The sequence below is a fragment of the Gossypium arboreum genome, chromosome 5, assembly GCF_025698485.1.
Source record: "Gossypium arboreum isolate Shixiya-1 chromosome 5, ASM2569848v2, whole genome shotgun sequence".
Lineage (NCBI taxonomy): Eukaryota > Viridiplantae > Streptophyta > Magnoliopsida > Malvales > Malvaceae > Gossypium > Gossypium arboreum.
This window is the reverse complement of record NC_069074.1, coordinates 3,722,361-3,783,308: the sequence shown is the minus strand read 5'-3', so window position 1 is coordinate 3,783,308 and position 60,948 is coordinate 3,722,361. Positions and strand designations below refer to the sequence as shown.

Below are 60,948 nucleotides of genomic sequence, written 5' to 3'. Positions count from 1 at the left end.
GGTATGGTTTTTGTCCCGTTTTAATGATTTTCGTATTTTGAGATCCCGAAGCTTAAATTTTCTATTTCTACCAATTGATTGAAGAGAAATTAGAGTTTAAAATTTACCCATTCATGATATGGTTGTGCTTTGATGATTTATAGTGGATAATGAATGTTTGATGTGTTAAATATGAGTTTTATTCAATGAATTTCGGTAAAAATGTCAAAAGGGTTAAATTGTGAAAGTTACAAATTGGTCATAAGTGTGTGAATTAGTGAAAATTTGGAGTTGCCATAGAAGATAAAATGTTCAGCATGTCTTAAACCTTATAGAAATTGAATAAAATTAATTTACGAGCATTGGGGCAAAAGTGAAAATATGCAAAAGTTTAGGGTCAAAATGAAAATTTGTAAAATATGATTTTTAGACCCATATGAATATTGTGACTGATTGGTAGGCTAAATGTGATGTTATAGATGATGAAAATTGAGACTTGGACCTAGAACGGAAAGAAATCGATTTATGGACTAGTATGTCCTTTTCACATTTGTGGTATCGAGGTAAGTTCAGATGTAAACAATACCATGCTATACATGTATTTAAATGTTATCATTACATGAATTGTACAGATATTAATGTGTATGTAATTAATAGAAATATGATAAGACAAAGCCTTAATAGACGAGGAAAAATCTCGTTTGAACCTTAGGAATAGAATAGGATACGAGTTGTCACTAGGAATTATGAGTCTAGATGACTAGCTCGAGAGTGAGCATTGAAATGTCATGAGATATGAGGTAGCTTTAGCTACAATTGAAGCACTTATGTGCAAAGGCTTTTCCGAGTATCTAATTAGTATTCCAAGTGTTCAACGGGCAATCCAAGGAAAGAGTTAATGATGGTCTCAATGAGGTAAGTCATTGATGAGTATGCACTCGAGTTATGTTACGAGTTGTGCAAGTATGTATACTAATCCTATGAGAATGCCTTGATATGTGATGATCTATGATGCATAATATGTATTCTTACCATGATGGGTAAAATGGTGTTGTATTAATATTATGAACAATGATCATGAATGAGTAATTTAGCCTTGACAGATTTGAGTTACTGCAGTAGTGTAACTTTGAAAATACACTAAAAATAGTGGAAAATGAGTTAGAGGTAGAATAAAATATGGGATTAAAGCTTAATGAGTCTATTTTCACATGAAAGAAACAGAGGAAGAAAAAGAATTCCACATTGTTTGATATTTGAATTCTTGTGAAACAGGGTCTGAATGAATTCGAGATCCCCTGTTCTAACTTTATAAATTCACCAAAAATTTTACAAAAATTATTAAGAGTTATACCTTACATGAATGGATTCCTTATTGAGTCTATTTTTATGGGGAATAAACGGCATGGTCGTTGGAATTTTGTACAGGAGAAATTCGGTTTGTAGTGTACAGGGTCAGAGTGGTCATACCCTGAAACAGGGGAGACTTTAACTAATAAACTGTACTATTTGGCTTAACCAAAATTCTGGAAATTTTATGGAAAAAATAAAATAAGTCTAGTTTCAGGAAAATTAACGGAACTTAATTCGGAGTTTCGTAGCTCTAGATATAAATAATTTAGTGACCGTTGCTCAGAAAGACAGCTTGTAGTGAACTTGAAAATATGTTGTAAACATTGATAAAACAAGTTAATGAGTTGCTTATTGTTTTCATATGAACTTACTAAGCTTAAAGCTTACCCCTTCTTTCCCATGTTTTCTAGAGTTCCAGGTTAGCTCGGGTTGGAGGTCGTCGAGATATTATCACCCTATCGAGTTAACGTTATCGGAGTAAGTAAACTCAAGTGATTCGAGTCTATGGCATGTATAGGATTTTAATGTGAGTATGTAATATTATGATTTAGCCAAAGGCATTGGCTTGTTATTAAGGTAGTATTAGTCATGTAAATTGGCCTATGTCGGCTAATGACGTTATGGGCCCATATGATTATTCTTATGCATTTATGTTATTATTTCTTGTGATGTGGCTTACAACATGTATGCCTAGAGATTGAATTGAGATTCATTGATGAGCTAGTAACTAATGCAGGATTAAGTGATTGGTAAATAGTTAATAATGCTTGATGAATGGTTTGTGATGTAATGATAGTTATGTCTAGTATGTAGTAATGATATGGGCAAATTCTATAATATTTATTACATAAGAAAATAACTTGAGCATATCATGTTTGTAGATGTTTAAGAGCTCATTTATGCCACGTTGTGTGTTATTGGATAAGTATGTATCTATGCATGTGGTGTGAGAGTGACAAAAGGCTTGATAATTAGACTATTTCTGGCCACACGGCCTGAGCACATGGGCGTGTGAAGCCTTAACGCAAGAGATTTTTCTAAGTTTTTCATGAGTTCTCGATTGGGTCTCGAACCGCCCCGAATGCATGTATTGGGCCTCGTAAGCTCGCATAAGGGACAAATTGCATGTGAAAAGAAAAGTTTTTAATTATTTGAGATTTCATGGCCCTGTTTAGTATGGAAGTGTTAGTAAAAGTTAGGTAGCACCTCGAACCCCGTCCCGGCGTCGGATGCGGGCGAGGGGTGTTACATTTAGTGGTATCAGAGCATGGTTTAGTCGGTTCTCGGACTAACCTAGCGTAAGAGAGTCTAGCTATACATGCCATAGTATTACTCGTGATAGTGTGATATCTCTCGGCCCTAACAAAACTGTTGATTAAGACAGGAATGAGTTCGAACCGAGCAAATCTTGATAGAGATAAGAGTAAAGTTGAGATTATTGAATCATGCTTGTGACATGCTGAAAATGGGAAAGGTATGAAAAGATATTCATGATTTTCATATGAACTAGTATTCACTATGTGATACTCTTGAGTTAAAGAATGTGAAATAGTGGAGTAAAACACAGTTAAGTTGTGAAAATGCTTTTATGCATGTTAGTATTCATACGATGTTAAATGTCCAACTTGATTTGGCCAAGTGTTTAGGAAAAGAAAGAAATTTTCTTGAAATGACAGAATGTATGTATGAATGCTTTTATTGCATGATTAATAATCAGTATATACATGAGGTTGACATTTATGTCTAGATTGATGGAGTCAATATGCAATAATGTTATGCTTTATAATCTCAGTTACAGAATCATAAATGTCACAATAACATGAAAGTTGTAATGAAAGATCAAATTGGGTGGAACGCAGGGAATGAGTACGATCGTTCACTAATGAATTGACGGAAAAGACTATGGTTGGACCATGGCAATACATGAGATTTGTGTGCCAGTGTAAGACCATGTATGAGACATGGCATCGGCATTGAGACGAGGGCTAGTGTAAGACATGTCTGGGACATGCATCAGCCACAGTATGAGAGCCAGTGTAAGACATGTCTGGGACATGCATCGGCCTCGAGATGATAGCCAGTGTCAGACATGTCTGGGACATGCGTCGGCTACGAGATGTGCTAGTGTAAGACATGTATAGGACATGCGTCAGCACGGTTACATGTGTCAGTGTAAGACCTGTCTGGGACACGGCATCGACACAGATGGATGAGAGCTAGTACAAGACCATAGTTGAACTATGGCATCAAGTAAGCGATGTACTCAAAACCATAAGACGTTCTCCAATTTGATAAATATTGGCAAGTGATTAAGACTAAATATGGGAATTTGATAAAACATTAAGGGTAATTCGAGAAAAAGAAATGAAAGTTTGAGTTATGATAAATTCACTTATGTTTAGCTAATATTCGCATGAAATAAAGTTACATGTATTACTGAGATATGTGAAAATGTGTTTATAACAAGTTGGAAATTTGAAATGTTTGAATCAATATGCGTAAAGCTATGCTGTTGTTGAATATGTATTTGCTTGAGAGTCAAAAGTTTAGAGGCTTTACAATCTTCGCCCCTTACCGTAATAGATTTATACGATGAGATTCTCGAGAGATATGTTGCATAAGCTTGCAAAAGTGAAACCGAAGAGTACAAAATGGAATAGTATGAGATTAGCGAAGATGTAATTAGTTAGAGGAATAATGTCGGACTTGCACAGATGTCCGAGTATGACGAATTCAATTAAACAAAAGTGATGGCTATCTTTCTCTTACGAGTATTCTATGTTTTCCTCTATTCGGGAATACGATAGTTATCCCTTTCGAGTGGGAATTCTCTTGTGTGAGGATCTTGGAGACTGTGATATTAGATGAAAAGTTCTATTGGTCCGATTAATTATGATCTACATTTCCCATCTCTTGATTTCTATTCGATATATTGGAATGAAGTTGACAAGAAAAATCTATGTAAGATTATTCGATGTTCTATTGATTATGGTTTATATATGCGAGAATTATATTATCTCTATTATGAGAAATTCTAAAGCATACTGCATGTAGTTTCTTCCGGTTTTCTCGAGGATTTTTGGATCATCTTTATTATTTTCTTCGGATTATATTCTCGATTTCGGTATAATCTTTATATCTTGGAATTTCTTATATTGGCTTTTCTATCGTTCTTGTTTGAGAATTATCAAGCTTGGTTTATCTTTACGAGTAATCTTTGACTTGCGATATTAGAATCGTTATGATTAAGCTTCTAGCTCGATCATAGAAGTGTGGGGATTTCAGGTTTAGATTTCTTTAAAATTTCGGGGTAAAGAATGGTTATTCGCAAAAGTAAACTGAGTTATGTGCATTTAAGTTTATTCTCCGGTTCGAGAATACCGTTACGTGTTCTTTGGTAAGTAGTCGACAATGTAAATGATGGGTTTTATTCTTGAAAGTATGTTATGGAAACATATTAGTTGGATTTCTCTTGTTCGAGAGATGTTATAAGTATAGTTATCCTGATTAATAAAAAGACCACATCTATGAAGTTGGAATCATTTGATTCATGTTAGTAAAGTTTCTAAACAGTTGATGATCAGAGTATAGAAATGTGGCTATAAGTGGTAAATTAAACAAGTACAGCATGATTCGACTTTTAATTTGGAATTGCAGGGAGGATTTGATTTCTGGTTTCTATTACTATTAATTGAGTAAGATTTGAGATCGAGAAACTCGGGTATCTGAGAATTGAGTCTGAGTTCACAAAGAGATCTTGTTTATTCGCTCAAAGGATGTCGAATTGTCTATAGGGTAAAGCTGAATATCAAATGTATTCGAGATTATTATTGTCGATTATGACAAGTGGGAAGAAAATGATAAAGGATGTTATGAATTTCAGATCGGGATGTCTCTCATTTCCGTGAAAAAGAGAGATGCAAGAATTGTGAAAGATTGATGATGGAAGTCTGCATGATTATTTTAGTATGTACAGATATATTATTCAACCGATGTGACTGAGTTGTATGTTTCTAAGTTTATAGTTCCAAGAATGTCAGTCTCCAGTGTTTCAAATTGAGCTCCGAGGCTTATACCTCTACTATGGAAAAGCTATAGGAAATCTTGAGTATGAGCTTGTGTGGAATTGTTTTGTAAGTTGTGAGAAAAAGATATAAGTGACTCGTGAAAGTAGAGAACAACTTTTTTTGGTAAGATTTTCGGGGACGAAAATCCCTAAAGGGGGGAAGAAATGTAATAGCCCGATTTTGGGTCTAGTCGGAACAGTGGTTTCGGGACCACAAACCCGACGAAAAAAAAAATTATTTTTATTATATTTTTATAGTCTATGAATTTATGAAAATATTTCGTAAAAATTTTATTCGAAAATTTTGACGTTTGAGCACTCAATTTAGTCAAAAGGACTAAATTGTAAAAAGTGCAAAAGTTGAGTTCTTTATATATGAGGTGCCTAATTGTTATGAGTTTTAAATTGAAAGTCCTTATGTGACAATTATTCCTTTAATAAGTTAGTGAATGGATATTTGTTTGGTATTTTTGAAATTTGGTTGAAATAAAAGGGTAATTTTGTAAATTAATTAAAATAACCTAATAAGACAAATGATAAAAGCTATCATTTTTTTCATTCTTTCTTCTTCAACCGTGGAAAGAACAGAAAATAGCAGCCATGGATGAGCTCCATTCGCCAAGCTTTTATGGCTTATATAGGTATGGTTTTGTCCCGCTTTTAATGATTTTCGTATTTTTGAGATCCCGAAGCTTAAATTTTCTATTTCTACCAATTGATTGAAGAGAAATTAGAGTTTAAAATTTACCCATTCATGATATGGTTGTGCTTTGATGATTTATAGTGGATAATGAATGTTTGATGTGTTAAATATGAGTTTTATTCAATGAATTTCGGTAAAAATGTCAAAAGGGTTAAATTGTGAAAGTTACAAATTGGTCATAAGTGTGTGAATTAGTGAAAATTTGGAGTTGCCATAGAAGAGAAAAATGTTCAGCATGTCTTAAACCTTATAGAAATTGAATAAAAATTAATTTACAAGCATTGGGGCAAAAGTGCAAATATGCAAAAGTTTAGGGTCAAAATGAAAATTTGTAAAAATATGATTTTAGACCCATATGAATATTGTGACTGATTGGTAGGCTAAATGTGATGTTATAGATGATGAAAATTGAGACTTGGACCTAGAACGGAAAGAAATCGATTTATGGACTAGTATGTCCTTTTCACATTTGTGGTATCGAGGTAAGTTCAGTATGTAAACAATACCATGCTATACATGTATTTAAATGTTATCGTTACATGAATTGTACAGATATTAATGTGTATGTAATTAATAGAAATATGATAAGACAAAGCCTTAATAGACGAGGAAAAATCCCGTTTGAACCTTAGGAATAGAATAGGATACGAGTGACATGTCACTAGGAATTATGAGTCTAGATGACTAGCTCGAGAGTGAGCATTGAAATGTCATGAGATATGAGGTAGCTTTAGCTACAATTGAAGCACTTATGTGCAAAGGCTTTTCCGAGTATCTAATTAGTATTCCAAGTGTTCAACAGGCAATCCAAGGAAAGAGTTAATGATGGTCTCAATGAGGTAAGTCATTGGTGAGTATGCACTCGAGTTATGTTACGAGTTGTGCAAGTATGTATACTAATCCTATGAGAATGCCTTGATATGTGATGATCTATGATGCATAATATGTATTCTTATCATGATGGATAAAATGGTGTTGTATTAATATTATGAACAATGATCATGAATGAGTAATTTAGCCTTGACAGATTTGAGTTACTGCAGTAGTGTAACTTTCAAAATACACTAAAAATAGTGGAAAATGAGTTAGAGGCAGAATAAAATATGGGATTAAAGCTTAATGAGTCTATTTTCACATGAAAGAAACAGATGAAGAAAAAGAATTCCATATTGTTTGATATTTGAATTCTTGTGAAACAGGGTCTGAATGAATTCGAGATCCCTGTTCTAACTTTAGAAATTCACCAAAATTGTACAAAATTATTAAGAGTTATACCTTACATGAATGGATTCCTTATTGAGTCTATTTTTATGGGGAATAAACGGCATGGTCGTTGGAATTTTGTACAGGGAGAAATTCGGTTTGTAGTGTACAGGGGTCAGAGTGGTCATACCCTGAAACAGGGGAGACTTTAACTAATAAACTGTACTATTTGGCTTAACCAAAATTTTGGAAATTTTATGGAAAAAATAAAATAAGTCTAGTTTCAGGGAAAATTAACGGAACTTAATTCGGAGTTTCGTAGCTCCAGATATAAATAATTTAGTGACCGTTGCTCAGAAAGACAGCTTGTAGTGAACTTGAAAATATGTTGTAAACATTGATAAAACAAGTTAATGAGTTGCTTATTGTTTTCATATGAACTTACTAAGCTAAAGCTTACCCCTTCTTTCCCATGTTTTCTGGAGTTCCAGGTTAGCTCGGGTTGGAGGCCACGAGATATTATCACCCTATCGAGTTAACGTTATCGAGTAAGTAAACTCAAGTGATTCGAGTCTATGGCATGTATAGGGTTTTAATGTGAGTATGTAATATTATGATTTAGCCAAAGGCATTGGCTTGTTATTAAGGTAGTATTAGTCATGTAAATTGGCCTATGTCGGCTAATGACGTTATGGGCCCATATGATTATTCTTATGCATTTATGTTATTATTTCTTGTGATATGGCTTACAACATGTATGCCTAGAGATTGAATTGAGATTCATTGATGAGCTAGTAACTAATGCAGGATTAAGTGATTGGTAAATAGTTAATAATGCTTGATGAATGGTTTGTGATGTAATGATAGTTATGTCTAGTATGTGGTAATGATATGGGCAAATTCTATAATATTTATTACATAAGAAAATAACTTGAGCATATCATATTTGTAGATGTTTAAGAGCTCATTTATGCCACGTTGTGTGTTATTGGATAAGTATGTATCTATGCATGTGGTGTGAGAGTGACAAAAGGCTTGATAATTAGACTATTTCGCCACACGGCCTGAGCACATGGGCGTGTGAAGCCTTAACGCAAGAGATTTTTCTAAGTTTTCATGAGTTCTCGATTGGGTCCCGAACGCCTGAATGCATGTATTGGGCCTCGTAAGCTCGCATAAGGGACAAATTGCATGTGAAAAGAAAAGTTTTAATTATTTGAGATTTCATGGCCCTGTTTAGTATGGAAGTGTTAGTAAAAGTCAGGTAGCACCTCGAACCCCGTCCCGGCGTCGGATGCGGGCGAGGGGTGTTACAGAAAAGCCGAAATTTGATTATAAATTATTTGAGCTTCAACTTCATATTTTTATACTAACTTTATAAATATTCATATTTAACATTTACGCACTAGATTTACAAAAATAAGATTCTAAAATTGTATTTTCTGATACCACTGAAAATCAGACATTTTCACTAACTTCGTATATTTGTAACTTAAATTCAAAATAAACTCAACCTAAATATATGCAGAATAGGTGAAGCTACTCTTAACTCATTATATGTTTATACCTAATATTTCATGAACTCAAAACCAAGGAAATAAACACAGGTTGAAGCCCGAAAAAATATAAATGGTTGAAATTAATTAGTGGATTAGCTAAAATAACAAAGCCCACAAAAAGTTCTTCGCCCATACACAAAGTAAGATAAGCCTTAAAGGTCACACTCTCACAATGATCTTTCCCATCCAAAGCTCTTTCAAAAACTTCCTCTTGTATTCTCAAAAAAAGCATTTAGCTTTTACAAAGTAGTTTTTTTTTTCTTATACAACGATAATTCAAATACAAAGTATTCATTAAAAAAAAATCCAATCACTAAGTTACAACTTAAGGTTTTACAAGCTTTTCCTTTTAATTCATGGTAACATAAAATGAAGAATAAAATTAACAATCCTAAATTTGCAAATAAAACTTGGATGTCTGTATATGAAAAGGTGGATCTAGGCACCAACTCAAGCAATTCATTAATGTGGTACGGACAACATTGTAGTTGGTACCAAAAAATGGAAGTTTCATTTTGACCAAGATTTCGATTTCATTTTTACTCCTTTTGTGGTGAAGCATACCAATAGGTACTATTTAATACGATACTATTTAATACAAAATTTTAATATCTTTTAACTTTTATGCTCTACATTTGAAAAATTACTTATAAATTTACTAAGATATTGAATCTAATTAATACACTAGCATATCGGTACCAATATGTGCCAAAACATTGACAAAAACAATATACTCACCAGTTCGATATTATCTATTATTCATCGAAAGATGCTTCAAAGATTAAACACTGAGACGCCCTTTTAATTTATTTCTCGTTTTTCCATATCATCAATTGTTTACTTACTATCATCACAGCGCGCTCAAAATTGAGATCAACACAAGGCAATTCCCACAACGTGCATCAGGACACAGTTCGTAGTAATCAATGACACGCTGCCCCTTCTAATTACATTACACGTGAATTTTCTGATTCCACCGATACCCGTAAATGTAAGGCAAGGAAGATGCCCCGTTTTGCACACAACACACTACTGTATTCTGAATTTTGCACAAAGCCATCGGGAGGGTTATCTACGATTTATCCCTAGCGACACTTTTGTAAATAGTTACATTTGAGAAAATAAACCCATGCTCATATCATATCGCCTACTCGTTCTACCTAACAAACACGTAATTTAAAGAAAAAAAAAGTGCGAGTAAAATAGAATGGATATGAATCATAGCGGCCGGAAAGTAATCGATATGGAGAAACAGCATTTCTTCATTGATGTTTTGTTCATAATTTTGTGGATGGGAACATAAATTGAAGCCTAAGGACAAAGATACACAACTCTAACAAGAAAAAAGAATCATACAAAACAAGCCTTACGAGGACACCATATGCCCTTGGCCAGGAGACGTTAACCACCAAAGGTTGCTCATGCATCACTTTTCTCTGCAAAACAGCAAGGACACAGTCGATCATTTATCAGATACAACGCCATCAATTTCAAGAACTATCATATTTTCATCACCAAAAATCCTAGAACAGATTGATCGGTTTTCACACTTCATCCATGCATAAAGAATGTTTGCATGCATACCGTTCTATTTCACGATTCTTATATATTAAAAGAAAATAATAATACCTTAATAACATCCATCTATCTCACGTGGCTCCACAAGAATATAAAGTGGCTTTCCATTAAGTCTACGTTGCCCCTGAAATAAAAATGATAACAATCAACATAGAAAATCAACCTGATGCCCTTATCCTTCGTATTTTAAAGCAGTAAAGCAATGGAAACTTCACAGTACATTATCTAAATATAGATTCAAACTCCAAAGTTTGATCCTCTAGATATCATTCAATTCATCACAATTTTCCCGAACGGGAAAAAGGATTTTACCTTGACCTCGCGGAGTCCAATAACACATGCACACTCGACCACTTGAGCACCAACGCGTTCTACATAAACAGCAGCCGCAAATTAATACTACGCATAATAATCATCGATAAACTTAGGGGAAAAAAGCCTCAAAGTTTACCTAAGAGTCTTATGGCAGCTGACAGAGTTCCCCCCGTTGCAACCAAATCATCAATTACTATAACACGTTCACCAGGCTGAACAGCACCAACGTGCATCTCTAAGCAGTCACTTCCATACTCCAAGTCATAAGTTTCAGCAATTACTTCACCTATATACAGCAAACATAATGTTTATATTACATTAAAATAAATTTGCTTTTAAGAAAAAGATTGATAAAGAGGGAAGATGTGAACTCTACAGTGATCAAATCCACTAAAATTCCGTAAAAAATCTGATAGCAGATCAATACTTAATTTGCTATTTGATTTTTTGGGTTACAGACACTATTTCAGATTACATATGCATTCGTGATTGACAGCACAAGAAAACAATCATTTGATTAATTAGTAATTTTCTTCTAGAAAAGGCACCCCATCCCCACCCAATCGTTGACCCTTCAATCATTTCACCAGATTTTCTCCCAAAATAACATATATTAGATACCCACATGCCTCACTAATTTCTTTATAAAACGAATGGATTGGATCAACTTCATTCACAATGAGATAGCTGTTTCACTTTTCGAATATCGACAAACGAAGAAGTGAATGGAATAACTCAGCAGCACTATCTCCATCTTATGTCCAATAAACTACTTATAAGTCATTATAATAATCAGAGATTTTAAATTAGAGGACCACAGTTTGTATTTAATAGCTTTTGCAAAATCATATTTCGTATCTATATCAGAACATATACGAATGGACTCCATTCTGTCCTGGTTGATAAACTCAAAAGATCATACTAGTACCCGGCAACTTCCTGGGTTTTCTCAGAGGAACGAACTTTGCACCAATGGCTAAGGCAATTGATGGACCGAACATGAATCCTCTTGCTTCAACTCCTGCAGGTAAATTTGCAATATTTATCTCAGGATTAAAGAAAAGTAACTGATAACAGTACTAAGCACATTCAGTACTAAACACATTCATATCCAACAAATATTTATATAATTCATGGTTCGTAAAATAGTATGATCACTAAATACATTGGGAATTTTTTTGAAATTAAATTGTTCCGGCCACATAATCCAAGGGTGGTTGCATAGAACAGGGCAGGTTGGCTAGAATAAAATCGTTGAGAATAAAACAGCACAGTGTTGACAAAGAGCATGTAGGCATTCAAAGCCTTCCATTTTTTAAAAAAAGTTTCAAGAAAATGAGAGGAGATGAATTTACTGTGATCTTCATTTCTACATTACAGAGTTGAAAGAAAAAGAAGAGTAGAGCTTTGAAGACCAGTGTCATGAGGCAAACATTTTTTTTTCTAAAAGAGAAAAATACAAATATTATTATTATAAAATAAAAGTACAAGCAGAAAACACGGAAACAAAATTTGCAGTTTTCACTATTAAAAAACAAAGAGAAAAGAAAAGGGTGTTTAGAGAAGAAGAGACAAGATACAGAGTACCCGCAACGACAGATATATCCATGTCTCTGTAGCGATCGACAAATATGTCGACGGTATCCTTGAACGCTTTGTGATCCAGCAACAACGTTGTTATGTCTTGGAACATAATCCCTATAAACCATACAAACAAACAAATGACCCGATTAAGCAGAGTTCCTCAAACAAATCAAGCCCAAACTCAAAAGAAAAACAGCTAGAAATAAAAAAGAAAACCTGGTTTTGGGAAGTGAGGAACCACTCTAATGGCGTCAGATATGGCTTGTAGCCTCGGGTCCCCTTTGAGTCCATTCTCCGCTGCAAACATTCTTTCTTCCGACTCTGTTAATTTTCTTTTTCTCTTCAGCTTCGTTTCTTCAATGGCTAAACCACCAAAGACAAAGAGGTTATTATATTGGGGTCCCTCTTTTTTTCACTTATGGGTCAGTCCAGTAATGAATCGGACACTTTAAGGAAGGTTTTCGTTTTTTTCTTCTTTGTTTTGGATTTTCCCTCCTAAAACTTCACTAAAAGATCAAATCTTTTCTCCCCCAATGTGAGTGAGTGAGCGAGAGAAAGAGAGAAGAAGGTAAGTCCATTAAATACTATAATCTTTTGTCTATTTATGTTGGCCAGACCCAGGCACCATTGCTCCAACTCACTGTTACTTAACACGCTGTCTTCAAAGCATGTGTGTCACGCGCTTCACGCATTACTCATGCTCCCCATTAAATTTCTTTTGATTTCGAATCTGAATTCAATATTTAATGCCTTTAAATTTTTAACATGTCCTCCTTCCTCCACCTCGTGTTTATTTACCTATGCTTTTCGAATCTGATATGCTCAATAAATGTTATACACTACTGATTTAAATGATCAAAACTGCACTTCCCATTAACTATTTTAAATATTCAAAAAAAAATATTTCTCACAAAATTGACTTTTTTACGTGAAGAATAAGAAAAAAAAATAAAGGTTGAAATTTTGTAGTTTCCGTGATATGATAAGATTTTCTTTTTGGTGTTTTTGGACAATTAGTTGTCCTACCATTTTTTGTTTTCTTTTTTAAGAATATTTGTCAACTAAGAAAGTTGAAGCCCAAATCCGGACGACTATTGTATTGACGGCTATTTTTGCCTTGAAGGTTTCATAAAAAAATCAGCAAAATTTTTAATATAAATATGATTATAAACAGCATTTTGAACTTTCAAATCAGCTGTTGACTTAAAAGTCCTTGCACTCACAAATTAGCACGCGCGGGGAGGTGAAAGTAGGATTAGGAAAATGCAATCTTCGATAGAAGATCTAATTTCCTGGATGTTTATACTGTTCTGTCAGTGTATCTAATCTTAGGCTCTCAAAACCAAGGTTTACTTTTTTTATTTATTTCTTTTTATCCCTAATCTAAAAAGGAAGATTCTATGAAATTACAATTACCAATTACAAAAACGTATTAAAAGAACAAACAAACGCAGCCTTAAAACCACTTTCCTTTCTATCGACGTTGTCTGAATATGACATGGTAATTTTATCAATAAAATACCATAAATAGCATCGAACTGTAAACTTTTCTTTTTCTATCTAACCCCAGCGTGCTCAGCCTTTTGAGAAGAACGAGGTAAGGGCATTTTCGTCATTCACGACTAATTGACGGCTACTGATTGGCAGAGAATCATGTCGCAGAAGATTTTTCAGATTTTCGAAGTTGTCCCCGAGGTAAGTGGTCCCTTTTAATTTATATATATTATTAGAAATTAATATTATAATTTTGTTAATAACGCTTTTTATGTTAATAAATTTTTTATTCGTTTATTATAATAATAAATTAATTACATAAAAAGGATCACATAATATCTTCTTTTTTTCGAGAATTTCAAAACCATTAAAATTTGTAATAAATTAATTACATTGGACAATTTATTGAAACATTTTCTAAGCTATCACGGAGAAATGACGTGGCAAGTTGGGTAATGTGAATGAGTGGAGATGGGCCATACACGTGGAATAATGGAGGGATCTTAACAGCTTTGATGTGGGGCTCTAGATAGTGGTGGGGTTTATGGAGCCGTAGTGGAATACTGCCACGTAGATGGATTGGTAATCTAGGGCCTTGTCTTTTCCCTATTTGACCATATATTATTATTTTAATATTGTGGGCCCAAGGGTAGATACGGGTGACGTCATCATATACAATCGCACTCCTTTCACTACTCTCAATTCATGTACGTAATTAGCACACTCCAAAGAATTCCCGTGAAGCACGAAGCCTAAATTCGTGTTCATGAATCTTTGCTTAACACATGTTTTTAACATTCGAATGTGACCTTTATGGCATGAGATATTTGAGTTTTAAATCTAATTTATTGAATTAATTTATATATATTCAATGCATATTTCCGTATTTTTAAAAAAATTCTACTTAAACAAACATCGATACACATTCTTTTCATTGTTGTAATAACAACAATATCAATTCAAAGTTTGTTTGATAAATCATTAAAAATTTTTATTTCATTAAAAATATTGAAAAAATTTAAATATTTAATATTTTAAATGTATTTGATAATCATTTTATTTTTTATTTTATATAAAATTTTTAACAAAAATGTATTGAATAAGATAAGTAAATAGGTAAATACTTATTAATTATCGTTAATGTAGAAAATATTAAGCCAAATTTATTTTATTAAAGTTTTTAAACAAATTATTATTTTTAAATGAAATATTCAAATTACTATATTTATCTTCCATAAAAAACCATCTAAATAATATAAAATATTATGTTAATAAGATTAAAAATAAAAATAAATAACCTTTTAAAATGAATATTATTTTTATCGAACAATATAAATATATTCAATATTTATATTTACTAACCTATCAAACAATTTTCTAATATAAATTCAACACTTATAAAATTTATCTTTTTATTTTTAAATTTATCAAATATATTGTTATTTAAAACTTTAATCACTTGAATTTTAACATAAAATATTTCATAAAAATCATATTTAAATGTAATAAATAATTAGTTTAAATATTTTTTATTTTGTGTGAAAAATTATCACCCACGTATCAGGTAATTTTAGCACATTAAATTTTTATTTTTGAAAAAGGTATTTATTTTACTATTACTTAACCGTTTGTCCTCCTAATTAAAATTACATGAAAAAGAAATTATTTATGTAGAATTTTAATATTCAATTTTGTCCCAGTAAATTTATTACAACAGATTGCATCTTATTTTTTTCAACATGAACTCTCCCGTTTTTAGAATCCAAATAAATTATAATTTTTCATATAAAAAAATAAAAACTCTACATGTTGTCAAGTAAACAAAAGGAATAATATGTTGTTAAGGAAAATTGTAAAATGGTAATTGAACGCGCAGATGAATGAGCGTGTGCCGCAGTTTTATATGACGGACCCACAAAAATAAAAAATGGACGTACGGGATTAACTGTTCATGCGCACGCGAGTTGTACTGAAAAAACATGATAACATTATCATTAACACTTTTCGATTTTTTGATGGACTCTCTCACATCGCCCTCTTTGATATTTTCTTCTTCTTCTTCTTCTTCTTTTCATTTCACGACTATCGTTTCATCCATCTATGTTTTTCTCTTCACCCTTGTTTTTCAACGCTCCTGATATTCTCACGTAACTCCTCCTTCCCATCTCCACCCTCAATTTTCATCATGCGTGATCTTCTCTTTAACCTTTGCTTTCTTTTCCAAATCTTCACACAAAGTCAAACGCATGGACATGAGTTCTGGTCCCCGTCCTTTCAACTACCACGTGTCAGTTGTCTTAGAACATTATTTACTTATGTCCAAAATTTTAGTGGAATTCGAAATTTTCCTAATTTTTTTTTCCCTTCTTCCAACAAAATTTCATCTTTTTTAATCAGCGAAAATTGAAAATTGTTAACCATGTTGTTTGCTTCAATGGTTTAATATGGATTGAAAATTTAAGTATTAAATTTAATTTGGTATTTTAAAATTATTATGAAATATAAATAAATTGTTTGATAATTTTAATTTTTAACTTTTAACTTTTAAAATTTTAAAAGTAAAATATTTAAAAATAATATTAAAATAAACAAAAAATTGAACAAAAATTTATATTATGTGATAATGAACTCCTTTCTATTTATCATTTTCTACAATTTTTCAATGAAATTTTTATTATTTGATTAAAAAATTAAATGACCAAAAATATTAATTTTAATTGATTTATTTTTCAATAAGTTATTGAACAAGGCCTAAGGCTCTGTTTCGTTTCTAAATTTTTATTTAAAAATTGTTCTCTATTTTCTAAAATATGAAAAACACGTGGTAAATAAAAATAAAAACTTGTAAAATATAAACATGAAAAGTTATTGAATAATGAAAATATGAAAATATATTTGGTGCCGATTTTATCTAAAATATAAACATTATTTTCTAAAATTTATTTTTGAACTTCTAATTTTCTTATCATGGATATTTAATTTTTATCAATAATATTTGTTTTAAGTAGTTTCTCTTATTGACCTTTTCTTAAAAAATTATGTTGCAACTTTTCACTAAAAGTAAATAATATTACTAAATTTTTTCAACATTTTTATCTATATATTTTATAGATAATTAACCAGCAGTTTAAATTATACAGATAATTTTCATCTACCGTCATATGTCCCTAATTAACATTTTTAAAAATTAAAAATTTAACACTATTTGTAAAATTAAAAAACTTCACATTAAAAAAAAGTCCATATTTTATTTTAAGAAATGACTTAACAGTGTTATATATTTACCTTAAGCAGTAAAATTTAGGGTTTTATTTATATATTTTATATATAATTAATAAGTAGTAGATTTTTAAAATTATACTGTAACACTCCCTAATTCTTATCCGTCGCCGAAATAGGGTTACGGAGTATTATCGAACTTTTCAGAACGAATACAAACATTAAACAATTCAATTAGTAGACACTTCATAAATTAATCATATAGTCCCTTTTATGGTCCCTCGAATCCCAAAGTATGTGTTAAAAATGAATTGGGACTCAATCAGAAATTCGGAGAATTTTTTAATAAATCTTAAATTTTTTCCTAAATGCAGGGCACACACGCCCGTGTGACCCTGTGACATGCTTGTGCTTCAGGCCGTATTCTATCCCGCGCAACTCTTTGACTTACCTCACACGGCCAAGTCACACGCCCGTGTGCTATGCCGTGTGGTCAATTTATTTTTTTGAAAATTTAGTTCAGTTTTCACACGACCAGAACACATACCCGTGTGCTAGGCCGTGTTCCTCACATGGCTGTGACACACGCCCGTGTCTCTGCCCATGTGGTAATACCTGAGTATTCTGTTTTGAAAATTTTAAATTGCAGAGGACACGCTGTAACACACCCTTAACCCCATCCCGTTGCCGGAACAAGATTACGGAGCATTACCAGCCCTTACAATACTTGTATGCATTAAACAGGGATAATTATGATACATAATTTAAAATTATGTCATTTTTGTATCTTAAATGGGCCTATAATGATTACTATAAACATTTGAATCCAACCGGGGTTCGACCGGAAGTTTATAAAAATTTTCGTGAAAACTTAAAAATTTCTTTTTCTGAACAGTGTCACACGCCCGTATGACCTAGGGGACACGACCGTGTACCCTTCTTACACGTCCGTGTGGGAACACCATGTTGTTTTTCTTTAGAATCTGTTAATTTCGCACGGCCAAAGCGCACGCCCGTACGCGAGCCGTGTGTCTCACACGATCTGATCACACGCCCGTGTGACCTGGCCGTGTGGACTTATGATGAGCTTCGTTTTGCAAGTTACTAACCCTGTAAAAACTTAAGCTTTAAGATAACATTTTTTTTACCGACTCACAACATGATTAAAACTTGATTAAACATATTTAATGCCAACCCAACTTGACAATAAAACATTCAACCAATGTTCTCTAAGTGGTACCACAGTCTAGATTGACTTTAAATTTTGTGTACAATCTTAAACAACTTACTTATATTAACTTTCAAGCATGCATATTTCATTTTATGACCTAATATCTTTAAACCATTCTTGAACTTTTTTACTCTATCAACTTAATAGCCTAGGTACATGCCATTATCAACAATTAACATATTTTACCTTGTTGAGTTCGGGATCGGCTTAGGATGCTGATTCGACGATCTTTCTTTAACCTAACTTGCACACGGAAACAAACCGTATGCTGAGTATAAACTCAGTGGTATTTCTATAAACAGAAGTACTGAATAATGTAAGAAATTTAACATTTACTTAAGTCATATATTAATCATAATAAACTTGTAAATCACTAAATAATAAAACCCGTCATTCATATATACATTCGAGCTTTAAACTTTAACTTCATAGTCACTATACTTCAGTCATATAACTTAATTTCATAACATATAAACCTTACCATTTGATTCGGTCTACCTTTATTGTCCATTTATACCTTTCATTAGCAGTCAACATTAATGTATTCTTAAACTTTAAATATTACTTTAGAATCTTAATACTTCAACCATTTACTCTTCATCATTTAGCTTTAAAACCTTATTAATCGATCTTCAATATACTTTCATTACTACACAGTAATCTTCATCTGTTATATAATCAAGCAGTCTTTATAGACATAACAGTTAATGAATAATAAATTAATAACATTCATTCTTTGATATCATTGATTATCCCTATTAACATAACTCGGACCCAACGGATGCACGGACTTAAATCCAACCCACACACAAGGGATATTTCACAGTGTTTCATCGGCCAAAGCCAGAATAAACTGTATCGGTAATAGTAACAGTAACGGTACACAAAGTACCTCAACGGAACAAATCCGGAACAGTAACAGTAACAGTCAGGTACAGAGTACCTCTTCGGAATGAATCCGGAACGGTCATAGTAGTCGACACATATAGTGTCTCATAGACACACAGTCGGAATATCCCTAACTCCTCTGGTCCTATGGCATGCCAACTATATCCGACTAGCCCAACATTGTTAATAAGGTATCCAGTCAACTTTCAATTTCCACTTTCCATTCTTAATTTACTTTCTCTTCATTTCAATACCTTTACATATCAATTCACATATAATTCAATTTCAATACAATATATATTTTTCAATTTTCCATTCAATATTCACATATTCTTTTCAATATCAATAATCACTAATAATTTATGAATTTTTATTCAATTCAAAATAATAATAATAATAATAATAATAATAATAATAATAACAACAATAATACTTACCATTCATATAAATAATAAATTCAACAAGTAATTATTAAATTCGATTTATAGAAATACAAACTGTATTTTCTCGAGCTAACTCCCATTATCTTTGCCATTTTTTCTTGCTTAGCCAAGATTTCCCGAGACAACATTAGCTATTTAACTTTCAAGCCTTGAAATCTCAATTTTTCCCTTTTTTCCTTCTTTCTTTCTTTCCCCTTCTCTCTGTTTCATTTCATTCTCTTTTTCTTTTCTTTATTTCTTTTGTTTCATTTACTTTTATATTTTAATTATATTATAATATAATATTATTCTTAAATAATAAGTAAGTATACATATATATTACAAGTGTATATATATCATTGGTACACATATAAATTATTATTACCACACACTTGTCTTTATTTTATTTATTCTATTTATTTAATATAAAATAATATTAATATAATAAACTTTAATTATTATTATTTTACTTATATAATAAGTAAATACACATGTATAATACACGTGTACCATTTATATTTGTACACATTTAACTTATTTTAACCATACATTTGTCACCCTTTTGGCTTATTTGCTTATTTAGTTATTTCACTTTTCTTTATTCTATAATTAAACTTTCACTCTTCATTCAATTTAATCCTTTTATCTAATTATCCTTAATTTAAGTTAATTCAATTCATTAAACTTTAAATTAATTACTCACTTAACTTCGTAAATATTTATTATAAATATTTACGAATCCATTTTTCAGAAACGGAGACCTGAAAATGCACTTTTTCGATAACTGTAAAATTCGGGTCATTACACACACGGCCAAACCACACGCCCAAGTGATAGCCGTGTGTTTCATACGGTCTGGTCACACGCCCGTGTGCCAGGGCATGGACTCAAAATGAGCCTTAAACATCAAGTTTACCAACCCTGCAATCTTAAACAACAAGCAACTCAAAAATCAATTATTCAACTAATTCAAAACATATTTAAATACACCTAAAACATGATAAAACTATCAATTTATTAACCTAATCAATATACCCTTATAGATACTTATCATATGTATAACAAAATAATTCATTAAGACTTCTTTCAAACCAATTTCTAAATTATGTCAATTTCATACTTACTTTTGCATTAGCTTTAACATTCATGTTGAACCTCAAGATAACACATAAAATCTATTATTTAAGTAATCAATATCATCTTATAACATTATTTACATTCACTTCCTAAAATGACAAACTTAACATCCTAAGTACATGCCATTACCAAAAAGAAATGTAGTTCACCACAATGAGCTCAGGATCGACATTGGATGTTGATTCAACAATCTAACTTTAACCTAACCTACGCACGAAAACAAACCACACGTTGAGTATAAAATCAGTGGTATTTCTATAATCCGAATACGTTAAATATAAAATTAATGTTACTTACACATTCAATCATGCGAATACTATAATTATACAATAAACAATTCATAGCTAAATCATTTATAACACATCCACTTCCAATCAATTACTATCCCAGATAGCTTTTCACAATGTCAACACATATCACTTGAACCATAATATTGGTTATTCACATTCAATTCACAAATTCTCTATTTATATATCTCTAACCATATTTCATTTCATTATTCAATATTATTCATATTGATCAAATTTGCCAATTCATTATATACTCCTATTAACACGACTCAGACTTTGGCGGATACACGGATCTAACTAAAACGCACCAGTATGACACCCAGTGCCTCATCGGATATTTCAAAGTAATAAATTAACACCGAGTGTCTCATCGGTCATGCCGAAGTAAATTGGTACCTAGTACCTCGTCAAAATTATCCAAAGTAATAATGTGACATCCAGTGTCTCATCGACTCGAAGTTAAAGTATCCGTGAACTCTTCCAATCCTATGGCATGCCAACTATATCCAACTCAGCCCGATACAGTTAATAGGGTTTTCAAATCACATTTTCTATTTCAATCAATATCTATTACAAATCAATATTCACATATATTCACGAATTCAATTTCAATATCATAATATCAATACTCACCTCATTTCACTCACCATACATATTAATCAAAATACAACAATTAATAATAGCTAGATTTGGGTTATAGAAATACAAACCGTAATTCTCGAGCTACTCATTAATCTTGCCTTTTCCTTTCTTAGCCGAGATCTCAGGCTCAATGTTAGCTACAGAATTAAAACAATTAAAATTCATCAAAATAACACAATTTAACATTGAATATTTCAATTTATATACAACTTTTGCCTCAATTCCAATTTAATCCTTAATCAAATCTAACATTATTTTCTTCACAATTTTATTCTTTATTTTCATTCAATTACAACTTAAAACTAAATTTAAATCTCTAATTTCACCATAAATCCCTAAATTTCAAAAATTTCCCAATTTAGCCCCTATTACTTCAAATCTTATAATTTGTTTTACAATTCAATCCTTTTTCTCAATTCTAACTTAAAATTCTATCAATTTAACCTCTAACACTTCAATTTATTCAACACGAACAACTTCTAAAATTTCAACATAAATCAAGTAGTGCTTTGTTCTAGGATTCTAAAAACATCAAAATTACAAGAAAATGAACTAAATTGTTTTACCAAATTGAATTTGAACCTCAAAACCCTAGTTTCTCCCTTTCTTTTTCTTTATTTCTTTTTCTTTCCTATTTCTTTTGCTTCTCTGTTTCTTTTCTATTGTTTTATTTCTTTTATTTCTTTTATTATTAAACTATTATAATATAATATAATATAATATATATTTATACTTAAATACTAAGTAAGTATATATATATTACAAATATATGTATGTATTTACTACACATGTATATTACCATTACCATATAAATTGTCACAATTTGGTTTATTTATTTATTTAGTCCCTTAATTTTCTCTATTCTATAATTCAACTTTTACTCTATATGCAATCCAGTCTTTTATACCTAATTATTCTTAATTTCAACTAATTCACCTAGCCAAAACCTAATTAACCACACAATTAACTTCGTAACTATTTTAAATAAATAGTTACTTAATCCGCTTGTTAAAACGAGACTTAAAAATTCATTTTTTGATACCCGTAAATTTTGGGTCATTACATATATAGACAAGTTTAATATGTCGTAATATGTCCCTAAATGATATTTTAAAAATTAAAATTTTAATACTATTTATAAAGTTAAAAGTTTTTCAAATAAAAAATCCATATTTTATTTTAAGAAATGACTTAATAGTGTAGCACGTAAAAACCTAGTAATACATAACTTCCTACTTCTTCTTAACATCACCTAGACATCATTAAGGGAGCTATGCATTTCATAGCATATATAACATCTATCGATGCATTATATCAAGAAAATATACTATGAAGTGTTTTTTTACAAGATATATTAATTCGTCATATCCTGCGCACACTATGTCGAGTCTCATTCAAGTCAATTTGAACTGTGCTCTAAGTTGATACATGTCAACTTATCATCGCATCTAAAAAAGGGAGGGTAACTCAATGGCTAAGACCTAAACTCAACCCTCATTCTCTTATAAATACCCCTCATCAGATAAAAAGAAAGACAAGCAACCTTACTCCGTAAAAAAAACCCCTATAATCTTCCAAATACAATAGCTTTCCACCATTCGTGGTGTGAATTGCTCTCATCTTAGTGACCTTTTTATATTTTCGTAGTGTGATTGACTAGCACAAACCATCCATATAAATTGTGTTCTAACAAATTTTATGCATCACCATTTGAAAGAAATAATATTTTTATTATTATGAAAATAAAAAACCACAAAAAATACTTTCATTCATGGAAATACTTAAGATAAAATATATAAATTATTTAAGTTTTGAATTTTCTTGTCTAATTTGGTGGTCTAGAATTGTTCACTTTTAAAATCCACTCAGATTCGAACATCATAATATGTGCATATATAATGTGAATATGTCTCTACCATAAATACGTTAGTATTAACGACAGAATTATAAATTACCAAAAGAAAATCTTTAATTTACATATTTTTTCATTTATTTTTTGCAAGGAAGACATATTTCTTGTTTACATGTAAGAACGGATAAACTTGTTGGACCGTCGTATAGAAACAATAGCGTTGTGTTTTTCCCCCTTTTCACCCTAATATTTCAGAAAAAATTGGCGTTTGCAACTTAAGTAGAATTAACAGCTTCGTGATTCATTTTCCGATTTCTTGTCGTGTCGACATAAATACGGTGTCGGCAATGCCTGCATTACAGCGAATCTTAATTTCCCCTCCCATGTCAATAACAGATATTCAAAAGAAAAAAAATATCATATTTTTGGGCCCACAAATATAGCGTGATCCTGAAAAGTTAATTGGGCATGGACCTCGTACTATCATCCAATTCCCAAGTGTGATCAAGTTTATCCGTTTCAATATCGAGGGATGCTTAAACATACCTAACCTCAAGCAAATCTTCAACAACACTTTACAGCTTATGATTATCTGACAGTTTGATCCAAACATTTGATTTTCAATCCCTTCAAATTGCACTCTATTCAAATCAATTCATTGTCCAACTAATGTTATTTAATTTCACATATGATAAATACTTAATCATATTAAATTAATCAGCTACTAATATAATAATTCAATTTTCACTGTATAGCTGCAGACAGCTCGGAATTACTTAGAGAGAATTGAATGTGGGGCCTCTGTTTTCATAAAAGATAATCACAAATTAAATAACGAGATTTCCTAAGATGATTTCTTAGTATCGATATAGGGTTGTTGATAATGATGTTTAATGATAATCATTATAATGACAGTCTCTTGTGTATTGAATGACAACAAAAATGTATTGTCTTTCCTGTCTTTAGCTTCAGTTGTTTTCAACTTCATACAAATCTATTACCCTCTTTTGTTCAAAGTCAAAATGTTCGCAGAACCAAAAAAAGAAGACAACTTAAGATTGGAAAATATTGCATTTTGATATCTACTATTTGTCTATGAGGTTTTATTTTTTGGATTAGAAAGATGGAATTTGAATAGGAAAAAAATGCATGAATTGGATAATACTCGGTATAGATTATTTAGAGACCACTGTTTCCTTTGAGCCCGTTACATTAGAGGTGGGCTGAGGCAAGGGGCCATTTTAGTTGTTAAGAAACCAACTATTCCAAATTCAAAACAGTGATGGCATTGCCCAAATGCCAAATTCAGGCTGAGTATTTGATCTCTCTAAAAATATTGTTTCAAGTGCTTTAAATCGATCCATTCCAGGAACCATCGTAGGGTCCAAGCTATTACGCGTGTGATCTCTTCATACAATGACGTCGTAATCAGCTGCACCAGTGGCATAGAAGCTCCGCAAATGTTTTGTCGACGCTGAAGTCAAGGTGAAAGGTCAACGTTTAGTTTGTAATGCTCATAGGATCAAGGGGTAGGTTTTTGTTCAAGTAAAAAAAAAAAGTATTATATATAATGTGCTCTCAAGAGCTAAAACATGGGATTCTCTGCTGCTCTTCGCCTATGCATTGTCTGGGAAGGAAGATGAAAAGAATAAAATGAAGGTTAACAATTTTAACTCCTGAATGAAGCCATTGAGTTTCAAGGACTCCAAGAAGCCATTCAAGAGAAAGAAGAGCATTTGGAAACTTAAACAGAAGTTGAAAGCCGGTGCGACTAAATTACGGCAGCAGACAGTGGGGTGGTAATTTCTGTAGCCTTTTCTGGACGCAGATTTACACAATAATATGTAGTCTTTTTTGAACGATGGTATCTCAAGCTGAGCAATTCTGTTGCAAATACAAGGGGTATTTGAGCTCCCTTTATCATCGAAGCTGAATGAAAGGGCTATTACTTAAACTGCGCCAGTTGTTTCTTTATTTGGAGGCCGAAGGAAAGTCAAACCATTTAGATCATGCACTTCAGTGACATTTCTAGAAAGCATATACAGACTATAATAATCACAAGATTTAGATCAGCTGAATATATGCAGAACAAAGAGATTATGCACTAAAATATGATTATAGATGATTGAGATGTTTACAATAAGATGTTTGTGGTAAATAACCAATTATAGTTGTAACAGTTTCCTACTGTAAATCAACAGAGTTAGAAGATGCTTCTTGGGTATATGGAGTGGACCAGGAAACTATCGAGCAGCACCTTCCCCAAAAAGAATATTTGCCACGGGAGGTGGAAGCCATGCTGGGTTGCCACTGCCTGCATGATCCATATGTTGGACATCATTATGAATCACACTGCTCTGTCGCTTTGCTTTTGACCTCCCAATTCTCTTTCCAACAAATGATCCCATCTTCATTGCTGTAAATAGACCCAATGCAATCAGGAGTGGCCTCACAGCCCAGTGAAAATCCTCAAGATGTTGATACTTTTTCACCACTCCTGGACAATTCTTAAAGGAAACCACTTCCACTTCAGCTGGATCAGCCAAAAAATCGCCAAGTTCCTCTCCGAAAGTTAATCTACCTGGGAACTTGACAACAAGGCATCCGTTTGGTAGGATCCAGCAAATTTTCCCAGTAGCCCACATACCTCCTCTTTTGCGAGGCCAAGCAAAGCGCGGACTAAGCACATTAGATTTCAGCTTAACAAACTGACCAATGCAGCAAGTTTCCGCCATCTGAAATTGTGAAGAACTTCCCTTCCAAAGAGTTTCTAATCCTATGAACCCAACAGCAACATTTCCATCACGGTCAATGTAATGAAGAATACCCACTGGCGAGTGCCTTTTGTCTTCCTCCTTCAAACGTACCCAGTCCCCAGCTGCTAAGCCAAAAGTAACCCTCTCCAGTGTCGAAACACTAACTCTTAATGGATCATGAATACCATGAATCTTCACCAAAACAAAACCATCTCGATCGGTGCTATAGTCTACACCCACCACATTTCCTTCTGGGACATCCATATTTTCAGGTTTGCAGGAGTTAGATGGCTTTCTGGAACGCACAGTGTCACCCACTAGCAAATGATCCTTTGAAAGAAACCACTCTGTGTAGCCAGTGGTGCTATGTTTTCTGTCTGATACGATTGTGCTCCCAAGATCTGTCCAACGCCCATCATCTTCACCTCCATTCTCTGAGCTGAACAAGAGGTCAATTAGCTCAACATATGAACAATCAACAATGTCATTTAAAATTGCTGTTACATGGGAAGCTTTGATAAATTTCCACTGCACTGCATATTATAGAGAACAGACCTCATTTCTATCTTAAACTGCCATATAGACATAAAAGATGCCTACCTTTTAAACACATGCAATATGTCTTTCATTAAAGGACGGCTTCTGAAGTCATACTCGAAGCAGCCAAGAAGAACTTTCTCAACTGCAGGAGGAAGACCACTAGGAATAAGTGGTTTCTCCTGTTTTCTGACAACCAGGTCATAAATTTCATCAGCTGATTTCCCATGCCAAGGAACAATACCAGTGAGCATCTCCACAATGCTGCATGCGAATCCCCACGAATCAGTCTCAAATGATATTGGACCTCTTATTTCTGGTTGCCACTGTTCCGGAGCCATGTAATTGGGGGTTCCAAGCCTGTGTGTCATATCTGAGCTGGGCAATTGAATTCCTAGTAATAGATATGGAATACCAATATCCCCTAGAACAGCTTGGTCAGTTTCATTAAGAAGAAAGTTAAAAGGTTTAAGGTTCAGAACCAAAATCCCTTGCAAGTGCAGTTCCAAAATCCCTTGTGCTAAATTGATCCCATACCTGCAAACATTAGACGCAGTAAATGTAAATTCACTACTCAGCTGCTATCTTAAGCATTAACAATAAAAAGAACGAGACATAATCTTCCATCTATCGAGTACATCACCTCAAAATGTTAGGCAACGGAAGCTTTCCTCCCTTAAGGCGAGTCATTTTATCACCAATGGATCCCTCATAAAATTTCATAACAATACATATCTGCAGGTAAAGTAAACAAAACTCATTTCTTAACAAGATAATCAACTTTCATCTTGAAATCAAAATCATCTATATTAGCTGCAACACCCACCTTTCCACCTATAATAGAAATTCCCTGAAAAGAACAAATATTATTCACACCTTGGCACTTGGAATATAAATCATCAAACTTATCCAGCAAAGTCCTCATATCATCCTGCTTAACTGGATGCAGCATCTTGATGGCAACTTCATGGTACTGATGATCATATTCGTTAGTCGAACGATGATAAGTTGCTAACCAAACATCGCCAAAAGGCCCCCTCCCAATTCTATGCCTAAGTTTCAATACTGAAGGGTCAATCCTCGGAATTCTCAAATTCGAAGCTGAAACCACGGTTCTAGGTTGCTCATCATCACCTTCAATGAAGTCATACTCAGAGAAACTGACGGACAGAGCGTCAACGACTTTCCCAGCCATTCCTTCAATCCCCCCCCCCCAAAGAAAAACCTTTAGAAAATACCCATCAAAGGAAAAACATAATACATGCTAACTGATATTAAAACCATGAATTCACAAAGCATCAAATACGATCTTAAAGAATAGTGATATGTTAAGGTGGTACTTGTTTACGGTAATCTACAATAAAGAATAAATTTAGCTTTTTTTCCCCTCCAATTATTAATAAAACTTCGTCAACACAAGTAGAAAAAGGAATCATAATAAGTTACCAAAAAACAAAAAATTTAAACGAATATTCCGATCGAACTTTTTTTTTTTTTAAATTTTGTTCTTCTTTTATATTCATTCATTCGTTTCTTTTTTTTTTCCTTTGCACAAGGAATCAACTGAAGAAAAGTCGTTTTCAATTCCTAAGAGAACCAAAAAATGAAAAATAACAACAATAATAAAAGGAGATGGAGCAGATGAATAACCATACTTGAAGAGACAAGCTTCATGGTAGAACTTACCTTAACTAAGACCAGATTCGATCGGCTTCTAAAAGGATAACAGTTGAAAGAGTACGGTTTTGAGTTATCGACGAATTAAGATGAGAGAGGGAAAAAAAAACGAGAATCTTTGAGATATTTAAAGCGGAAATTTGACAAATAATTAGTGGGAAAATTGAAGGGAAAGTGAAGAGTGTGGGAAAGAAAGTGAGAAGTTTTTGCTTCGGAATCTAAAATGGCAGAAAAAGAAAATCAGGAATATCGCCCAAAGTGGATAATTGTTATGAGTTTTAATGATATTTTCTAAATTTTGTTTTAAGTTATATTAAAATAAAAAATAAAATTATAGACCAATGATTAACAAAACTTATTGGGTTATTTATTAATTAGCCAATTTTGGTCAATAGAGAGCTTCAATCAAAGCTTATATCCCTAAAAACAATACTAACTTCCAATCTTTATTTCTTTTTTAAATTTTGATGAACAAATATAAACTAACAATAATATTTTTAATCACTATCATAATTAAAAACTTTTTATACTAGCCTTTTGTTTCCTGTAATAAAAGGGACTTTAATGTTAAAATTTACAAGTTTTGAATCAAATAATTATTTATTTAGTTTGTAAATTTGTTTTGAAATAACTCCATATAAAAATAAAATAAAAAAAAAACATTTTTCCCTTTTCTTTTCCACGTTCTTAGTGATTTGATTACCAATGTATTGTCCTGTATCTTTAAAACTTAAATTATCAAAATTAAATAAATATTAGAAAGAAAAGAAAGAACTTTTGTTTAGAGGGAAATCGTAATCATAACAAAATTAAAGAGACAGATTTGATGATTTGTTAAGAGGGAATCAACAATCAAGGAATGAGAAAACAGATAATTGATTTTGTGGCAAAATTATATTTTTGGTTCCGCTTATTAAGTCAATGCTAAAAGGCGAAAGGGATGAATAATCTTCCTTGAACTGCAAGTTAATTTTTTTGAAGACTACAAAGACATGACAGCGATTACTTCAACAAATCACCTTTAAGGTGTTTTGTAAGCTACAAGTTAAAATAACTGCAGGCCACTGGGGATTAACATTTGGGCGAACCAGCCTGCTGTTTCGTTTTCTTGGGCATCCGAGTTTATGTTTGTTCTGGTTATGGTGAGAATTATATACCAAATGATACACAATCAAATTCGTTTTGTTCTTGATTGTGAAAAGTATTATTTTTGGTTCATTATTAAATAATTAAATTCGGAAGACCTCAAATTTGTGTGTGTTTGATTGCTCAATTGAGATGGACTGACATTGGTTTATAGATGAATTTAAACTACCAGTCAGAGAGGATTATAAATATTTTAACTGTGTATAGTAAGCCGCCAATTCACATATTGAGGTTCTTTCTATCATGTTACCCCAAAAAACAGTTAAGCAACTCGAGAAACTGGGCTTATCTCATTTTTTCATCCTACATTACATTGGGCTATGTATTGGATAGTTTGAGGAATGAAAGTGGGCTTGAGCCCATTAAAACAACGTCTTCGTAATCCAATCTGCTAATGCACGACTTGATCCCCATGCAAAATTTATTTTCGTCGTAAGCTCTACAGTGACTTGAAATTTTTATTTTGCAATAATTAACTTTTTGCTTTCAGTACAGGAGTGTTGGAGAAAATTTTGGTATACAAGGTTTTTATTTAGTGGCGAAGCTAGGGCTGGTTGGATGGATACTCGTAAAATCGAAAATTTTTATTTTAATTTTTTATAAATTATAAAATTTTAAATTAGTAATGATAAAATTATATTTTGACATTTAAAAATAACAAAAATTATAAAATTATAGACTATTAAAATGATAGAATTACATTTTATTATTAAAAAAATATAAAATTTAATTTTGATCTCCAATTATTTTTCAATTCTATTAAAAGTTTAAATTTCTGAAAAATAAAACAGAAAATTCACAGAATATGAGCATTTAATCGAATATTTAAAAATGAATGATCAATGATCACTAATTATAATAGAAATTTGACTTTTAGGTTTGATCAAAATAATTGAAAGATGAAAAATTAAAAGAAGTGGAAAAGAATTAAAAGGTTTTTAAAATTTATTGTTATTTGTTTGGTTGTTGGTAGGAAAGATGTAAAGTGTATATTTCTTTTTTATTTGGTAGAACTGAAAAATGAGAGAAAAAATGATTTTTAAAAATTATATAATATTATAATTACATACTTTTATATTTTTCATTTCGTTTCTTCTCCTCATTTAAATTTTTAGTGTATTGGAATGAAAAATTTCCTACTTAATTTTCAATTTTAGATGATACTCAAAATTTATTTATTTTCCTTAATACTTTTTACTATTTCCATTCTTTCACATTTTCGCGCAGCCAAGCAGGATGGAGTGTAATTAGGGGTAAATGTAAACAAGATTAACACGAAATTAATCTAAACGGACCAAATCATACTCAAAAACAAAAATGGAATGATGTTGTTCTTGCTTTGTATCCCAACACCCCCACAAGGAATTGACATTCTTTGCGGCTGCTTGTCGAAGATCAAACACCCTAATGATGCAAATTGAAGTTCAAAATTTTCTTTTACTGCCTAATCTTTTTGAATCTTGACTTTGAATTAAACAGAGCTAAGAAAAGGGTGAGTCGAAACCTAGTGTAAAGACTAGAGGCAGGGTCGCTTTCACATTTATAGCACATTGGATGCTTACAGCCTGCATGGATAATGGCACTAGTACTAACCCTTAACAATGGAAATGTACCCTTTAAGATAAGGTGATAATGCGACCCCGCCGTCCCCCACGTGTGCCTTCGAAATAGTTGAGTTTAGAAGGGAAATTAGGGGACATGGTTTCTTGGAGTGACTATGAACAGCGAAATGAAATGAAAGGGTTTGTCTCTCTCCTTTAAATAGCTGTTATTGGTTAGGGGATGCTTTGATCTCTCGCAGGGGGACCTTGTTTGAGTGATGAGCAAACATAAATGGTTGCTTTCCTAACGTGTGGACCTTTGCCTCTTCTCGATTTAATTGTGTTTATAATTTTATTAATTTTATTAAACAGTTAGATAAACAATTATTCTGATATCTTTATATAATATTAATTATACTCATTCACGCAAACTCTTAACTCTTATCGTACATGTTTAAGTGACTGCAAGCGACACAAATGGTGGAATCCAAACTTGCTCTTTCACGAGAGCAATTTACTGGTTCAATTAAAAAATAAATTTAACAAATTGATTAATTAGTCTACTTTAATCAATCTAATTAAATTGATTTAACATTAGTAATTTTGGCCGGTTAAACCGATCTTTTCCCTTTAGTTTCCATTCGAGTATGCAAGAGTGAATCCAAAACCATTTTTAGGAGATGGAATTGAGTAATAAGATTTTGAGAGAAAAAAACATAATTTTACAATATATTAATTTATGATTTTATTATTTTTAAGGGATTAAACATAATTTTCTTCATTTTAGAGGGTTAAGTGTAATTTTATCATAAATTAAATTTTAATTTACTCATTTAATAGGTACTTATATGATAATTTTTTCATTTGAGGAGGGAAGTTAAGACCTCTATTTATCCCTCTTAAATTCGTTGCAAGTATGAAAAATAAATCATGAGTAGTAGTGAATTAAAAATTTATTTATTATATATTAAAAAAATCAGTTCAATTAATCTGCATATTTATAAAAATTGATAACGAACAAGGGGATGATTTAACTTAATTTAACCAAAACAATCGACTTGACAAAGTACTATTAGTTAAGCGAGTTTAAATAAACTTTTGTTGATGCTTGCCATTGACCATTTTGTAATCCACTTGCTCAAACAACATCCAATCAGTTCAGCACATATTTTTGGTTTTGATGAACTAAAACCAACATAAGGTGGTCAAAATCCTACACAATTTCACCGAGTTTAGAAATACAACGCGTTTAAATTTATAGGAGAATATATGTGCCAGCTAAAGGGACAGTAAATTAGGTGTACAATATGGTGGTTTGGGTTCCACCACACGAGCATCATGATCCAAACCGGATTGAATCATGATGGGACTGATCATGAAGAAATAGGATTGCAGCTGGTTTGAAGTGTGTTAAAATTAGGCCAAAGTATTGTGCACAGCAGTGGCGGGGGCTAACTTGTCGAGCCGCTATAGTAGCCGTCACGTGAACTTCACAAGGGAACCCTTTCCATATGTTCCGCAAACAAGCCCTTCACACCCCCATTTTCCAACCCCACCATGGGCTAAATGTGATCGAAGAAACTGAAAAAAACACATACCAAACGTATAATATGCTGTTGGCAAACTTGTCTAAGTTCATTCCTCTCTCTCTCCTATTATTGATCTACGATTGTAGAATGAAACTCCGACAAAAAGAATCGAGATTATTTTAATGGGAAGAAGAGTTTAATATCAAAATCATTACCAAGAAGACGATGAATAGAATGTTTTAAAACACCCCCATTATCATGGATGTTCTTGAAAATGAGAGAGTTCATGCATCATGATATGTTTCAGGATCGTCTGCCGACATGTTGGTACATGCTTGGAAACTGAACTCATGTGCACGGACTATATTTTAGAAATGAACCACTCTCAAGCTCACTTCAATATTAAAAAAAAAAAAAGAAAAAAAAAAGCACATGATCTCACCAGAACTGAGAAAATTACTAATATAATATTAATAAAAGACATGACAATGATTGCAAAATTGCCTGGTTTAATGTGATTCTGTTAAGAGACATAATCCAAGAATTAAGAGCTCTAATCTGAAAGACATCATCATCAAGGATCATTAATTTATTGGTAATAATCAACAGGCATATATAGTTTCCTCTGGTTAAAGGCTTTCAATGCTGCAAATGCTACTTAATTTTAGGTTTAACACTGTTTAGATTACAGTTAATTAAGCAGTTGGATGCAGAGAGAAGGGTAGGTCAGTTTGGTAATTGGTGGGGACATAAACAAAGGGTGAAAACTTGGAAGTAACCTATTGGGCTAGGTGGTTCTGGCACGTTGGTGCATCCTTTCCTTACCTGTCCGGATCAATGTTAGGCTTTTTGCCGACCCAACTTCCATGCTGTCACTAACTTCCTCTCTTCCACAAGACACAGGTCAATTTCTTTTTCTCTCATTCCCATATATATAAATACATCCCCAGTTTGAAGCAGGAACTCCATTCGCTTTTAAGTCCCATCTCTCTAGCTTTTGTTGATATTTTAATAGGTTTAACATTGTTAATTTGTACTCTCTCTTTTTTTAAAATTTTCCGAATCCAATATCAAAATGGAGCTTCAACTTGGTCTTGCTCTCCCAACTCCAAACATGCTAAAGGGGTTCGACTTGAACAACCACGGACTTGATCAGCTCAAAGAAATGGGGGGTTTGGAAGCTTGGAACAAGGCTGCTGGTTGTTTCGCTGACAAAGATTGTGTTAAAAGTAAACGCAGTTTCGAGCAGGCTTTTGGAAACTTTACAGAAGAGTGTAGAACAAAGCCTTTGCTTCTTTGGAGTGGTCAGCCAAACGAAGAAGAAGATCACAAGGATCAAAAGAAAGCAACTTTTTCAACCACGGATGAGTAAGTATCTATTTTAATTGATTCCCACCGCCCAAAAAGACATGAACTATATCAATAGTTAATTAATTAAGTTTGGGTGTTGGATTGTACTAGGAACGACGCAGAGGAAGATGATCAAGTTGTGGGGTGGCCACCCATTAAAACATGGAGGAAGAAAATATTCCAGCAGCAGCAGCAGCCCCGAGTTGGAAGGGCTGAGAACAACAGGGTTGCAGAGAATGAAAATGGTAGATCCATTTATGTAAAGGTGAAGATGGAAGGAGTAGCAATAACAAGAAAGATTGATATAAAGGTTTATCACTCTTATCAGTCACTTACCAACTCCTTGATCACTATGTTTACCAAAGGTAAAGTCATTGAATATATACATAAATTCCTCAAAAGATACAAGAACACCAAAAATCTCAATATTCAGCTTGCTTTTTTTCTTTTTCCTGTCATGAACAGACAAAGAATGTAATGAAGATGATTATATTCTCACCTACCAGGACAAAGAAGGAGATTGGCTGATTGCAGGCGATATTCCATGGCAGTAAGAATATTTTTCCATCCTTTTCTTGGTCCCTTACTCTAGTTTTCTTACTACAAGCAACCTTTGCGAATAATAGTAATCATGGAAGGAGTACAAGAAAAAAAAACATAAATTTATGTGACATTTATAAACATTTACAATCTTTTATATTATCTTCACATAAAAAATAACTTTAATCAACTCAACATATTAGACCGAATTTTAAATACATACGCAAGTTAAGGTTAAAATTGAATATATGAATAGGGTGTCTAAATTTGGATGAATTAATATTGGTTTTGCAGAAATTTTGTTAGGAGTGTGCAGCGAATGGAGATAGTGAGGAACTGGGGTTGAACATTGGAGGTTGATGGGATTTGCAGTCTACTTTTATAAGCAAAATTTACTAGTTTATACCAACTTTAGTACTTTGAATATCAATTGTTCTTTCTAATAAGTACGTAGTTTGTAAAAAAAAAAGAAAAAAACATGTAAAATGAGTGAAGTGTGAAAGCATATATATATATCACTGTAATAGTCTAAGCTAGCCAAGGCAGAACAAAGATATGATTGAAGCATAATAATTAATTCCAATTAGCTTGCTTTTACTTGATGTATTAATTGAGCTTAGCTTAAGCAAGATTTCATGTTAATTAAGATTGTATCCTCACTTTGTTTGTTCAAAAGGGTACCACTAGAATCTTTATTTGAGTGCTTTTTTTTTTTTCTTTTCTCCTTTGTCTTTTGGGTTCTTTTTAAAAGAGGAGGAATTTACTTTAGTCCTACACATTTCAAGAGTGGAATGCTTATAGAATCAAATGCTTGAGTTCGGGCATACTTTTTATGCTAAAATTGAATAATTTTAAACCCTTAGTAAATGATAAATTGTTTTTTTTTGAAAGATCGTATTCGGGGTAAATTGGGTAAGATGAAATTAGAAAAGTAAGTGGGTCGGGTTTGAGGTAAATTCGTCCTGTTCCTATATTTTTATAAAAATACTCTTAATATATATTAAGTTTTTGCTTTCAATAAATCAAGATATGATGTATTAATTAATCTTATTTGCTTCAAAATAAAATAATTAAATTAAATTCGGGCTAGGGGCAGAATCGGGTCATCTAATTAAATTTTGAATTCGGGTTCGGGATGGATTTTTTTCTTAAGAGTAGGGATCGGGATCAGGACGGGCAAAAAAACTCGCCCTACCTTACCCCATTGCCATCCCTAATTGTTTTTTTAAGAATATTAATAAAGAAATTTCTTATTGGGTAAACTACAATTAAGGTTATTAAACTATTAGTAAATTTACGTTTTGGTCACTCAACTTCAAAAAATTATAAAATGGGCAATGAACTATTCAAAAGCTTTCATTTAAGTTACTAGACTGTTAAAATTGCTGTTGTATGACCTTCTTTGTTTATACCATTTGCACCAATCGAAAGCTGACTTTCCATTCTCTTCTTCAGTTTAGTTTTTTTTTCATTAAATAATTTTGTATGTTATGAATATACGAGTCAAAATTCAAATAGCTTTATTCTACAATCTTCAACACTGATCACTAGATCGACTTTGATCTATGTTATGTTCTACTTGCTGACGGGAAATAATTCACGGTATTAATTGTCAAATCATCACTTAGACCTTGTTAGATGGACTTTAAAAAAAAAACTAAGATAAAAAAATTTAAATAGTTAGTAGCTTAAATGAAAAGTTTCGAATAATTTTATGATCATTTTGTAATATTTTAAAATTAAATGATCAAAATATAAACTTACTAATAATTTAATGACTTTAGATGTAGTTTAGTATAAAATAAATATCCTAATTACTTTTATATTGTTTAAGTAAATAAAATAAAATCAAAATAAGACTTCTGGGTTTAGCTTCGTGTTTTATATTTGGCCCGCTCCTTTTGTCTTGTCTTTCACTTTAACAATGGTGGTCCTTTAAATTCCTTTTGCTTTTAAAGGATTTAAAGTTTTAAACCAGAAGCTGCCATAAAAATCTAAAGGAAGCTTTTTATATTTTCACTTCTTTAATATATATACATTCTTTTTGCCTTTTCTCTAGGCAAGCTGATACACAAGTTTTTGCTACTAACAACAAAGAGGATTGTGTTGCTTAGTAAAATGACAGTTATATAAAAGATTTATTTAAATCATAACATCGAACCAGAATAAATATATAGGCATGTATATATATAAAAATTGAAAAATAGAAAATAAAATTAGATTGAAATATTATACTCATAATTGCTATTACAACAAGTTTAGTTTTGCACCACCCTAAAATATTAATCCAATCATTCAATAATTGTTAAGTTGGTTCACATATATAATCATATTTTACACTTAATATCTAACTAACGTGGGATTAAATTTTCTATTTTTCTCAACATAATTCATAAGTGCTTACTTTGAGCATCAATTTCTCATTCACCACTGATACCACTTGTCACGGGGCTAGACCTTTCGTCTCGCAATCCGTGCGGCCTTAGGTGATTCGCTCGTCCAAACTCGCCCAAGTCAGCCTTTACTCGAATGAGGATTCCTTAAGAACTCCTCCAAGGCACCAACTCGTACAACGGAAGACTTCTTATGCCAAAAGAAGCTTAAAAAGAACAATAGAAAGGGACGCACACAAAGTGTTTGAGTAAATGCTCTCTATTCTCTATTCTCTATTCTCTATTTATACTTGAACTCCCCCAAAACCGACGGTCAAGATACAATTACATCGACGGACGAGATTAACCAATCCCATGATTTAAGGGATTTTACAAGATATTGCCATATCAAATCCTATCTAATCTTTACAAGATATGATTACTATTTTAAGCTTATAATATACTATTATAAAGATCTCATAGAATAAAATATAAAATTATAATTTTATTATTCAAATTTCCACATTTACTATTGTTGAAAGTTTCAAAAAATTCATTTTTTTCCAACAGATTCCTTGTGTCGTTGTATATGGTAATTAAAAGAAGATAATGTAAATGATGATCCATATTCGATTATCATAAAGAGTAAAATTATATTTTAGGTGCGCAATGAATGTCGATAATTTAATATTTAAAAAATAAATATGTTAAAAATAAAAGTATAATTTTTGTTGAAAATTTTTCAGTCATTTAATTTTCTAAATACGTTTAATAATCATATTATTTTATTTTTAAATAAATATTAAAATTATGATATTTAACTTTTATTTAAAATTATTTAAAATAATATAAAATATTATATTAATAAAATGTAAAGTATGAAACATAAATTAGTATTGATACACAAAACAATTTTATAATATAAATTTAAAATTTATAAAATTTTATCTTTTCAATTTTCTAACTTATCAAATAATACTTTAAACCGATGTGTATATATATATCTATCCGCATCGCGATTTGATTTCATTATTTCCTTATCATATACCTTTTAGTTGAATTCTATTAAATTCAATATTTATCTAATATTAAAATTTTGCTATTTTTATAATTATTTAATAGATTTATGTTCAAGGTTCGTGATAAATTTTTAAAAATATTATTTTAATATTTAAATTTAATTTTAAAAAGAAATATATCTCATTATTGTATTCAATAAATAAAATTAAAAATATTTTATTAATATATAAATTATAATTGAATTTAAATGAAGTGTTTGAATCATCAAAGTACTGGGCCGGGCAAACTACTTATTTTCATGAACAATTCAACATGGAGAAAAAGAAATGATTGAGTTTGGTCATAAGTATAACTCCCCTTGGACGCCCAACAACAAAAGTCAGATTACTACTCCATTGATATCACCCATAATTTCTTTTTATATTTTTAAAGAATCAATATAAATTCTTTCACTAAAACACTAAAAAGTATATGCACCAAACAGTGCATGTTAGATGCACTTAAATCTATCTTGTCATTTTCATTGGAACAATGGTTTTTATAAAGAAAATTGTTGGTATTCCAACAAAAAAAGAAAAAAAGAGGAAAAGATGGTTGGTTCCACCAATTATTTAATAAAGTAGTAAAGTGCGGATGGAACATCTTTAAATTCCCAATTTATAATACATTTACTGTGATTATTAATTAAATTTGGATCACATTTTAGATAACCAAAATAGAATGAACGTAGTGATAAGTTTCTGCAAAATTCAAATCCCTTCCAGGGTTCAGAACCAAAATAAAGAAAAGAAATTCCCATATACACCCATACGGATCCCGACTTGACACTTCCCAAGGAGCAACAGTTTCTTTAAAAGGAAAAATGTCGGTATCACCGTAAACTGTACGCGTAGACAGTATTTGCAAATTGCAAATGTTAAATAATTTCCCGCAAAACCATCTAAAAATCGAAGCCCAATCTCTCGTTGCGGTTTTCTCTCCAAGTTCAACCACACAAAAGATACGAGACTAGACGTGATGCCGAGATAGAGGCCAGATCTCTTCCATTACTTCCATCTCAACGGTCTTCATCTCTCCACTGCTTCTTCTTACAATAAGAAGAATCCATCACCGATTTTCTGGTGCTTCTTCTCTGAACGAAGTCAACTGCTTCGTCGCCGTTTTGACTGACCGGCTTTCTTCTTCTCCTTACACCGCAGATCTAGGAGGTATTTTATGTAAAACAACGTCTTTTTTTCCTCGTTTATAGTTCTCGTTTATAGTTAGACTTCATTAACGGTTTAATTAATCTTTATTAGAGTTTGTTAATTAATTTTGTTTAGAATTTTTTTTTTTTTAACTTTTGGAGTTGAAAGTTGAAAATATAACTAAACTTACCGCTAGATCAGTTTGAGGGAGGTGATTTTGGTTGAAACCAAACGATAAAGATGTCGTCGAGCACGATTCGGAAAGCGATCGGGGCCGTTAAGGACCAAACGAGCATTGGAATAGCCAAGGTAGCGAGCAACATGGCGCCGGACCTCGAGGTGGCGGTCGTGAAGGCGACGAGCCACGACGACGATCCAGCTGACGAGAAATACATACGAGAAATCTTGAATTTGACCTCGTACTCACGCGGATACGTTCACGCTTGCGTGTCGGCTGTGTCGAAAAGGCTAGGGAAGACACGTGACTGGATCGTGGCACTCAAAGCACTGGTGCTTGTTCACAGGCTGATGAATGATGGAGATCCGGTGTTTCAAGAAGAGATCTTGTATGCTACAAGGAAAGGTACGAGGTTGTTGAATATGTCGGATTTTAGAGATGAGGCTCACTCGAGTTCTTGGGATCATTCTGCTTTTGTAAGAACCTATGCTATGTATTTAGATCAAAGACTTGAATTGATGCTTTTCGATAGGAAAAGAGGCAGTGGCAGTGGTTCTGCGGGAAGTAGTCATGGAAATGGTGATGATAGATACAGCGTGAGAGACAATTTCCGGTCACCGCCACCAAGGCAGTATGATTATGATTATGGGGATTTCAGAGGTGATAATAACGGGTATGGTGATTATGGGATGACCAGGAGAACGAGGTCTTTTGGTGACATGAATGAGGCAGTTGGGAGAGATGGGAGAGAAGAGAAGAAAACAGTGACCCCATTGAGGGAAATGAAGCCTGAGAGGATTTTTGGGAAGATGGGTCACTTACAGAGGTTGTTGGATCGGTTCTTGTCTTGTAGGCCTACAGGGTTGGCTAAGAATAGTAGGATGATCTTGATTGCTTTGTATCCTGTTGTGAAAGAAAGTTTTCAGTTATATGCAGATATTTGTGAGGTTTTGGCTGTGTTGCTTGATAGATTTTTTGATATGGAGTACCCAGATTGTGTTAAGGCATTTGATGCATATGCGAGTGCAGCGAAGCAGATTGATGAGTTGATTGCATTTTATAATTGGTGTAACGATATCGGTGTGGCTAGGTCATCGGAGTATCCTGAGGTGCAGAGGATTACAGATAAGTTGTTGGAGACATTGGAGGAATTTGTGAGGGATAGAGCTAAAAAGCCAACGAGTCCAGAGAGAAAGGAGCTTCCTCCTCCACCTAAAGAGGAAGAGCCTGAACCAAATATGAATGAAATAAAGGCGCTACCTGCACCTGAGAATTATGCTCCACCACCGCCACCATCAGAGCCGGAGCCTGTTAAACCTGCAGAACCCCAGGAGGATTTAGTGAATTTGAGGGATGATGTTGTCACAGCTGATGATCAGGGAAACAAATTTGCTTTGGCTTTGTTTAGTGGTCCTGCAGCAAATAATGGTAATGGATCATGGGAAGCATTCCCATCAAATGGGCAGCCTGAAGTGACATCTGCTTGGCAAACCCCAGCTGCTGAACCAGGGAAGGCAGATTGGGAATTGGCTTTGGTTGAGTCAGCTAGTAATTTGTCGAGGCAAAAAGCAGCTTTGGGTGGTGGGCTTGATCCATTATTGTTGAATGGCATGTATGATCAGGGAATGGTAAGGCAGCATGTTAGCTCTGGTCAGTTAAGTGGGGGGAGTGCCAGTAGTGTGGCATTGCCAGGGCCAGGGAAGACACCGGTTTTAGCTCTTCCTGCACCAGATGGAACAGTTCAGAATGTCAATCAAGACCCATTTGCTGCGTCATTGAGCATTCCACCTCCTTCATATGTGCAAATGGCTGACATGGAAAAGAAGCAACATTTACTTGTCCAGGAACAGCAGGTATGGCAGCAATATTCGAAGGATGGAATGCAAGGTCAATCTAGTTTGGCCAAGATTAACAACCCTGGATATTATGGACCTGGACCGATGCCAGTGACGCCTTATGGAATGCCACCTGTTAATGGAATGGGGCCACCGCCCGGGTATTACTACACACCTTACTGATTTTCTTACAATGACTGTTCTTTGCCTACTTTGGTATTATCTTTTCTAGTTTTCTTTCTCTGCTTTTCTTTTGAAATGATATGATGTTCCTTAAGTTGTGCAAAAAAATCAGAAGAAAAGAGAGAGGAGACTTGGGTTCAAATACTTATTGTGGGATTTTTGATGCGGGGAGATTCATGATCCGACTACAATGTCTCTTTTTGCTTTGTAATATTAGAATATTATTGACATTCATGTCTTTAATGTTTTTTTTCTCTTGTTAAGACATTTGAAATAACTTGATATTAATTGAATTTAAAACTTGTTCAACTTTGTTGGGCTTGATTAACCAAAATGTTTTCCTCTTCCTCACTGTTTGTAGATTATGATGTCCACTTTTAACATTTCTTTCTGGTTAGGTCTGCCATTGGTTTCAATTTAGTTGGTGAATTGACCCAAAAAAGAGAGAGAGAGGTTTGGGTTTATAGCAATGTTAATGCATGCATCTGTTTATGGCCCTCTTTGTGGATCCGGAAGATCTGTGTTTTGTAATGCGTTATACCAATATTTAAGCTTCTAAACCAGAATACCTGATTTGTTGATCCTGGAAGCTATTTTGGATTACTGCTTGTATTTGTGGGCTTTACATTCTTGTCTATACTACTCCTCAGCTTTCATGTTTCATCTAATTTCATATACATTTACATGACAAGCTATGCTGGTAGAATATGTTTGTCTTAAATTAACACTTGACTGATGATATGGTTGACCATATTAATCGCTTTTAGTTCAATACTTTGTAATTTAGATGTTCTGTTTAAGTAAGTAATATTTAAACTTAAGCTGCCCGGAAATCCTATTGACATGTGATGAGAATCCGGTAATTGATTGTAGAAGTCAAGCCTTACAAATTGTCACCATGGCAATAATTGTGAGAGAGAAAATGAAAAGGACCTGAAATCCCCAATGATATATTGAAATGTAAATTAGAATTCTGGGTTTTCTCCTCCTCCTGGTAGTTAAAAGGCTGTTGTAGTTGTAGTTGTTATTTATAATATAGATAGGACTTTGTTCTACCTGGAACATTCCCTTTCACTGCAACTGCTTAGTTGTGCTAGCTTTGGAGCTGAGGAAATCTTGGAGTAGGGGAGGCATTAAATGCATATAAACAGTTTTTAACTTTTAAGCCCCCATTGACTTGTAAAATTCTCCTGTGTTTGAGTGTCATCGAGGGGAATCAAAATTTGACACTTACATGTTGGTCCACGCAGAATTTAGGCATCACCGTTGTGTCCTAGGTGCTCCATGGGACCATGGTTAACGTGAGCTTATAAACAAAAAATCAAGTGAATAAAGCAGCAATCAAACATCCGCCAAGCTAATGGAGTTGAAATCAAAACAGTGGTTGAAGTCAAGAATCATGATGTTAATAGCATTGGAAAAGAACTATGTTGTCCTTGTTTGGGACGGTCAGTAGAAAAGGACGAGCCAGGGTACCAAGTCCACATATTCTCCCTAACACCCCCCCCCCCATTAAAGAGCATGACCCGCATTTTCCACAATCTTTAGAATAGAGCCAGGCAAAATCACCATTTCATTGGCATCTTTTAACTTACCTTGTCTTAATCAGACACGTAGAAATCAGCTCTTGTTGTGTGTGGGTCTTTTGGGACTAAAGGACACGTGATTTTTCCTACTTAATGGCACCCAATAAACATAGCATCTTTCAACATTTTGGAAGATCATTCACAAACAGAAACTTTCAGCGAACTCTTACCTTAATTCCGTTTCCTAATTTCTTGAATCAAATGGATATTTTTGCCAAAAAAGAACAAAAAAAATAACGCAATGCAATGGGATTTCAACCGGAGAAGCAGCAGAGTGAATTTCCATATTGTTTTACCATTTCGTACTTTTAACAGCCAGGCCCAAGAACTTTGATACTAATGGGTTCAACTTCGGAAAACATGAAACTCGACAGAAATTGGAAAAATATGTTTTGTTTTTTATTTTTGAGAGACGGAGACATGGCAAGAAGATTTTTAGCTTCTTGAATGAATAAAGTGATTGTGACGATGTTGGTTGATTGGATAAAGCTTACAATTTGTAAGTCTGAGATAAGCAAAGAGATGCGAAATTTGCATATCTAATATAAATATTCATCTCCTGAAACATGCGACATGTTGATCCTGAAATATGATGGGTTTCATTTCACACACTTGAGAAGCTTTATGGATGGTAATAGTAATCCATTGTAAAGGAAAGGGAACAAAAGGGGGTGATGGAGTGGGTCGAGCCGACAAGTGCTGGTGGCAGTAACTGCTACTACAAAAGTACAAAGCTAAAAATAGAAGGTGCCTTTACCTTCAGCAACAGAGACATTTATCAGCTATTTTAAAGTAAACATCGATCTCCTCATCCTTTTATACAGTGTGGGTTCCTTTACCACTTTCCTATACTAGTTTTTACATCTTCACAGAAAAAGAAAACATGCACATAGTTGAATATATATATATAAGTATGTCAAGATATGTCATGTATGTATGTATGTATATATGTATGTATGTATAATTTGAGTATAAAGTTGTTGAAAGGTACAGTGCCCTTAATTTAATTATCCGGTTGAAAGTTTTAGTTTGCCAAGAAAAGCATAAATGAATATGATAGTTAATACTTTTGTGGAAGGTGGGTGCCCTTAGTGAATAAAGTTTCTTTAAAGATTTTCACCAGCATATTTTGATGGTTAAGTCTGCCGGCGCATGTTACTTCCATTTATATTTATAAACCTCAAGAAAGGTTAAAAGTATGCAAGGTGAGACTGAAAACACGTGATCATTGTTTGAGTGGCATGAAATGTTCTAGATTACTATCTCAAAAAGGATATCATGTTAATTACATACTTTGTATGGATTAGGTGAAGTGAGGGGGGGTCAAAGCCTAGCATGAGACACGACAATGGGCAGGCATGTTTGCAGGGTTATGTATGGGTCCAGACTCCAGGGGCAGGCCACCATCTTTTTGGTGTTGAGGGCGTGTGAATTGTGATGGAAATTTTGCCAGACTGTTGATAGGCAAATGTTTACAGAGGGAGGACAAAGGGTGCAAGAGGTTGGGGTTACATAGATATATGCCACCGACAGTGACAATGTTTATCAATTCTACTACCCCCCTACCACTACCATTGTATTTGTATGTATGGTCAGGACAAGCAGATACAGTAAAAAGGAGCCAAAAAAAAAAAACAATTAGAAAGCAATTTATAAAAAAAAATGGAAGAAAGAAAGAAAGAGAGAGAGACTCTTGGGGCTGGGGGAAGCAGGCATGTGGATGAGTGGGGGACACACCAAGACTCATCAATTAAACCCTCCTTGAAATGATTGAGTTTGTGACAGAAGGGAGAAAAAAAAGAAAATAAAAAAAAAAGGAAGCCCTCTCCCAGTCTCTTTTATTTCTCTCTCTTTCTTTCACTGCTCTTGTTTTTGGTTGCTACAGTACTGCATTTTGCTTTGGGGGTCAGTGAATGAAAAAGGAAAACCAAAAAGCATGAGCTTCAGTTGAGCTACCAACAAGTTTTTCTATACAGCCCGACTTGGCAAAGCCTTTGTTTTACTTCTCTTCGAAGAAGCCAAGGGTTTCTTTTTTATTCTTCTTTCTCTCTTCTTCATCATTGAAGATGCCTAGACCTGGTCCAAGACCTTATGTCTGTGAGAGAAGAGCTTGGCACAGTGATAGACACCAACCCATGAGGGGTTCTCTCATTCGGGAAATTTTCAGGTCTTTCCCCTCTCTTACTTTGTTTTTCTTTCATTTAAATGTATTTCTGCTCTATAGACTTCGTTCGTGACTGGTTTTTTGTGTTATATGTATGTATTTGATTTATTTAGAGTTGTAAATGAGATTCATAGCTCAGCAACAAAGAAGAACAAGGAATGGCAAGAGAAGCTCCCTGTTGTTGTCTTAAAAGCAGAAGAAATTATGTATTCCAAAGCCAATTCTGAGGTAAATTTTTTCACCTTTTGGCCACTGTTTATATCCTCCTATGCTCTGCTATGTTAAGTTTTAAATGAAAAGGACAAGCCTTGATCATGATATTTTCTGTTGTTTTGCTAATTGATGAGTTAAAACGTTCATAATACGTCACCTTCAAGTTAGCTGTATATTTAGGAAGCCAACCAAACATGTCATATTACTATTTTTCTTTAGGGGAGGGGATGAGATTGGTTTTGTTTATCTGTCTTATTGCATAGGCTGAGTACATGGACATTAAAACCCTCTGGGATCGAACAAATGATGCCATTAACACAATCATTAGACGTGATGAGAGCACTGAAACTGGAGAGCTTCTTCAACCTTGTATTGAAGGTACCCTTTCACTTTTGTGATTAATTTCCCCTGTTTGAGTCCAAATATGCACATTTACAATTGGTTCTTTGTTGCTTATGGGGTAATTTATGACTTCAATCATGAACATCACTTGCTTCAGAAATTGTACTTTTTTTCCTGATATGTGATTTATTTATTGTTGGTTAGCTGCTCTTAATTTGGGCTGCACTGCGAGAAGGACTTTGCGGAGCCAACGGAATTGTAGTCCAAGGTCTTATCTTAACCAAAAAGCAGAGGGCACTACTCAAGGAAATCTCATAACTAATTCACATTGCATGGCTAGTTATTCCAGCTTCCTAAAACACACAACCATGAACATGACGGATATGGGCTCTGAAGCTCAGAACCACATTGCTCAGAACAGTAACCGTGGCACTGACAAGTTTCCTTTTGTATCAAACACTAGTCCTCTTGCTAGTAATGTAGAGAAGCATCCTCCAAATACCTATTCAGTTTATCCTCTTTTCTATGGAAACCACCTTAAAGTTGAAGAACAGCGGCATGGTTATGGAATCTCACCAAAGTCATTTTCTAACAAAATAGAGCCTGCCATGATGGGTGTCATTCATAGTCTCTTCTCTCCTGATGTGGACTCCTCAAATAAGATGAACCAAACAGATGTTAGAAATACTTCTAACAACCCACATGAAATTCCCTGTGACCTATCACTGCGGCTGGGCCCTCTCTCAACTCCTTGCCTGAGTGCTGGAAACAGTAGGCACAAGGAAATTAAAAACACCGATTCCACCTTTCTAGAGTGGAACAAGATCAGTTATCTGACACCCCCAATTGATGAAAGTTTATCTTCCTTACCCAGGAGCAACAGAGATGCCCCCTTGAACCCGTATTCAAATGAACGGAATCTTGAAGGTGGACATATGAATGTAGATGCAACATTGAGCAAGCGAAAGACAATTTATGGTTCACCAGTCGATCAGCAATTTTGTTTGTCACCAAAGCTTCCTTGCAGCGAATTAACTGGAAGAATGAAGCGTGTAGGATCCTAGAGCGTCCTTTAGACCATTGACATTGTCTTGGTGAGTATGATCTGCTGAAGCTCTTTCCCCCTTTATTTTCCCCTTCTTTTTGTAGTTGAAGTTATATGTTAATGAGCAGTGTGTTAAAATGTTGCAAGAATGTAAGTTGCAATATTGAATGAGTTGAGTTAAATGAGGGAATCACCAACAAACTGACCGACAAGACTCTTGAAACTGCAACGTACAAAGAATGTTGTCTTCCATGTTGCTGCTTGTAGAAATATAACCCTATGATGTTCACTTTTGATGTATCTTTCCATCTGTCTGCTCCATGATATATACGGCAAAATCACACCCTTGAAAACAGTTAACTGGAAAAAGCTTAAGAATATTTGTGTAATCAATTCTGCTTAGTTGTGGTTGTGACACGTCGACTTTAATATTATCCTGGAGGAAAAGTGGCTGTTTTTCTCTAAACACCAGTTCTTAAACTTATCTATTAGCAGAAGCAAAATCTTATCAGTGGCCAACATGCCTGATTTTATTTGATTTAAGAAGTAGGCCAAATGCTAATAAATGTAAATCTGAAGAAAAAAGTGTTTGTATGAATAGGGGACAAAGGTCTCTGTTCAAAAATCTAACCAGTATTATTTTGGGGTCGATATTCTTGATGGCTGTTATGTGGACCCTTCATACTTGGTCTAATTAGGAAGGCTCGAAATCACGAATGGATGACTGATGAGCACTGCTTTTGCCTTTTCTTTGGATTAAGTAGTGGGTTTGTGGCTACTGTTTGTGAAGGATGTGTACTGTCTCCTGCCAATGGTGGGGTCAGATTCTAATCTTTTTTTCTTGGTTTCAAGTTTAAAAACCTTGAATGTGGTGGAGAATATGAACCTTTCTGTTTATCTAAATTTGTCTTTAAAAAGTTTAGGAACAGAGGTTCTCTCAACGTCATGGTTTAAAACGACCGACTCTTGTCGCTTAATCTATGTGAGTCTGCAATTAGGAACCTTGGGCATCTTTCAAGGTAAAATTTGCCACCTTTTTGCTTTATTTTTTTCATGAGAGTAGCTGTTGATCAAAGATTGAACCTTTGAGTAAAGATCAAACTTCCTTAGTGGGATTTGCTGGGAGTTCAACAGGTAGATTTTGAGTGTCTCAACATGTCATCAAAGGAAAGTGCTATTTATTTCCCTGCTTTGCCTCTTTATTCAGAGGACACTTGGTTCAGAAGTCTCATGCATTTGACTCTCTTATTTATGATGGAACATGTTTGATCCAGTTCTGAGTTGGTGCTGGTAGAGGGGACATCTTCATAATTTGCTGCTCTATGTATGATCATTTCTTTTTTACCAAATACTGTATCCGTGTTATTCGACACATTTAAGTATAGTATCAGAGTCTGGAGAGTAAGGGGGAAGGAAAGAAAAAAGCTATTATAATGAAAAATTAATCAAGCCGCAGTCGCCGGTCAAGAAAGAAAATAAATCCGTCTTGTAGACACGTGATGTAGGGTTTTTTGGCTTACTTGTCTAGTTTTCATTGGAGACGAAGTTGAGAAAGCCTAATTGCCACGTCAAACACGGACAGCGAATCCGACCCCTGAGTTAAACTAACTACAATCAGAACATATATCCATTCACGAATCACGGTTTAGTCTTTTGTAACCAATTCAACTGAGAAGCTAAGCCTTGTTTGACGATGAATCCACGTGCCTTCAAGAAAATGTTTGCTTTAAGTTCCGCAAATGATACCTTGCGGTCACGTGCTTCAATTATGGGCACTGGGCATTGCAACAAACTCTTAAGTAAGAGTCAGTAGGTCTGGGCGTTTTTAATCATTGGGCCACACCTCAAACATATTCAACTTAATGGAAGAGGTTTCAAATTATTTTTATTATTATTGTGTTTGTTTTATAAAAATAGTTTGTTTAATAGAAAATTATTTATAAATTAACATAAAATAAGTTTTTTTCTTGTAAAATTACTTAAATCAAATTTTATATTATTATATTGATAATAAATTTTATTTTTACTTTTAAAAATATTTAAAATTATTAAAATATTAATATAAAATATTATATTTTTAATATTTAGTCATATAATAAATTATTTAATATTTTAATTTTATTTTAATAATAAATTTTAAAAATAATAATTTTAATTAATATTCTTTACATATTATTGAAAATATTCAATATTAATATTTTAATAATAAATATTTATTTCAATTATAAATATATTAATAATAAATGTTTTGTAGTATAAAAGTTAAAATATATCATAACTTTATGTACTCTTCAAAAAAATTAATTTAGTTTCTGTACTTTTTACTTTCAAGAATTTAGTCCGTTTACTTTTCATATTTGAAAATCAAGTCCAATTGTTGTCATTGTTAAATTTTTTGTCAATTTTATTGATGTCACATTTTAACTAAAAAATACTTACTTGGAAGTCATGTAACTAAAAAATGACGTTGTAATGAACCTAAACAATGTGAAATATAAATTTATAGATATAAAATAAACTCAATTAAATAAAGAAAAAATAAGAAAATATCAAATGTATGTTTGTTTCATTAAAAACAGTTTTATGAAATATTTTAAGAAATCATTAAACAACAAAAATATTTTACAAAAATTTATCAAAACACCAAAAGTATTAACTTTTTAAAAAATAAATTATTTTTAAAATTATTTTTCAGACACTATTTTCAATTAAACAAACATACCATATAAAATTAAAGCATTTTCAATTGAAAACGAAAGGTAAACTATTTGAGACGATGTTCCACTAACATTTTTCTTACCTAATTGACACCAAAATTCAACACACATACATATATGATCATTATGATGATCACTACTATAAAACCGGGTTAAATTAGTGCTAATAGTTGTTAACTGGACACTTATAATCCTATTAGTTGAAACTTGAAAGTTTCAAAAGGTTACCTAATGCTTATTTTTATGCAATAACTTTTTTTGATGGTACCATCTCTATTTTATTTTTTTTCAAACACATCCACTACGGAAAAAAGAGGGGTAAAGTCTTTTCTTTGAAGACAAGTAAAACAATATGTTTACCATCAGCCCACCCTCCTCAGTCCCCAACGGTATGACCTTCTAATCATGCCTGGTTCAACGCTACTAGCTCTGCATCTATTGAATATTTTATGTATATATATGAGATAAAATATATCTTCTGGGTTTTACTTATCTTTATTTTAGTTGTGCTGATGATTTAAAATATAACTGGGCCCATTGTTAGTTTGAATTACATTAAAAGTTTTCTAGATCAAGTTGTGATGTCATTTTGACACGACCATGATCCATGCAATTTTTTTTTTAATTTAAATGGAAAATATGTTTCCGGAGGTATGGAATTTTTGTGTTACTCAAAACTAAATATTGAAATTACAACAAAATCATAATGTTGTATTATTCAATCAACCTTTCGTTTTGAATATAAATTAACAGATAAAGAAAAAGAAATAAAATGATTCAATGAGTAATTATGTATGACTTCATTTGAGATTCTAGAAGGATTTTCATGGTGGTTCTAAATATAAATTAAAGAGAGATTATTCACGTGCTATGTTTCTGTCCGGTTTTAGAAGACTATTTCTCTTGATGTTTGACTGGTTGTAAAATCTTTGAGAAAAGAGTTGTCAAAGATTTGCATGTCCATAATAAATAAAATAAAATAAAAAACATCAAATAATTGGATTTCGATTTCGAAAAACCAGTTATTTAGTCATCCTCCTTAATTGGTGTTTATACCGATTAACCTGACTCTTCTCCATAACTTACTTTTAATATGCCGTTATTGGACTTAAACATATGATGAGAATACATCACATGGTAATTTATTGGATTCCCAACAAGCTGCCATATACATGCACGATCAGCCGAGTGCATGTGATATATGACGCATTTTTAACCTTAAACTCTGCAACAGACAAAAACCCATGCAACTCAACTTAAAGCAACTGCTGTGTTTCCAGTCCCGAGTTGATGTCTAAATTCAAGGAAAACCCAAAATTAAGATTGGTTGGAAGATGAGAGCAGTATGTCCATGTGAGATACCCATGAAATGATGTTTATTTGCCGTGTGGCTACATTGATCATCCTTCGAGATTCGAGACATAGTATCAACATCCTTGTATATGTCCATGCAAAATCCCCATCGGTGGCAAGCTACCCTAATGTATTCATTTTTGCCGACAGCCAGCCTATGTCAATGGAAAACTTTTCACTTTTATTCTCAATCTCATTAATACGGGTAGTTTTTTTGTGGTTAAAGAAATCAATTTTTTTTAAAAAGGAAGTATTTTAAATTTATAAAATATATTAGATTTACTATGCAAAAGTTATAAAATTATTTAAATGTCCTTTACAAATTAAGTTTAATATTTTTATTAGAATACTTTTTATATATAATAAATCAATAAAAATTTATTATAATAAAATTTAAGTTGAGAACACTATGCGTGATAAACAATTAATATTATTATTGTAGCTAGAGCATCAATTAATTTTATGATAATTTTAATAAATATATTTATTACATAATTTTTCACCCACAATATGAATGTGCCATAAAAATTATCATGTGAATTATCATGCTAATATCGTTAAAAATTTAATGTTTTAGTTAGCATTTTATTATAAAAAAACATTTAACTATTTTAAAAGATAAATAACTAAATTTAGCTAAAAAAAGAATAAGAGTCAAATCGGAAAAAGAAAAAGAGTAAACATTAATGATTTATTTGGTTACTCTCAATGAAATGGGTTATTCATTACGTATATATTATAATAGTTAACATGAAAAAAAGCCGTTAATGCAGATTTAAACTTGAAATTAGAAATACGAGTAAAACTCTTATAAGAAAAATAAAATCCTTTCATAATAAATGAATTTTTTTCCATCTTTTTCAAAAACAAGCTATATAAATGATTAATAAATACCAATTAAAATTGATTTATCACTAACTTATATATTAAAATATGGTGAGAAATAATAGTATTATAAGAGCAGGAACGTAATTTAGCAAATAATGATTTGAATGAATAGCAGTGGAAGGATTAAAATGATTAACAATCAGTAGCGCAAAAGTGAAAATCGCCCCATTGTATTTCAGATGGAGTTATCATATGGAAGATACGACGGGGTACGGCAACCGGCGAGTACAGTATTGGGGTCCCATTATTAATTGTAATTAGTTAATGTGTTGATTAAATGAGCTCTAAATATATATTGTTTAATACATAGTTGGTACTAACATTTATGGTTATCTCTCTGACATCAACTAATTTATTTTTAGCACAATCGAAAGCTCTAAATGGCTTCCATTATATTCCCCTCCACATGCATATATAATGCGATGCAATTTTGTAAAATAAATAGAAATAAATCCTTTTTTTTTTTTTTTTCAAGTCTCAATTAGAAACAGTTAAAATACTAAAGTTATGTTGGTAAATGGAGTTTTGAGTTCTTTTATAGTTGATTTGGGTACATATAGAAAATTGGATAGTCAAATCTTTTAATTATAGTATCTCGTGAATGGATGTTTGTAAAAATATATTGAGTTAAAACCTTCAAAACAAAAAAAAAAATGAGATGAATAACCCTTTTATAACTGATTGTGAATGAGATATATAAAATGACATATCTTATAATGTTTGCACGAAAATTGCTCATTTGGTCACATGATCTAAAACTTAATTATAACTAATTTATATATTAAGAACATGACATAATTATTATCAATAATATAGTTTACGATTACATTGAAACATTATTAATATTTATCAATTTCCACAAGATTAATATTTACAAATAAAGAACTTAAGAAATTTATTTATTTAAATTTTCAAAAACATTCACTAATTAATCTACATAATGAATGTTATAATTCATTGGTAATAGTATTTTATTTCAATGATTTCATCAATAAAAACTAAAAATATTATAAATAGATATTTAATAATAAAATATATCATGCCCTTGAGACTTTACATATATCAGCTTTCAGTTATAAACTAAATTTTACTAAATAATTTTAAATAATCAATTAATATAAGAAGTTAATCAGCCAACTACTGTAATCAATTTTCGAACCAATTTTCGAAGAGAACTTTTAGTAGTAATCTTACATATATTAAAAGCTGAAAGCAATATTGGAAAAAAAGAAAAAAGTGCAACTTGTACACATCAGAAAGATTTTGCTGTTTTTAAGAGATTAGGTAAATTAGTGTTTAAGACGATATGTTGTGATATTTAATATAATAGATTTAATGATTTAAATTCTGTGAAATTTAATCCAGTGGGAGACGTGTAGAAGAGGCAGAAACAAATTAAGATTGGGTTAAAAGTAAGTAGGAAAATGCATATAATAAACCATATTGGTTCTTATTTTTGAATTCCAAAGTAACCAACCACAACTTTATATCGCATCCTTCAAATTATTTAAAAGTGTTATATGTTTTACAATTGAACAAGGCAACGACCGAGTAAATTGTTTTGAAATTTGTGAGCTGATCTTCTTCATAATTTTCAACCATATCAATGGATGGTATCCTTAAAATTATAAAGGATCTTTTCCACCTAACTCCACTTCGTTTTTATGTATCACTGCATTTTTGTTAATCCTAGGTTTAATCTAATTTCTCACCATTATGTTATAACTTAACCTAATAATTTCATGGCGGCTTCCCCTTTTGTTGCCTTTTTTTTTTTTTTTATAGCAATAAAACGGCTTTATGATTTATTTTCTGAGTGACTTTTATCATTATTATTTAATTTTCACTTGGATATCATTATATATAAAATTCGCTTTTAGTACATAGTAAACTTTTGGTCATGTGACAATTACAATATGTCAAGTTGTAATGGCATAAAGTTTCAAACCTATATTTATATTTAAATTGCATGTGATGTGTGCTAATTGACAAGGCATAGGCAGTGGCCTACAAATATTTGCTTCCTAATCCTATCCATATGCATTAATTCCACTGATTCAAGCAAAAGCCACAAAGTCTGCTGCAGTTGGGGGTAATTTGTTGAATTTCTTTTTCCTTTTGGACTAACATTTAATTTACAGGCAATTAATTTAAATTTTTGTTATTCAGTAATTAGTAATTACAAAAAAAAAAAAAAAAATCCCAATTCGAAATTATGTTCTTTTGAGTTTAACAGTAGGCATATGGCACCGTCCTAATTATAGTCATTGAGTAGCTTTACGTTATTAGACTAAGAACATTAAGGCTAGATTTCTTTGACTTTATTAATTGATTACTTTTTGAAATTTGAAACTTACTAATATTACAATGCAGTAATTTAAATAAGTCATTCGAAACTGAAATAAGAATATAAACAAATACATACCTTATATCTATTAATATCAAATTTTAATGGAGAGATAATTTTGCTATAAAAATTAATTAATTAATTTTTTTATGGAGAAGCTAAAATATAATAGGGGAGAACATGTAATATTTTTCCGGTAAATAATACGAATAGGAAGATGGGTTTGGATTGGAGGTGAAAGAAGTTTAGGGGTTTAGGGACCCACACCTTGTTGACATCCTGGCTAACGCAAAGCAAGGGGCATCAGTTTTTTGGGTGGGAAAAAACAGAATACTCTGACCATTTGACGCCTTTCCCCCTAACTTTTGTTCCCACTTGGCATTAAATTATGTCCCAATCGGCTATTGCCATTTAACTTCCTTCACCAGTCACCACCCAACCCTTTAATCATTCAATTTAATAAACCCAAAATACAATCAAACCAACCAAATGTCTCCATCCCCTCTTCCCTCTTAAATATACGAGACCCCTATTTATATTCAATGTTGTAATATTAAGAGAGTAACACACGTCTTTCAAATTTTACTAAAATACAATATAATAAAGTGAAATCCATTTAATATTCAAAACTTACTATGGTATTGTAAATGAAACAAAGACTCGCAGTGCTTAGTGACAATAGGGGGAAAATGGTAAAAAAAACAGCCAATTTCTTAGTAATGTTTTTTAAGTTGGGAACTTTGGTTAATTGGGATACTTATTTGTAGCGTTATAATTTGAACAGCCAGCCAACAGGGTTCCACGCTATGTTTTTGTTGCACAAACAATTTTGACTGGTTCTTCGTCTTTTTTTCATGGAAAAAGAAAAATTGGATTCTCAATTCTCTGCAATTTACTTTCTTACATGCATTTATTGGATCTATCAACCAAACCCCTCCCATGTAAAAAGCTAAATACTTTTTTGACAGTTTCTATATCATCTTTGGAAAACAAAGCACTAGCAAACACAAAATAATAAAAAATAATTAAAAAAAAAAAAAGAACAGCTTGAAAAGGATGTAAAGGCAGCTCAGATCTCTCTTCAACTCAATGACAGAAGCAGAAACAGATTTAGGAAAAAGCCAGAGACCCATGTTTACAAATCCACTTGTTTATGCAAATCTCATCCAACAAAAAATGAGGTGAGAGGCAGAGAGCTGCCCTTTTATTCCCATGTTCTATGCTCTCTTCAGTCTCTCCCTTTTGACCTTTATCTTCTTCATAATTGTTGCTGGTATAAACTGGGGAACAGTTATGACTTTGCTTCTCTTTTTACCACTGTCTGTGTTTATCCAAATAAAAGATTCATTTCATGGCCAGGTGAAGAGCATCCATCAGTTCTAGTTAGTCGGTCCGGTCCTTTTGTACGTTCCATTTCATGGTCAAATGAGGAGTGCCCATCAGTTTGTCAACTTGCCTGATTCTGCTCCTTTCTTTTGATCCTATCATAGGTATGTCTTGCTTGAAGTTTATCAGTTTTCTTTTTCTTCCTTTTGAGCTGTGAAAACCATTAACTGGTTTCCGACCCTGAATTGTTTTGCTTTCTTTTCTCTTCGTATTCTAAAATCCAAACTTCTTTTCTAATAGGACTAGGACTAGGTATAGTTAGCTTCATGGGTCTATATCTTCAAATCTGCTCCCTCTATGGCTAAAATTTTGTGGTCCAGAGAATATGTTGTCACTTTGTCCCAAAGATCTGCCAATAGTGTTTTGGGAGGAGCCTAATGGATTAAATTCCTGAAACCCAGAAATTATGCTTGCCTAGAAACCCTGTTTGTCTTTCTTCATTTCATTTCTTTTTGGGTCCTTCGGGGGTTATCTTGTTGTTCTGTTTTAAGAAGATTCTTTGTTTTGACTATCAGCTCGGAGTTTTGTAATGGAAAGTGGGGATTTTATTCGTTTCCTGGGCTTTTTTGCACTGTCTAGCCTTTTTCTCTCAGAAATCTGTACGGCTAGCATTCGAAGTACTGGGTCGATTGATCCGGGTTTTCAAGGCACTCAAATGAATTGGATCGACAATAACGGGTTGTTTCTTGTCTCTAACAACTCTGCATTTGGTTTCGGCTTTACAACTACCTCGGATGTCACATTGTTTCTGCTAGTTGTCGTGCACATTGATACTACGAAAGTAATCTGGACCGCTAACAGGGGCTCCCCTGTTTCAAATTCTGACCCCTTTGTGTTTGACAAAAACGGCAACGTGTTATTACAGAAAGGAAGGAATGTTGTTTGGACGACAAATACCAGTGGCAAAGGCGTTTCTGCAATGGTGTTGCAGGATTCGGGAAATTTGGTTTTGCAAGGGGATGATGGCAAAGTAATGTGGCAGAGTTTTGCTCATCCCACAGATACCCTTATTTCGGACCAAGAGTTTAGACAAGGAATGAAACTTATAAGCGATCCTAGCTCCAGTACTAACGTAAGCTATATTCTCGAGATCAAGTCTGGCGACATGATCCTTTCGGCCGGTTACTCGACTCCGCAGCCATATTGGTCCATGGGGAAAGACGCGCGCAAAAACATTAATAAAAACGGTGGAGAGGTCACTTTAGCAACTATTGATACAAATTCATGGAGTTTGTTTGATGAAAGCAAGGTCTTGTTGTGGCAATTTAAAATCTCAGACCCTAATGATGCAAATGCCACTTGGATTGCAGTGCTGGGAAATGATGGCGTTATATCTTTCTTCAATCTCCATGCTGGAAGGGCTTCATCATCAATAAAGATTCCAGATGACCCTTGTGGTACACCAGAAGTTTGTCAGCCATATTTTGTTTGTTCAGCACATTCGGACAGGACTAAGTGCCAGTGTCCATCGGCGCTTGGTTCGGGCTCCTGTAAAACAGGTATTACCTCTCCTTGTGGTGAGAGAAAGGAATCTGTAAGCCTCGTAGATGCCGGAACTGGGCTGAATTATTTTGCACTCGACTACGTTTCTCCATCATCGGAAACCAATATGGATGGTTGCAAAGCGTCCTGCATGAGTAATTGTTCTTGCATGGTTGCGTTCTATGACAACAGCTCGAGGAACTGTTTCCTTTTTGACCAGGTTGGCAGCTTCCAAAACTCTAATCAGCCGTCTAATTTAGTTGCTTTTGTCAAAATGTCGAGCAATGCAAATGGTGTAGGGAATGGAGGCGGCAACAAAAGCTTCCCATATGTTGCGATTATAGTAGTTTCTACGGTTCTTGTTATTTTGGGCTTACTCTTTGTGTCATATCGATACTACAAGAAAAAGAAAAAAGTTCCAGGATCTCCTGATGATTCTTCAGAAGAGGATATCTTCTTGGAGAGTTTAACTGGGATGCCTACTCGGTTCACTTACAATGACCTCCGGGTTGCTACAAATAACTTCTCGGTTAAGCTCGGGCATGGAGGATTTGGTTCAGTATACCGAGGAACTCTTGCGGACGGAACTCAAATTGCTGTGAAGAAACTGGAAAGCATCGGGCAGGGAAAGAAAGAATTTCGAGCTGAAGTCGGTATTATCGGCAGTATCCATCATGTTCACCTGGTGAGATTGAAAGGCTTTTGTGCCGAAGGAAGCTATCGACTTCTTGCTTACGAATACATGGCCAATGGTTCCTTAGATAAATGGATCTTCAAAAGAAACAGAGAAGAAGAACCCTTGCTGGATTGGAGAACAAGATTCAATATTGCAGTAGGAACGGCGAAAGGGCTAGCTTATCTCCATGAAGATTGTGATGCAAAGATTGTACATTGCGACATAAAGCCAGAAAATGTATTGCTTGACGACCATTTCCTAGCCAAAGTCTCGGATTTTGGCTTGGCAAAGCTAATGACTCGAGAGCAAAGCCATGTTTTCACCACTCTAAGGGGCACCAGAGGGTACCTTGCACCTGAGTGGATCACAAACTACGCAATATCAGAGAAGAGCGACGTTTACAGCTACGGTATGCTACTGCTCGAAATCATTGGCGGAAGAAAAAACTTCGATCCGGGAGAATCTTCAGAGAAATCTTATTTTCCATCCTACGCTTTCAAGATGTTAGACGAAGGGAAGCTGAGAGATATCCTCGATTCGAGGCTGAATATAGAAGGGGAAGATGAGAGAGTTTACACTGCTATCAAAGTTGCATTATGGTGCATACAAGAAGATATGCACTTAAGGCCGTCAATGACCAAAGTTGTTCAAATGCTAGAGGGTCTCTCCCCTGTTACAAAGCCACCAATGTCTTCTCCATTAGGATCTCGCCTTTATTCAAGTTTCTTTAAATCGATGACCACAAGTGGAGAGGGCACATCCTCGGCCTCCGCCTCCGCCTCGGGGCCATCAGACTGCAACAGTGATGCATATCTTTCAGCCGTGCGGCTTTCTGGTCCAAGATAACAATGGCTTAAATAGGAGAGTGTACTGGAATTATTCCGTAGATTTGTATAATGTATCATGTTTAGCGTCTCATCTGGCCTGTATATTCGTTAGATTATTACTAAAATTTTTTGTAATACCAGCTATTAGCTAATACAAGTTTTAAGTCTTATTAGTTTTGATTACGACTCTTCTAGTTTGGTGGTTATCAGAGGTGATTGGAGAAAAAAAAAAGATAATTAATAATAGGATTATTAAAAATATTGCAATTTTCAACGATGAGATCATCTACAAATTAGTAATGATACACAAGGTTGAAAAAAACCAAACATAACCAAAATTCTTTATCTTGTCTCAACTTGGCTTAAAAGCATTTCTGTTTTCTGCATTATCAGTTTATTAAGCAAAGCGAATTACTCTGAGGTTGACTAATTGTACTATAATCATTAAAGTGTCCTCAAAGTTAAGAAATTATATATATATATATTTCCAAAACAAAAGAACGAAAAACACTTTGTATTTGTGCAACGTTTGTCCAATATAAATTACGACATATTTTATTTTGTGACCGAAAAAATACATTTTCTAGTAAGGGGGAGGGAACAGTGTTTAGTTACTTTAACAGTCCGTAATTTTCCAAAATTCCGGTAATAAAGAAAAATGAAACTTTATGAAAAGTGAAAACCGTATTGTTTTTGTTAGTCGTTAAAAAAAACGTATTTGGTAACCGTATTTTGCCGGGGGAGTGGTCATTTTCGCTTGAAAGGGAGGGTTACCTGGAAATGGATTTGAAAGCCGCTCGTATGAAACAACTTTCAGCTTTGAAAGAAATAGAATTCGTACAACTTTCAAGAAAACAGGGGAAAAAACAGAAGTTCAAATTCCAATTAAATTTTAACTCAATATAAATTTGAAGTTTATTTTTGAACAAATATAATTTTGAAGATCTTCCTGTTTAGGTGCTTAGATCCTCTAATCTTGACTGTTTATGTTACTAGCTTCCTTTTCCTCAGATCCTTTGGATTTATTTTACTAATTTCTCGCATTGATCTTCTTCTCGGCTTCATGGAGTTCTGATTTATCGCACGTTTTACAAGGTAAGAAGCAAAATCAGTAAAACTTTCTCTCTTTTTTTTTTTTTGAATTTCTTGTTTGTTTGATTCCTATACATGTGAAGCGAAATGTGATAGTTGTTTGGTGGCATTGGATATCTTTGTACTCATTGGTGCTTTGCTCTTCTATGACTCGGTTTTTGACTGATTCGATTCCTCTTTTTAAAAATTTCAAAGCAAGTTTTCAGTTTGCTTTTCCCTTGCTGTTTATCTGCAAATATAGATCTAATTTGCTGTTTTTTGGCTCTTTTCTTTTTTGAATAGTGTAGCTATCTCTTATTAGAAAACTAAACATATATCGAGAAAAGCAAAAGTTTTAACCAAAAGGAGCCCTATTTATCTTTTGATGTTAGGATAGATATACGTGGATAGACATAAACCAACAAAAATTAGTAAATATTGAAATTTGTATTGCCATTAGGGTTTGAAAATTTTTTAAATCAGTGAAAACGTGATTTCCTTTTGCATTGTTTGGGCATAGGCTTACCATTTTCTTTGTTTCATTTTTGTCATAGTGTGATCGATTCAGAAAATACTTTGTCTTCGGTTGGGCTTAAAGTTGCCCATCAGAATGGTGTTTATCCACAACTTCGGGTGTGTGGGGATGATAGTAGTTCAGATAATGTGAATGGGAGTGTTGAGGAAACCATCGAAACTTATTCGCAGAATGGAATGAATGACAATGTAGGAACTGGGGAAGCTGGAGAAGACTCCGATGATTTCATTGAAAGCAATGCATTGATTGATTCTGAGGTAGTATAGTAAGTCTGAACATTTTGTTTGAGTGCTTTTATTAATTACCATTAGTCTGATTTTGTATCCATGACTGTGTCTGTATTCTTAGGAAGGGGAAATAGAGGACAATATGAAGCAATCCAAACCTCAGAAAGTTCAAGGCAAGACCAAGAATGAGAAGCTGTCTAGTCCTGGAAGTGTTTCTTCAGCTTTAGTGAAGAAAAACAAAGATGGAAAAAGTGCAGATGTGCCATTGATAGCTTCAAGTGCTGGTTCTGTTGCTACAAGTTCAGCTCTGAATCAGCCTCATACAAACAGACCATTTAGTGAAAGACAAGGCAATGCATCTAAGGTTAGAATTCATACTAGTACTACTCATTTCCTGTTGTGATCGTTTTCTGTTGTTATTTTCTTAATAACGTTTCCTGCCTTTCTGATCGTTGCCTTTCCTCTATCTTCTTATGACAGCAATCTGAAAAGTCTGATGCAGCCTTGTCTGAAGGAACCACGTATGTGCTACTTGTGCATATGTTTCAATTTCTTCTCGTTCCTTTTTTTGAACTTTTTTGAGCTATTCTATTGTTTTACAGGGAGAAACCCGTGAAGAAAGGACCTCTTACAAAATCTGAAGGAGACTCAGAGTCCTCGTATCCTTTTTTTAGTTTGAACTTTTTGTTACAGGGATTGTGGGTTAAAATGGGTTCTATTTGA

The 60,948-nt window shown here is 33.1% G+C and overlaps 7 protein-coding genes and 1 long non-coding RNA gene across 12 annotated transcripts in view; 6 read left to right on the top strand and 2 right to left on the bottom strand.

The window, feature by feature from the left end:
• The first annotated feature begins 1,757 nt into the window (after positions 1–1,757).
• Positions 1,758–7,807, top strand: LOC128292844 (uncharacterized). Its single transcript, XR_008282793.1, has 4 exons — positions 1,758–2,806; positions 6,500–6,583; positions 6,904–6,951; positions 7,796–7,807. It is a non-coding gene; the product is annotated as an uncharacterized LOC128292844 (long non-coding RNA).
• A 2,300-nt stretch (positions 7,808–10,107) lies between these two features.
• On the bottom strand, positions 10,108–13,077 carry LOC108471215 (adenine phosphoribosyltransferase 5-like). Of its 2 annotated transcripts, none has more exons than XM_053028744.1 (7): positions 12,557–13,077; positions 12,344–12,454; positions 11,679–11,777; positions 10,893–11,042; positions 10,754–10,812; positions 10,493–10,565; positions 10,108–10,299 (listed from the first exon to the last, which is right to left on the bottom strand). In XM_053028744.1, the coding sequence occupies exons 1-6, from the start codon at positions 12,645–12,647 to the stop codon at positions 10,494–10,496; spliced, it is 582 nt and encodes a 193-aa protein (XP_052884704.1). In that variant the 5' UTR covers positions 12,648–13,077; the 3' UTR covers positions 10,108–10,299; position 10,493. The 2 variants fall into 2 exon arrangements, with proteins under 2 accessions (XP_052884704.1, XP_017628319.1); XM_017772830.2 differs by having other exon boundaries at positions 11,685–11,777; positions 12,557–13,071.
• Positions 13,078–25,612: 12,535 nt separating this feature from the next.
• LOC108474229 (E3 ubiquitin-protein ligase KEG-like) lies at positions 25,613–28,783 on the bottom strand. Of its 2 annotated transcripts, none has more exons than XM_053028493.1 (5): positions 28,495–28,783; positions 27,635–28,033; positions 27,452–27,543; positions 26,872–27,345; positions 25,613–26,710 (listed from the first exon to the last, which is right to left on the bottom strand). In XM_053028493.1, exons 2-5 carry the CDS (start codon positions 28,001–28,003, stop codon positions 25,759–25,761), a joined length of 1,887 nt encoding a protein of 628 aa, XP_052884453.1. In that variant the 5' UTR covers positions 28,004–28,033; positions 28,495–28,783; the 3' UTR covers positions 25,613–25,758. The 2 variants fall into 2 exon arrangements, with proteins under 2 accessions (XP_052884453.1, XP_052884452.1); XM_053028492.1 differs by having other exon boundaries at positions 27,635–28,005; positions 28,464–28,501.
• Positions 28,784–33,574: 4,791 nt separating this feature from the next.
• Positions 33,575–35,266, top strand: LOC108472717 (auxin-responsive protein IAA29). Its single transcript, XM_017774270.2, has 4 exons — positions 33,575–34,069; positions 34,163–34,416; positions 34,517–34,601; positions 34,886–35,266. The coding sequence occupies exons 1-4, from the start codon at positions 33,777–33,779 to the stop codon at positions 34,935–34,937; spliced, it is 684 nt and encodes a 227-aa protein (XP_017629759.1). The 5' UTR covers positions 33,575–33,776; the 3' UTR covers positions 34,938–35,266.
• A 3,390-nt stretch (positions 35,267–38,656) lies between these two features.
• On the top strand, positions 38,657–43,104 carry LOC108473823 (putative clathrin assembly protein At2g25430). 2 transcript variants are annotated; one of them, XM_017775602.2, is made up of 3 exons: positions 38,657–39,191; positions 39,367–41,344; positions 41,765–43,104. In XM_017775602.2, exons 2-3 carry the CDS (start codon positions 39,411–39,413, stop codon positions 41,895–41,897), a joined length of 2,067 nt encoding a protein of 688 aa, XP_017631091.2. In that variant the 5' UTR covers positions 38,657–39,191; positions 39,367–39,410; the 3' UTR covers positions 41,898–43,104. The 2 variants fall into 2 exon arrangements, with proteins under 2 accessions (XP_017631091.2, XP_017631090.2); XM_017775601.2 differs by having other exon boundaries at positions 38,658–39,191; positions 39,372–41,344.
• A 567-nt stretch (positions 43,105–43,671) lies between these two features.
• LOC108470968 (uncharacterized) lies at positions 43,672–47,109 on the top strand. Of its 2 annotated transcripts, XM_053027859.1 has the most exons (5): positions 43,672–43,744; positions 44,260–45,119; positions 45,230–45,344; positions 45,593–45,707; positions 45,876–47,109. In XM_053027859.1, exons 2-5 carry the CDS (start codon positions 45,019–45,021, stop codon positions 46,733–46,735), a joined length of 1,191 nt encoding a protein of 396 aa, XP_052883819.1. In that variant the 5' UTR covers positions 43,672–43,744; positions 44,260–45,018; the 3' UTR covers positions 46,736–47,109. The 2 variants fall into 2 exon arrangements, with proteins under 2 accessions (XP_052883819.1, XP_017627999.1); XM_017772510.2 differs by lacking the exon at positions 43,672–43,744 and having other exon boundaries at positions 44,081–45,119.
• Positions 47,110–54,790: 7,681 nt separating this feature from the next.
• On the top strand, positions 54,791–58,575 carry LOC108474036 (G-type lectin S-receptor-like serine/threonine-protein kinase SD2-5). The gene is made up of 3 exons (XM_053028223.1): positions 54,791–55,202; positions 55,381–55,511; positions 55,923–58,575. Exon 3 carries the CDS (start codon positions 55,937–55,939, stop codon positions 58,409–58,411), a length of 2,475 nt encoding a protein of 824 aa, XP_052884183.1. The 5' UTR covers positions 54,791–55,202; positions 55,381–55,511; positions 55,923–55,936; the 3' UTR covers positions 58,412–58,575.
• A 123-nt stretch (positions 58,576–58,698) lies between these two features.
• LOC108472525 (protein WVD2-like 5) overlaps positions 58,699–60,948 on the top strand; it is a 4,741-nt gene continuing 2,491 nt past the window's right edge. Inside the window, exons 1-5 of the mRNA XM_017774065.2 lie at positions 58,699–59,487; positions 60,018–60,255; positions 60,347–60,589; positions 60,706–60,746; positions 60,828–60,884. Coding sequence (XP_017629554.1) covers positions 60,175–60,255; positions 60,347–60,589; positions 60,706–60,746; positions 60,828–60,884 — 422 coding nt within the window. The 5' untranslated portion in view covers positions 58,699–59,487; positions 60,018–60,174. The remainder of the gene's footprint in view (positions 59,488–60,017; positions 60,256–60,346; positions 60,590–60,705; positions 60,747–60,827; positions 60,885–60,948) is intronic.

Coding starts and splice junctions, on each gene's coding strand:
- LOC108471215 (XM_053028744.1), bottom strand. CDS start 12,647: ATGTTTGCAGCGGAGAATGGACTCAAAGGGGACCCGAGGCTACAAGCC. Junction 11,043..11,678: donor CAGGAAGTTGCCGGGTACTA/GTATGATCTTTT, acceptor TGCTGTATATAG/GTGAAGTAATTGCTGAAACT. Junction 10,566..10,753: donor TTGGACTCCGCGAGGTCAAG/GTAAAATCCTTT, acceptor TTTTTATTTCAG/GGGCAACGTAGACTTAATGG.
- LOC108474229 (XM_053028492.1), bottom strand. Junction 27,544..27,634: donor TTTCTATTATAGGTGGAAAG/GTGGGTGTTGCA, acceptor CTTTACCTGCAG/ATATGTATTGTTATGAAATT. Junction 27,346..27,451: donor CCGTTGCCTAACATTTTGAG/GTGATGTACTCG, acceptor TAATGTTTGCAG/GTATGGGATCAATTTAGCAC.
- LOC108472717 (XM_017774270.2), top strand. CDS start 33,777: ATGGAGCTTCAACTTGGTCTTGCTCTCCCAACTCCAAACATGCTAAAG. Junction 34,070..34,162: donor ACTTTTTCAACCACGGATGA/GTAAGTATCTAT, acceptor GGATTGTACTAG/GAACGACGCAGAGGAAGATG. Junction 34,602..34,885: donor GCAGGCGATATTCCATGGCA/GTAAGAATATTT, acceptor TTGGTTTTGCAG/AAATTTTGTTAGGAGTGTGC.
- LOC108473823 (XM_017775602.2), top strand. CDS start 39,411: ATGTCGTCGAGCACGATTCGGAAAGCGATCGGGGCCGTTAAGGACCAA. Junction 41,345..41,764: donor GGAATGGGGCCACCGCCCGG/GTATTACTACAC, acceptor CTTTCTGGTTAG/GTCTGCCATTGGTTTCAATT.
- LOC108470968 (XM_053027859.1), top strand. CDS start 45,019: ATGCCTAGACCTGGTCCAAGACCTTATGTCTGTGAGAGAAGAGCTTGG. Junction 45,345..45,592: donor ATTCCAAAGCCAATTCTGAG/GTAAATTTTTTC, acceptor CTTATTGCATAG/GCTGAGTACATGGACATTAA. Junction 45,708..45,875: donor TCTTCAACCTTGTATTGAAG/GTACCCTTTCAC, acceptor ATTGTTGGTTAG/CTGCTCTTAATTTGGGCTGC.
- LOC108474036 (XM_053028223.1), top strand. CDS start 55,937: ATGGAAAGTGGGGATTTTATTCGTTTCCTGGGCTTTTTTGCACTGTCT.